The sequence below is a fragment of the Pituophis catenifer genome, unplaced genomic scaffold (assembly GCF_029215685.1).
Source record: "Pituophis catenifer annectens isolate HBS135680 unplaced genomic scaffold, rPitCat1.0.hap2 SCAF_2, whole genome shotgun sequence".
In the NCBI taxonomy this organism is placed as follows: domain Eukaryota; kingdom Metazoa; phylum Chordata; class Lepidosauria; order Squamata; family Colubridae; genus Pituophis; species Pituophis catenifer.
Genome location: NW_027256882.1, coordinates 253,029,779 through 253,101,867, shown reverse-complemented (window position 1 = coordinate 253,101,867; position 72,089 = coordinate 253,029,779). Strand labels below are relative to the sequence as shown.

The 72,089-nt window shown below is 36.1% G+C and overlaps 1 protein-coding gene and 1 long non-coding RNA gene across 3 annotated transcripts; one reads left to right on the top strand and one right to left on the bottom strand.

The window, feature by feature from the left end:
* Window positions 1-8,241: 8,241 nt before the first annotated feature.
* Window positions 8,242-10,253, top strand: LOC139311338 (uncharacterized). Its single transcript, XR_011599938.1, has 3 exons — window positions 8,242-8,374; window positions 8,703-8,815; window positions 10,164-10,253. It is a non-coding gene; the product is annotated as an uncharacterized lncRNA (long non-coding RNA).
* A 16,345-nt stretch (window positions 10,254-26,598) lies between these two features.
* ELL2 (elongation factor for RNA polymerase II 2) lies at window positions 26,599-67,672 on the bottom strand. Of its 2 annotated transcripts, XM_070938773.1 has the most exons (12): window positions 67,402-67,669; window positions 59,290-59,337; window positions 51,083-51,204; window positions 46,196-46,359; window positions 44,388-44,647; window positions 41,121-41,245; window positions 40,904-40,997; window positions 37,409-37,982; window positions 33,453-33,519; window positions 31,709-31,880; window positions 30,640-30,684; window positions 26,599-27,992 (listed from the first exon to the last, which is right to left on the bottom strand). In XM_070938773.1, the coding sequence occupies exons 1-12, from the start codon at window positions 67,531-67,533 to the stop codon at window positions 27,876-27,878; spliced, it is 1,920 nt and encodes a 639-aa protein (XP_070794874.1). In that variant the 5' UTR covers window positions 67,534-67,669; the 3' UTR covers window positions 26,599-27,875. The 2 variants fall into 2 exon arrangements, with proteins under 2 accessions (XP_070794874.1, XP_070794875.1); XM_070938774.1 differs by lacking the exon at window positions 31,709-31,880 and having other exon boundaries at window positions 67,402-67,672.
* Between the last annotated feature and the right edge of the window lie 4,417 nt (window positions 67,673-72,089).

Genomic DNA, 72,089 nt, shown 5'->3' with positions numbered 1-72,089 from the left:
TGCTCACCTGGAGAGAATGCAGTGGGATTCCATACCATACAAGGCATATACAAAAAGAGGAGAAGGTCAAAGAACCTGAGGCAGACCCAGAAGAAGAGGGAGAGACAAAGGGTGGCCACACTACAACAGCACCAAATAACAATGGTTGAGACTGCAGGAAGAGCAAGAGCCAGAACTTGGTGTCTCCCTCAACACCTGAAGTGGTAAAAGAGGAAGGAAAGAAGAAGTTCCTTACAGGAATTATAGCCTTTATCAGAAAGTTATAATATTGTGGTTCAATATTATTTTTATGGGTAAAAATCATTAATTTTCAGACTTTATTAATAATTAGGATAGTGTTTACTGATGATTAAAAATAAACTTTGAACTTTTCTAGTAATCTATTAATTTATTTGGAAGTTAATGAGAATTCATGATCGGTAAAACTGGAGATGTTGCAAAACATGCTGGTCTTGCTTAGCAAGAACATGAATAAACATAAAAACATTAGAATTTGATTGAACATGAGTAAAATCTTCATGATTGCAGAATTGTGAGGACTAGAATGTCTTGACTTATGTGCTAGAAAGTTTAATCTTTTCCCGAAGAGCCTTTTGAGGTAGAGATTTACACATGTCCAATGTTCAGGTTTTAAAAATGATTAAGGGAGCTTGGCTTGTATGTGCCTTTTGAAAAAAACCATTTTCTTAGCCTTTAGCCCTGTGTTAGGTTCAGCTTGTAGCATTCATCATGCGGCTTTACATTTCCAAATTTAGCTTTTGACTGAACTAACAGTAATGACTTATCCCTAATGACAAATAAGTCGTTTTCTAATTCTGCAGTAACTACAGTCCCTTCACATGATGAATGCGTACATTTACTACATAGAAGGCTTGGTCATCTGAATTTCAGGTTGTTGCATTCGACTGTTAAGCAGTCTAAAGGCATTAAGTTAAGGGCTTGCAGCAAATACCTGAACTGTAATACTTGTAACCAGCATAAAAGTAAAGTTACACCTGCAAACTGCTGCAATGGGTTTAAAACAACTAAACCTTTGGAGGTAGTCTTTTTAGACTTAATAGGGCTGCCTGATTGGATGGAGATCAATTCGCCAGAAACACATCAGTTTGTCTACCATGGAAGCGGAGTTTTCTTGTCTATCACTTATATGTACTGAACTGATTTATTATAAACAGTTGATGGAAGATATTGGATTCAAAATGGACTATCCTATTACGGTTTATGAAGATAACCAGGCAGCCATTAAAATGGCAACAAATCTTGCTGTAAAGACAAGGACTAAATACACTGATATACGTTATCTGAATGTTCGGCAATGTGTTAAGGATAACATGATTACATTGGAATATTGCGCATCAGAGGACAATATTGCCGATAATTTTACCAAAGCGCAAGGTGCCATTAAACACACCAATTGTTGTGAAAGATTTGGATTAAGAATCTGAAATGTAACTGATACCACTGTACAATGTATGATTTGGATGTGTATTTTTGTTTCTGTATCTATTGTGTATATTGTCCTGCCCAATGGGGAGAATGTTAGGTTCAGCTTGTAGCTTACTCCTAACTTGTTGGTCAGGCAATATATCTGTTTCTTTAAGAAACAACTGAGCCACGTAATCAGGGTTTGCTGAACCCTGCAATTAGGCTACAGTGCATAAATAAGCAGCGCAGAGAAGCATTCCTTGTTCCTGATTGATCCTGTTACTGTTGCTTCCTGCGTTTTTCTGCTGATTGGTGTTAGACTGGATTGGTATATGGTACTGTATACCGAGAGTTACTAAAGTCTGTTTGCTTTGGTAAGGGAAGATACTTACTGGACTGATATTACTGTTTATGACCTTGGACTGTTTTACTTACACCGAGACTGCTTCTTATCTTGTATATAAAGTATTTTCTCACACGAGCTATACGTTTATCTCCTTCCCTGTGTGTTTTTGCTCTGCTCGTTGCACAAGCAACAAATACTTTTTACACACACCCTAACACCCTGTTTGCCTTAAATTGACATTTTTTCTTTTTAATGTATCAATAAAGCAAATATATTCCAGGAGGGGAGAAATGTATTATGTGCCGCTTTCTTTTTCCCTCAGAAAGCTCTGGGTAAGGTTAAATACTTCTCACAATTGAAGGAGGCTTGTGAAAATATAAAATGACAGTGTGTTTTCACCCAGTTTTTCAACCTGAACATAATATTTACATTAGGGATTCTCTTTCTTAAATTAAAAATAACATTTAAAACACATTTGAATCAGAAGCTAACCCAAATATTTAAAGGACATGCCATCCTGTGGTTTTTGTGCAAGATCAGAAAATATGAGCTAGTGGAAGGAAAAGACCTGCTTGTGGCATGTGAAACCTTTTGAGTTTACAACACAGATGATACTAACTGCACATCTCAATCCTGGACTATACAGGTGAGTTGTTAATAATCCAGTGTCCGGAGACTAGGTCTGGATGGGGAGGAATGGATTTTGGTTCAATCCTGCCAAGACTGCCTGGTTGTTGTATATATTATAATTATTGACCTTGGATGTGGTTGCACTTTCCGACTTAATCTACTAATTCTGATTTCAAAATAACTATGTGAAACATTAACTATCCTTAATGTCTTTATTTAAATGGAAATAATTATATTTGAGATTATTTTATTACATGATCATGACAAAAACATTAGCTTAGATAAATGTGAATGCCTGTTAATTTCCCTTGTTTATAACAAGAATATCTGAAGGATTGCTTATATCCATGTTTACTTCCCTAAACCTAGGGCTGTCTTCAGGGGATTTAAAATATTCCTTTTTCTTCTTTCTTTAGTTTTTCATGTGCAATGGGTCTTTCAATTTGCTTTAGTACAATATAACAAATTACAATGTAGGTACAAAATTATTGATTGATAATGCTTATAATTTTGAAAGCCATCAATAAACCAACTTCTTTTTGTTATATATTTTAAAAAACACATTAAAATATTTTTCATTGATTTTTACAGTTCTTTTTGGAATTATGTAACATTGTATATACTTTTAGTGTATGAGTTAACAGGCTTTTGGAGAATGAGCTGCTATGCTGAGCTATCTTTTCCAAGTATGTTTCTACAGCTGGGAATTATTCTTTATATATCATTAAGATATAGTGTATAAGTGACAACCGTTCTTTAGTCTACTCACTAATATTTAATATATTTTAATATTTTCTCTTTCCATGATATTGCTATTTTTGCCACTCATTTTGCAAGTTCTTCCATGAACGGGTAGAAATCTTTTAAATAAATAAATAAAAATTCACAGTGTTCAGGCTTTTCAAATAATTTTAAAATAAAAAAGCATAATACGCATCAACTGTTATTAACAATTAGTTAGACCACAGCTGATAGAAAAACAATCCTTTCCCCCAACATAACTGGCTTGCTGTTGAGCATTATTCTGGAGGAATGAATATTCTGCAGGCCTAATGGGAATGGTGGAGTATCTCAGAGAATGTGGACAATGGATTAAGATGCCAATCTATCAATGGAACAATTTTAGTTCTCATAATTCTCATGATTAAAATGCTGCAAGGACTTGCCACAATTATAAATAACTTACTGTTGTATGTCAGTGTAGCTTTTGCAACTACTTATTGTTGAAACAAAATGCATAATAAGTACATTCAGTTCTCACTCCAGTTCTTTTGGTGTGTGACTTTCCATTTCGCTTTCTGTGGATTTGGTTCCCTAAGTGAGTTTTGTGGTTTTGCAATCCTCAAGGGATTCTTGCTGACACCTCCCTCTGTTTTCTCAGTTGCCTTGTTGCGGTTTCAGTCCTGCTTGCATTTATCAAATTAGTCTGGTACTACAGTGAGTGACAATGGATAGAACAGAAAAAAATTGATATGTAACGTAACAGTTATTTTATGCATTTTTGATGGAACTAGAAAATAGGTAGAAGAGATGGGAGAAGCAGAACCCAAAACCAAAATGCATGTTTTACATCAATAATCTTTTTCTAAATGTATTTTTCTTCCTATAGCCGTTGATAAAATTAATTTAGATGACATGCAGTAATTTCTCTTTGCATTATATAGATGAGCAATTATAGCAAGGAATAAAAAAAGAGGAAAGGATTTTAGACAAGTTGAGTTCCTCTACAAAAGAATCCCCCTTTTTTAAATTTATATTTTTATTAGTGCCCTAGAACAGTGGTCCCCAACCCCCGGTCCGCGGACCGGTGCCGGGCCGTGGAGTACCTGGCACCGGGCCGCGCAGCGGCTGGGGGACATGAACGCTGCAGCGCAAAGGCTCCTGGGCCGTGCGCAAAAGCTCCTGGGCCGTGCGCAAAAGCTCCTGGGCCGTGCGCAAAGGCTCCAGGGAAGAGAGCCCCGCGCAGGTATGCACGTGTGGCCCAAAGCTCCCACCCCTGCGCGCACTCAGCGGGCCACGGTAAAATTATCAAAGGCTGATTGGTCCGCGGCGATAAAAAGGTTGGGGACCACTGCCCTAGAAGATTCCTTTATACCTGAAATCCAAAGCCTATCAAATAATCATCAGACCAATATCAATGTATAGAATGGAAAGCCAGCAATGGAGAAACATGAACAGGCTCTCGAAACTTTGTAGCACCATTCAAAAGTGCGAGGACCTGTCAGAAATCACTTTTTTCAGGCCTCTGGTTAGTCCTTTTGTGCATATGGACTACTCAGAGGGCTGAAAAAGTTATTTTTGACTGGTCCTTGCACTTTTGACCTGTCCTCGAACTTATGACTGTCCTCACATTTTACGTTTTTTGCCCTATCTTGTCACCATGGTGAAGAGAAGCAGTTGTGAAATGAGTGACATGGTTGTTAAGAATGCTGCACGGGCATAAAGGTGAGGATGGTCATAAGTGTGAGGACCAGTCAAAAGTGCGAGGACCTGTCAGAAATGACTTTTTTCAGCCCTCTGAGTAGTCCCTATACACATAGCCATGGCCACCTGGTCACATGACCAGCTAACCACGCCCAAACAGTCACATGACCTCCATGCCAAGCCCACAAAATAAGCCACGCCCACAGAACCAGTAGTAAAAAAATTTAGAGCCCACCCCTGGTTTGATTGACTGAAAGATGGCATGCATCCTGCAAAGCTCAGCTAGGGATCTTCTGCAGACCATACAGAATGGAGATCTCAGTGCACACAGGCGGACTGTGAAACCAAGGGGGACAAATGTTAGAATGAATGTGAATGATCACTTGAAAAATTGGGAACGCACAGATATTTTAAAGAATACTATACAAATATAAAGCCATACAAAATCCTGTTGTGTTATTTAGAAAGCACAAGTAAGCCTGGATGAATGCTGACCGTCAGCGAGGGCAGGTAAGAGAAAATGGCCCTGTGCAACAAGGCGGCTCATGACTTGTCCTTGCCTATTCAGTTAGAAAGTCCATGAAACAGTAAAGAGGAAAACAAACTGAGGCAAAGCATCTAAGAGATGACCTGCAGAAGAGCAATCCACAGTTTAATCACAATTTCAAGATTTTAAATCAGATCTTTCATCGTACTAGGACGTGGAATACATTTTATCAAACTTAATGGGGTTTATTTACCAGTAAGCATTCACTGGCTTTCAATATAAACAATTGACAGAATAATCCTATATAAATGTGGTGCATAGTGCGTAAAACCTATAATGGAATCATCTTTTGTATTGTATTAAAGTAATTATCCATGTTGCCTCCATGACATTATCCAGCTTTTTCCTGAGCACTTCCAGAATAACTTTCCTGCATAACGTTGAACTACTCTTTAAATTCAGGGTTTTGATTCACAAAATAATCATAACCATGTGATATTATCTTCTATACATGCAATGGCCCAGAGATCCCATAGCACTGAGTTCTGAGGTGATTAGGATGTTATATGCTCAGAAAAACAAGTAAGATGACCTGTCTAATATTTGTAAAGGGATACATTTAACTCCAAACAGCCCTGGTTCTGTTCGGAATTAAATTAAAATTAATTCTCTTCAGCCAACTCTGAACAGTTGACTGGGAATTATAGCTATCTCTCTCATATCCATTGGAAAACAACACAAGAAGGTTGTGAACCCAAGATCTCTCACAGTTCTGTCTCAGAAGCTAGTTAGGTGTATATTCCTCCCCCTGATGATTAGAGGGCATGTCAAATGGAAAGAAGTAGATGGTAGTGTGGTGGAAAGAAACAGGATACCTGATTCTTCTAATGGAATCTTCTTGAGGAACAATCTACCTTGCTATGAATCAGTTAATCAGTAGGAAAGGGTCGCTTAAAAAATATCTTTCTTAGGCACATACAGGACTTCCTCCTTCTACAGCAGGGGTCGCCAAACTTGGCAAGTTTAAGACTTGTGGATTTCAACTCAAGTTGCTGGCTGAGGAATTCTGGGAGTTGAAGTCCACAAGTCTTAAACTTGCCAAGTTTGGAGACCTCTGTTCTACAGGATGTATTCCTTTAGGAGCTGTTCTAAGTTCCCATTTTTATGGCTTTAGAAAAAGTTTGGAGAGATTCTTCCTTTGCAGCTGATTTAGAGTTAATTTAGAGTACTTAAATTTTTTATATTTTGTGTGGTATATTTGCTGTTAACTTTTTAGGTACCTTATGGCATTATATGAACTACCATAATGAAAGGCATTATATGAACCTCCACTAACAACAACAACAACAACAACAACAACAACAACAACAACAACAACAACAATAATAATAGCCTCAGTAGTTACAGGTTGATCACAAAGGGTTAAAAATGTATGGTTTTCATTGTCTTCCCTTTCAGATCTAAATATAAAGAAAGTAAAGACAATGGAGGTGAAACATATATTTCTTTAGAATTAAGCGGAATTGAATAAAGTTGCATTTTTTAAAATAATATATAAAATTCAGCCAAGATATGCAAATTTGCCCAGAACCTATGAAAAGCTTAGAGGAAATGTTGGTGCATTCCAAATCATCAACAAGGTCATATGCTTATAACCCAAAGTTGGGTGCATATATAGATCAGGAAATTGGAAGAATTTCCTCTCTTTATACATGGTCTCCACGAGACAGGATGAATATACTTAATAGATTATTCTAATGCATAAAGAATAGTTAATGAAATTTTATGAGGATTTAGTTCATCCATTTATGTTATGTAATGCCATATTGCCCTGTAGATGGCAGCATTGTTCCATTGTGTTTCATTTTCTAATTTCATCAACATAGAAAAATACTGCAATTTATCAAAGTTGCACTATTGCAAAATTTAATGAAGAGCTTTGCACAGTTTAATGAAGTGCTTTAGTTTGGCCAATTTCCACCCAGTTTTACCAAGCAGAATATTTAGATAGAAATAAAATAGAAATAAAACAAACAAAATGAACACATTTCATAATTCAGAAAATAGTAATCCATGTTGTAATCATGTTTCATATAATCTAATACTTTGGGCTCCTGATCTAATGAACAGACATTCACATCTATTAGTATCCACTGATCTCAGGGAAACCTATGAGTATTGTAAGCATTTGCAAGCACATTCACATGAAATGTTTGCCCAATTTTCCACTACCATATATATCATAGACACAGGCTGATTGATTGTTTTTTGGGGGAAATAATAGAAGAAAAAGTATCCAGTAGATTCCAGTCAAATTAAACAGGGATTAAGAGTTTATGTGGCATATATAAACTATGGGATCTATTTAATTTGGGGGTGAGTAATGTGTAGCCTTTGAGTTGTAGCTAGCCACCAGCACCTGGGAGCTAAAGCCAGTTTGATCACTGATCAAAAAAAAAAGATGGATTGTGCTGAATCATAGTTTGAGAGTCATAGGGCTTCTACTCTTCATTTAATTGGTAGTTACACAGCTGTTTTCTGTGTAACATCTGAACATTTCCTAAAAGCACTGCAATGAATATATTTATTTAAAGGATGTATATCACAAGTTAGCAACACAGACCTTGCAGGCCCTGGAGCTTGTGTCATCCTTCAAAAATGAATGTGCCTTCCCCAAAATTAATTGTTTTATTTTTAAGAACAAACTGCAGAATCCCTGAGTGATGTGCCAAGGCTGGATTTTGTACACCCAGGCTAGGATTATTTGTCTGTTCCTGGCCGTAGAAAACAAAATACTGCTATACTTCTGAGAAGACTCTCATCTAACATTTCAGCCTGGTTCAGTCGGTTAACCTTTTGCAATGCTCATGCTTGGAAGGTTAGTCAAATTTAACTGGTTCTTTTTCTTCTTTTCCAACCCAACAAAGGAGGAGGAGATGTCTGTTCATCGAGCAGAAGAAACTGAATAGAATATGACCAGATTTCATGGTTGTATCTTGGTGGGCAGAACAGTAAAAGAAAGATCAACTTTCAAAATGGTCTGAGTCAGATGGGGCCATGAGGTAATTTCCCCTTCAAATTCCTTCAGTGTTTATCTATGGGAAAGGCAGATGGCAAGAGACTTACAATATTATTGCCTCCTCTAGCCTAAGCTCCTTCCACCTGATCAAATCCTTCCCTCCAGTCTAAGCTTCTTCCACCTGGTCAAGTACCTCCGTCCAGTCTAAGCTTCTTCCACCTGGCAGGAGAATGTGCAGCCTCCACTCAGCTTCGCAGGGACCCATATGCACAAATGTCTGATCAATGGTGATAAAGGACTTGGAGGAAATGTCAGAAGTCATGCTTTAAGTGCTTTCTCTGTCTTATTTTATCTCTCTGTTTTATCCAAAGGTACTTTGGATACTTTTGAGTACTTTGATGAGAAGCGAAACGACATCAAAGAAAAACCAGAAAGTCCAGTTGCCTCTAAAAAAAGCACCTTTGGGACAACCATGACTGAGAAGGTCCATAGACATCTCCCTGTTTTACTTTTTACAATAGTTCTGTCAGATTAAGTACAATATGTTGAGAGAGTTTGGCCCTAGACAACACTTAATAATCTTCATGGTTGAATTACTGAGATACTTAAGTATCATTTGCTGCATACAGTTTTCATTGTCTTTCTCCTCCCCTCCTTCTATTTCCTCAGATTTCAGTTTCCATATGTCCCAGAAACCATGAAGTTATCCCACACATACAAGGTTAAAATCCTCAGGATAAAGAATTTAATATTAACCAGCATCCATCTGTAGTTTCAATCATTACTGCATGCATGGAAATATATACCCAGCAAACTGAAAAATTAATTTACAAATTATATTTGACTAAAACAAGAACAGACTAGCATTCTGAACAAAGACACTACCTTAGATTATCAGTCCAGCATCATAGCTCACTTTAGCCAGGTACTCTTCAACCATCTTGTTTCTGTATTTCCCATTGGACCAGGAAATTACAGTTTTCTTCAAGAGTGAAAGCCCATGTAGTTTTTTTAAATAGCTCAGGCTACATTTTTCTGCATGGAACACAGCTTTACCCCCCCTCCAGAGGTGGGTTTCAGCAGGTTCTGACCAGTTCTGGAAAACTGGTAGTGGAAATTTTGAGTAGTTCAGAAAACCGGTAGTAAAAATTCTAACTGGCCCCACCCCATCTATTCTCTGCCTCCCAAGTCCCATCTGACTGGGAGAAAATGGGGATTTTGCAGTAACCTTTCCCTGGAGTGGGGAAGGAATGGAGATTTTACAGTATCCTTCCCCTGGAGTGGGGTGGGAATGGAGATTTTACAGTATCCTTCTCCTGCTGTGCCCACCAAGCCATGCCCACCAAGCCACACCCACAGAACCGGTAGTAAAAAAAATTGAAACCCACTACTGCCCCCCTCTCCCATGTACCAGTAGCTGATATGTCCATCAAAGACCTCACTAAAACCATTAAGTCTAAAGTTTAAAATAATGCTGTGAATATTTGTTTCATGAAATAAATAAATCAAATGATAAATGTCAAATAGAGGGGGATGTGTTGCTAAAATCATGTTTTCTTTATGAGTCAGTAACCAAGAAAAGCTTAGCTACCTTCCTAGATTATTAGCTGCTCTTTGAGGTATGCCCTCTAGTTAGATATGAAACAAAATGCTATTACATGGAGGAAATTCCATGCCTCTAATTGACACTACAGCCCCAGGAGCAATACTATTTTTAATTAAAACAATTCAATATGTTCTCTTTAAATACTTATATATTGAAGCTGAAATGATTATGTACTTCAAAATGTCTTGGCAGAACTCTGATTCATACACTGTTATTCTGTTGCCAGTCTATCAACAGCCTGGAGACAGGTCTGTGCATCAAAAGAACTATCAATACACAATGAAGTATTCCAGTGCTAATGAACAATGAAGATGCCATCAACATAGGAAGGAAAAATCCTACCATTTTCTTCTGTTTATGTGCAATATACGTTATAAGTAAATTGAATCAGAATGCAGAGAAAACATTGGAAAAAGCCACAAATCATTGAACATTAGGGTAACAATCAGTAAGTTATAAATAAATAATGTTTATTTTTGAGTTTTATACCAAGGTCAAACATTTTAGAGGTCCGCTGATATCTTAGTATGCCATCACTTGAAAATAAACTTTCAAACAAACTGTCATCCATTAAGCTTGCTTTCATAATTGATTCCTGAAGTATTGTATGTACCTTGACCAGGCACAATCTTTTGTGTGTGTGTGTGTGTGTGTTTGTCTGTCTGTGTGTGTCTCTGTGTGTCTGTGTGTCTGTCTGTCTGTCTGTCTGTCTGTCTGTCTATCTGTCTACCTGTCTACTTGCCGGTCTGCTTCTCTGTATCTTCTACACAGAATTGAAGTGCCACATTAACAAAGTGTCATCTGGTCTAAGGGGGAAAAAATAGAAAAAAATAAAATAAAACACAAAATTTTAGTATTCACATGGCAAACTGGTAGTAGAAAAAATGTTTTTTTATACAACTTTTTGTCTGTTTGATATCTTCTATTCTACTATCATAATTCCTGATCTGCAAATTCCATATCCTGTTTTCTTTCTTCCTTATTCCCTATGGCTTTTTGTTTTAAAAGAACCCTAACATTTATCCTAATTAGCCAAGTTATTCAATTTTATATTTAAATAAAGGGAATGGAGTGTGGAACAAGATTGATTCATTTTCAAATCACCCAGGTGCCACTTGGTGACAATAAATGACACATTATATCTAAGAGTAGTTTACTCAGAATAGTTGGGAGAAAAAACAGTTGGTAGATATGCTAGACATGTCCTTTGAATTTGATGAAGAATAGATTGAAAAATAAAACCAAATTAAAAGATGTATGAGTTTTTGTTTATTTATATGCACACATACAAACATAAACATATACACTAAATGTTATCTAATTCTTTCTCTATAATTGTTAAGTGTAGGAATTTAGGCTTCTTTGACATCAAAATAAATGCTAGGTGATAATAAATAAAATGCAACTCAAATTAATTTAGTTCATCCTTCAGGAGTACACACTTCCTGAATGACAGGAAGGCATTATTTTTCTCCACAATAATATATTGTGGACTCACAATCTTCTATGGCTTTGAATTTTAAGAAGCCTCATCACAAAACTTAATCTTGCTGTAGAAATTTTTTTTACTCCTGTTCTTTCTGATCATGACCTGAGAGACAGTTGGTGGGTTTCTACCGGTTCGCCCCGATTCGGGTGAACCAGTAGTGGCTGTGGTGGGAGGCTCCGCCCACCTACCCGGATGTCATCACGGATGCTCTGCGCATGAGCAGAAGGTTCTATGCATGCGCAAAAGTGCCGCACGCGAGCAAAGTGTGTGCCCACGTGTGTGCTCACAGTCCCAAACCGGTAGTGAAGGTAAGCGAAAACCACTACTGTCTTATAGCCCTCAAAATTCTAGTTTTGTGGTGTGTGTGGAACATGGAGAGGAAGAAAAACAAAATTTCTAAAACACTTCAGTGTCAACCTCTGTTTCAGTCTTGAACAACAATTGCAAAATCTCTCTATGTTTAATTGCATCCACTGAACTTTTGCTTTTTATGATGTGTGCAATATTTGCTTTTGAAAGATAACATTTTGTCAGAGAGTTTATTCACAATGATGCAATAGGATGCCTTTAGGGAACTAGCCAAATAGGGCAAAGCAGGTTGGAAAGGATTGGGGACAATATGATATATATACATGGGATGTGCGTCGATAGAGCAATTGTGAATCAAAAGTATTTTTTGGGGTAGTGGGGACAGTTTTTTTAAATTAACTTCTTGAGAAACGAGTTCAATGCTAGTGAGAAACAGAAGATAGTTACAAAATAGTTTCATTTTCATTTAATTGTAGAAGTCTGAGAAACCTTGCTAATATTACCATTATTTATTTGCATTGTAAGTCTGTGGATTCAGCGATGGCAGTCAACTGTGATCATTGATACTACTGTAACATAATGGTGGGTTTACTTTAGAGTAGCGCTTCTCAAGCTGGGCAACTTTAAGAGTGAGGATCTTCAACTCCAAGAATTTCCCAGAAAGCATGGGGATTTATGATTAGTGCTTTTTAAAATTAAATATTTTTCTATTTAAAAGGTTTTCTTTCTTCTCAGACATTGGTTCCTGGTTTCATCTACCATTGCCTCGTGTTTCACTTGAAAAGTTACCTCCTATTACTGTATGGGATGGAGTGAGCAAGGTGAAGTAAAGCTGTGCATTTGTCAAACCTTACAAAGATTACAATCCATAGGACTGGAAACAAACAACAAAAGATGCAGTATCACAATATTTGAGATCAAGCACCATCGACTATGACACCATTAAAAACGAATAATAATTGTGGCAATCTTGTGCATATCCCAGGATGATGTAGACTATATGTAAGCCAGTAGCTAATTACAAACAGGCTTTGCAATCCTCTGTCCTCCTACTCATTCAGTGAAATTTCCTGATTTACCAAGTTTGAATACCAAGCTGAGGTTGGGCTTTCATAAATGATGTACTGTTTGTCATCAGCTTCCTTGCTTTTATAGCAATGCCCTGTTTTTAATGAGCCGACGCTTACTTCTAATGACTGGTCTCCTCCCCGGGAGGTGAGCGGCAGCAGAAGAAAATAAGATATGAGGTTGGGTTTGCTGAGGAAGGAAATTTACTCATCTGAACTAGGAATGATGCTCTTCTGGATTTCAAAGACATATTTGAACCTTTGGAAATCGCTAAACTTGCAAATTAGACTAACAATAATGAATGGTGGGAATTTTAGTACAGCCACAATTTCTACATCTCCAGTCCGTGTTTGTACAATTCATCACAATCACAATCCAGATAGGACATTCAACTTAAAAACACATATACAAACATTTATTTTATGGAGAACTATTTATGTTTAAAGAGTCAGATTGGCGTAGTGGTTAGGGCACCAGGCTAGAAACTGGGAGATCATGAGACCTAATCCCACTGTAGGCACAAAGTCAGCTGGGCAAGTCATTCTAGCCCAGCCTTAGGAAGAAGGTAAAGGCAATACCACTTCCCAAAATGTCTGTGGAGATTCTCAGTCATCCAGGTCATGGTTGTCCCAGAGGTGCTTTTTCAAGAGGCAACTGGATTTTCTGGTTTTTCTTTGAAGATGTTTTGATTCTCATCCAAGAAGCTTCTTCAGCTCAGAGAAAAACCAGAAAGTCTAGTTGCCTCTTGAAAAAGCACCTTTGGGGCACTTCCAAAAATATTGCCAAAACAACAGGGAATATGCAATCAGTCAGCAGGACTTAACACTGACTAGATATAGATAGATTAGATTGACAGACAGACAGACAGACAGACATAGACAGACAGATAGATACCCCTTAATTAAGAATTAAGTGTGATGACTGCATGGTTGCCAACAGGTAATATCCAATGTTTAGGTTTTTTAAACTGATGCTATTCAATTGTGTGGTGCTACAACTCTAATTTGACCCATAGAATGGCCAATGAATGTGCTGACTGAGAGAATTATGAGAATTTTAATCTAACTATTAAGAGGATACCAGAATAGGAAGACTAGCCTAATGGAACAAACTGTATGTGACCTCAAGTCACTGCATTCTACAGGGATCCTTGGGGGAGGGGTGGAACCAGTACAGCAAATGATATCACATGAATCATGCTACAAATTATGCTGTTTGCATGTTGCATCTGCCTGTGACATCATTGCAGCTTATATTTATTATTTTCATGGCATTTAGAATTCCTGTGTCCAGCACAAGCAGCAGTCAATGGTTTATTGAATAGGCCACTGTTGGCTAACTTCATTGTACTAGCCTATAAAACATGGCTAGTATGATTTGCAAAGTCAGCTGTGGTGTACATCACATTACTTTTAAAAAAAAAATTAACATGGAAAGAATAAAGACCTGCCTTTTGTAGGTCTTGGCCAATAGACAAAACAGCACAAGCTTACATTCCCAATCCTCTATCACATTTTCTCTGGTCCTAATACTTGTTTTGGCATTTTGGGGGGATAGTTATGGCAGCTATGGGGAAACAGATTCCATATGGTAATAGCATGCAATATCAAAGGTTGCTGCAGAAAACCTGTCTTCCTCTAAGGACCTCAAGTCAGTGTATCTTGATTTCCATCCATACCAAAGCTTGAAGCCCTGCGGCAAGAGTTTAAACAGTTTTTTCCCCTCTAGCCATTAGCTGGGACTCAGGAGGCAGCAATAGATTGGGGGTAGGGCCAAATAAAAGGTAAGAATAATGTAGGGGTGGGTGGGTGGGGCGCGTAGGGGGCGGGGGGACAGAACTGGTTCGGTGATGTCATATTGTCACCGCTATCGGCTCGGGAGAACCAGGCTGAACTGGGAGGAACCCACCACTGGTTGGGACCCTATTTTTTTAATTCCTTGTATTTGTTTGTGGAGTGCAGTATAACATAGTATAAATGACCAGTGAAAACATTGTATATATCAGTGATGGCTAACCTTTTCTGGACTGAATGCCCAAAGCATGCATTTGCCCAAACCCACAAAATGCAATGTGCGCACCTCATGTGCCCTGCCCCCCGCATATGCGTGTGTGGCTCCACATGCACACTGCCCCCGTGCATGCGCACATGCCCCCTGCCTATACCCCCCCCGTGCATGCGCAGCAAAGATCTGGTGGGAGGCGTGCACGCATGCATGGCAGAGCTGAACTTGGGTGACGGCTTGCGTGCCCACAGAGAGGGCGCTGCGTGCCACCTGTGGCATGCGTGCCATAGGTTCGCCATCACAGGTATATATCATAGTAGACAACCCATTTGTGTGATAAATAACAGATGCCCTGAAGTTATGCTGATCCCATTCAGTAAGCAGAGAAGCTTCTTTGTACTGCCTGTAATTGTCCGATTACTATGTTTAAATGGTCCTAAAATGTGCAGCTGAATCTTCTAACTCTTCTAATCTTCTAACACTCGGTTATTGCTAAAACACTTCCTATTACCTACATCATGATCAGACTTGCTTGGTACCAGGGCTTTTCAAATGACTACTGGAACAGTTCATGAGTCAGCAGTCTTCAGGATTCCCTCCCACTTAAGAAGATGAACCAAAAAAAAAAGAAAAAAGCTGGCTTATATGACCAGGGTTTAGAACTACCTAATTAAAAGGGGTTATGATAGTGCTGCCTTGATTAATTTCTTATGTGTAGAAACATTCTGCCAACCTGATTTTTATCTTTATATAGGTGACCCCGGAACACAGGAAAGCAGCAAAAGAGAACCAACGAAATGTGTGGCTCTTGCCACAACTTGCTGCAGTGCAGGGTGTGTACTATCTGCTTAATCAGTCTGTTTTATTCCTGGAGACTTCTCCCATTTTGACCCCCTCAGTTTTAATTCCTTTTCAACAAGCATTGCTTATCTACTAAGCATGGTGTCTTGCTTTAAACAGGATGAATTCCTTAAGGAATCCCCCCTTTTTTTGCAAAAGAGTGAACAGCTGTTAATCTGAGTCACCATGGGCGAATAGGCGGCAATATAAATCTAATAAATAAATAAACCTCCCAACAGTTGCCTTACAAAGGCCACCTCCCCTTAAAAGTCCTGTCAATAACAGGACATCAAACTATAAATACATAATTTATTTGTGACTGTTTATTCTTGTTCTCTGTAGGATTACTTTGTTATTTTGAGGGGTTCCCAGCTCTTTGCACTTATTTGGACCTTCACATTCTTTCAAGCCTGCCAATAATTTCCTTTTGAGTGGAAGGGACAGTTTCAAGTGCATAAGAATACACGGTTGAAAAATGAACTTGATTTTATTTGTAAGAGGTTCAAACACAGTCATGGAATCCACCAAGTGACTTTGAGCTAATCTCCAGTTAGGGTTTATTATGAAGATAAGAGAAGAGGTGGAGAACCAAGAAAGATGACTTTTCCTTCTGGAAGATGCAAATCTGATACAGAAATACAAACTGGTGTTGATAAGAAGTTAATGGGGAGGGGGGCACCCTCATAATCCTGGACAGCACATCAATTTACAGTTTTACTACACTGGGAAGCATTATTTTAGGATTGAAGTCATCTTGAGCTGTTGTGTCCAGTCCTTTAGGGAAAGGGTTAGGGTTAGGGTTAGGCAAACATGTTAGGATGTAGCATTTGGGGGAGAATTACCATGACAGACAACAGAACACATGGTAAACAGCAGTGTAGTGATACAAATACCTAGACAAGCAGGAATATTATATCTCACAAAATACTGGAATTTTTATTCTCCTGGGGCTCCAGAGAGGATCCAGGAAATAGTGGATGCCAATGACACTGTCATAGACCTAAGCATATCCAACAGAACTGAAAGCACAATTAACTGTAGATGCAAAAGCACTATATTTTATCCCATAAAACATGGTGGTGGAAATACCAGCTAAATGCCTTTACCAGTTATTAATTCAACCACAATACTGGGTGGACTTGGAGTCTTTAATTATTTAATGAGATTATTATAGTTTATATAATAAACTATATGTAGGGATGGAGTTCATGCTTTGCACTAAACCATAAAGTAGTCTCTGTGGCTTTCGTTTAATATCCAGCCATTCTGATTTTTAAATGACTTTTAGAGCTGGGATAATCAGGCTTCTTCTCTAGGGCAAGGGCTGCAAAATTAATTTTCTTCCTATCTCTTCATCTGATTAGTCACATCTGACTTTCAGAAACATTATAGTTAAATTCGATCCATTCTTTCCAATGTTTTAGAATTTTATTTTCAATTTTCTAGCACCTCCAATCTTTCCTACAACAGCATCCATCTAGATACGGTTCGTGCTTTGTACATTTCATGTGCCAATCTTTTTATTTTCTTCCATTGCCAACAGTGTCTTTTTCCTAGGCTTCATCAGCATCGCAGCGTTTCAAGGCTGTTTCCCCTTCTGTTTTGTTTTCTCTTAGACTATTAGTAGCATGTAATTTAACTGACTAAATACATTCTGTCACATAAGAAAAAGAATAATTTCCCCACAGTGCTGTCCAATTATGTTTAATGGGGAAACTCAAGGGTTTCAGATTTCTTGAGCCTAAACTGTAGTTTGGGGCTCTAAATTGGTCCCCCTCTGAATCTTATCAGAATTTGAAAGTGTAATTCATAAAATATATTTGGGTTGGAAGTTTTTATTATTTGCCTGTAAGTCATTTGGGTAGGATGAATGAGCTATTGGCCTAAAATCCAATTAAATGTATGGTACAGTGTTTACCGTGTAAATATATATAGTATGAGCCTGCCCACATCCCACTAATGACTAACCTCATATTTATTTTATAAAAAAAGATTTGTTTGCAATGAGTTTGAAATGAAAGCCTGCATTATTTACAAATGAAGAATAATGGAGCAAAAACACCCTTAGTTCATCAAATATATCACAGTGGAGATATGTTGAGTAAATTCCCTGATGGCTAAAGAGACATTTTTTTTAAAGGAAGCCACATGAAAGAAATTGAAAAGTTAAACGTTGCTTTTTTTTTTTTTTTAATTACCAGCTTGTCCCCTGGCAGACCCAGAGGAAACAGAAGTGCAGACATGCATCTTTAGAGAGCTAAATTAAACTCTGGAGAACTTGATAACCATATGCCTCTCTCATGGTGACGACTTCCTTCCACCCTCCCCCAATGGAGCATTGCTTCTTACCTATTTTAGAGGGTATAAGAAGTGAAGTGAAGACTAGGTAGAATGAAAGAGAGAAGGAGAGAGGGAAAAGAGAGCACTGCCTCACTTGGTGCTCAGAGCAATTGAAAATATCTTACTTCCACACACAGCAGCAGGAAAGTAGGGCAGCAGCTTGTTGATCTTGCCAGGCCCTTCATGTCCTCCCTTAAGCTGAGAAGAAACAGCTCTGGGCCCACGGATTGATGACACCACAATGTGGGCCGATGGGCACACCTGCCCTTCAGCTGCCCATCATGGAGCCATTTCTTCTCTGCCTGAGGGTTGTGTGCCTGGCAAGACTGGCAAGTTGCTGCCCTACTTCGGGCAGTTGGTCCTAAATGAAGAAACCAGACTAATGTTCATTCATTACTTATTCAGTTATTAGCTATATGGGGCTGGTATTAGGAAGAATTATGAAAGCAAAATTAAGTCTGATTTGGACTATAGCATTTTTGATTATTAATGGTTATTTATATAACTGAATGCATTTCCTGCATTCCTAATTACACGGATTACAATTATTTTCAGCTGAATGTACATAGAATCTTTCTCTTCAGCTACTCAGTATTGAAAACCAAGCTGAAGTTAGGAGAATGGAGGGAGGGAAGGAGAGGGTGAGGGTTTGATATAGTATCCCAATTGCTTCCCCATAGCTAGAACATAGAATAATAGAGTTGGAAGAGACCTTGGAGGACTTCTAGTCCCCTCTCCCTGCTTGAGCAGGGAACCTATACCATTTCAGAAAAATGGTTGTCCAATCTCTTTTTGAAAGCCTCCAGTAATGGAGCACTCACAACTTCTGAAGGCAAACTATTCCATTGGTTGATTGCTCTCACCATTAGGAAATTTCTCCTTAATTGTAGGTTGTTTCCCTTCTTGGTTAGTTTCCAACCATTGTTTCTTGTCTTGCCTTTTGGTGCTTTGTAAAATAGTTTCACCCCCTTGTCTTTGTAGCAGCCCCTCAAATATTGGAACAGTGCTATTATGTCATCCCTAGTCCCTCTTTTCATTAGATTAAACATATCAGTTATAACTTATTTATATGGTTTAGCCTCCAGCTGCCTAATCATTTTTGTTGCTCTTCTCTGCACTCTTTCCAGAGTCTCAACATCTTTTTTATATTGTGGTGACCAGAACTGGATGCAGTATTCTAAGTGTGGCCTTGGTAGTACAGTGGTCTAAAGCACCCTGTTATTAACACAGCTGCCTGCAATTACTGCAGGTTCGAATCTTACCAGGCTCAAGATTGACTCAGCCTTCCATCCTTTCTAAAGTAGGTAAATTGAGGACCCAGTTTGTGGGGGCAATAAGCTGACTTTGTATAAATATACAAAAAGTATGAAGGCTCTTGCTTAACGCATTGTAAGCCGCCCTGAGTCTCCGGAGAAGGGCGGCATATAAATCAAATAAAAACAACAACAACAACAACAACTAAGGCTTTGTAAAACGGTACTAGAACGTGATTGTGATTCAATCCCTCTTTTAATGCAGTCTAGGATTGCATTGGCTTTTTGGCTACTGCCACTGCACACTGTTTGTCCACTAGGACTCTAAAATCCTTTTCACAGTTAGTGGCACTAAGCCAAGTTTCACCTAAACCAAGTTAAGCCAAGTCAGAATTAAAAGCTTGTGTTCCAGTTAATTTTTTTTCTTCTTTCTCCATCAATTTGTGGGTATGTATACATGGGCCCTGCACGTCGACAGTATCTTGATTTTAATGTTTATATAGCACTTAGTACAAGGTTAGTACTTTGCTATAGAGGCTGCTATTATTCGAGACATTGAAATTATTTGCATCATGAAGGTAAAGGGAACATATATGAAACTGCAATTTTCTTTCCTTTGCTTTATTTCTATCAACACATCCATCTCTGATGCTCATTTTGAAAGACAGAAAACATCAGTGCAATTATTGCAATTACACATTGCAATTAATGTGACTGTGAAATGCAACTAAGGAAGTTCAGGAAGATGTCTGAAGTTGTGCTTGATCTCTAGTCAAGCCAGCCACGCTGTCTGTCTCCAAGAGCTTCTGCCCTATTTCATACACTGTTGTAGCTTTCAGGGGAGAAATGGCATATATTGCAGGAAAGCACTGAGTAATGGAAGAAAACTCTGTTTTTGGAGAAGAATACAATTTCTTGTACCAAAGTTCTACTTTTCTAAAGATGAACAACCTGGTGTTTTAGGTGGAAAAAGAGATTATATATGACCAGTGGGCTTGCCTGCATGAGGCCAGTTCTTCATTAATCGGTAAGCAGTACTGTATGCACCAAGTTGTTTTGCTTTTTAGAGACCTGATTGTCAGGCTTTATGAAAAGACAATTAAGTCTTCTACACTTTTTTTCTATGGCAATGCTAGGGTTAAACAGGCACCAGTAAGAAATCTTTGCATAGTCTAAAGCAGACTAGACACAAATATATACGCATTAAGAAAGTTCTGGAAAACTTCACTGAACAAAGAGCAAATTGTGAAACAGCACCATTGCTACAGTGGGTAAAATCTCTCTGGAATTTATGCTCCACAAATACTGTTGTATGGAATCTTGTATGATTCCACTTTATTGTACAAAACACTAATATTGTGGATGGACACAATCAATGCAAAATTTACTGTGAATAAGATTGAATTGGAAGCAGGCAACGTACGAATCCAGCAATTACAGGAGAAAAAAAATCTGCATACTTTTCTAAAAGAAGCGAACTTTACATACTGTATCATTCTGGTTTTATATTGAAGAAGTGTGGCATTTTTAAAAATGGTATTTATTAGCATGTTATTTGTACCATGTTATTCCTAAGAAACTGATGAGTGTGACAGTCTAAAAATCATATCAGACAATCAGTCAATGCTACAAACAACATAAAATGCACCTAGAGTTTCAAACATGTTTCAAAAAAATTTTTTTTGAAGTGAAGTATCTTCCAACTTGGCCTGGAATTCTTCGTAGCAAAATTCTGCCAGTGCCTTTTTAATCAGAGGATTCTGCAAGTGTATCTGCGGGTTTGTGTGTGCATGTCCTCTGCAGAGAGATTATTGGGTCAGCAATCTGAACACACAGTTTAAATTGATTGACTTTTTTTTAATCTGCTGAAGAAAAAAGCCCTGTGCTTTCCCAAATACTGTAATTTGGCCCAATCTCTTTATTTGACTTTTAATCTGAACAAGGCAGTTGCTTCCTTACTTCCATGAAATATAGACACATGTTCTAATGTTCACTTTCCACATTGTACTGTGAGTATTCAAAACGCTAAGACTAAAAATGTGTGCAATTCATTACAGGCAGCATCACTGCTGCAACATTTTAATATCACCTTGCAATAGATAACTTTTAGAGTCACAATATTTCACCATTGCCTAAACAGCAATCTATGACTCCTGGCATAACATCGCTGTATATGTAGGATTTCTTGTGTTCCTTTCCCTGATTTTGTTGTAAAATCTTATGGTTGAGAAGATTAATTAAGGGAAATAGGGCAACCACACCTCAAAATATAGACCAGGTCTAGTGCTGGTTTAATCTAATTTGTAGAAATTGTTCAAAGAAAAAAATCACCAGTAAAAGTAGAAAAAATAACTCTGCTTTCTTATTTTTCTCCTGGCAATGCTAGTTTTGAAGAGGGCTGGATAGGGGGAAAATATTTAAACTTACTTACATCACTAAAAAAAGAACAAAATCCAGCCTAAAAAAATGCATGGTCATGATGAATCCTAATTGTTGTTGGTATTACAGATAGTCCTCGACTTACAACAATTCACTTAGGGACTGTTTGAAGTAACAACGGCACTGAAAAAAATGACATGACTATTTTTCACACCTATGACCCTACAGCATCCCCATGGTCATGTGAATAAAATTCAGATGCTTGGCAATCGACACATATTTATGAGGGTTGCAGTCTCCCAGGATCATATGTGGAAGAAAAGTCATAAAATGGCACAAAACTCACTTAACAACATAAATTCTCAAATACAGCTCTGTCTGGAACCCATACTGCATATCAGACATTAATACAATTGAGAGAGTCCAGAGATATTTCACGAGAAGAGTCCTCCACTCCTCTGCTCGCAACAGAATACCTTATTGCCACCAGACTTGAAATTTTGGGCTTAGACAATTTAGAACTATGCCGCCTTCAGTCTGACCTAAGTGTAGTATATAAAATTATCTGCTACAATGTCCTACCTGTCAATGACTACTTCAGCTTCAACCACAACAATACACGAGTACACAATACATACAAACTTAAGGTAAACCGCTCTAAACTCGTTGGCAGAAAATATGACTTCAGCAACAGATTGGTCAATGCCTGGAATGCACTATCTGACTCTGGTTTCTTCCCCAAACCCCCAAAGGTTTAACCATAGACTGTCTACTATTGACCTCACCCCATTCCTAAGGTCTGTAAGGGGCATGCATAAGCGCACCAGCGTGCCTTCCGTCCCTGTCCTAATGCCCCCTTTTATTCATATCCATTTCATGTTATACTTATATTTGTTATCTAATACTTGCTTGACAAATAAATAAATAAAAAAGTACATTGCTTGGAAAAGCACATTGGGAATAGTCCTCAGCTCAGATAAAATAGTCTCCTCAGGAGAAGACTATAATTCCTGGATAGCCCTGTTTCTGCAGTCAGTTCTGGTCATCATTAGCTGTATGTGGGTAACAGGCATTCAAATACTGATGCAATTTCTATGGCACTTTTACCTTAAGTTTTTGTTTGTTTGTTCCTAAAATCTACTTAACCTTGCTTTAAATTGCCAAGTTCATTGAACTCTATTAAAGCTTTGATAATGCTTTGTAAATAATATAGAACACTTTAGAATTTGTTTCTAAAATATTTTGGATATTTTGTGTGGGGATATAAATATAGCTCTTGATTACAATTCTCTAAAGCAGGGGTGTTAAACTCACGTCGTCACGGCAGGGTCATGTGATATATCTGGACTTTTCCCCCCTTCGCTAAACCGAGTGTGGGCTTGGCCAGCATGTGATGCATCCGGCCTGCGGGCCGGGAGTTTGACAGCCCTGCTCTGAAGCAACTATATCTTGTGCTCAGAGAATTCTAGAATGTAAAGCTTGGAAAGCATTTTAGGAGATTATGGAAGATCAATTTCCTGCCCAGGGCAAGAATGCAACACTACAGCTTCTCTGTCATTGGCTATCCAGTCTTAGTTTAAGTATTTTCAGCACAAGACAGTCAACCACTTCGTGAGACAGTCTGCTCCACTGTTAAATAGCTGTTATGGTTGGAAACTCTTCCTGATGTCCCTCAAAATCTCCTGCCTTATAATTTAAAACCATTTTTTCTTGTCTAAATTCCTGGAACAATGCAGAGCAAGTCTGTCCTGTCTGTAACACGAAAATCCTTTGCATTTATGGACACAGATTATCATGTCTCCCTGTGGTCTTCTTTTCTTCAGACTAAATTCATACTTTTCTTCTAAACCTCTGATTATCTTGTTTCTTTTCTCTGGAGATGCTCCAATTTGTCAATATCTTTTCTAAAATACAGTGCTTAGATGTGAATGTAATATTCTAGTTGTGATCTCACCAAGGCAAAAGAGAAAAAACCAATCTCTATAGAACAAACCTTTGCTTTTGAATAAAATGAGGTGAACAATGTGATGTACCTTTCCACTGATTTCATGTGGTTTTCTGTTCTGCTGAGTTGTCTGGAAGGGACAGCACAGGAAAGTTACCTTATTATGATTTTTGGGGGGGCTTTTTTTTGTAATAAGATACACCATTTCCACAATACATCAAAGCTTATTGTATAAATGAAATTAGAAGTGCCAATTCAACTGGAGTTTTAAAAATCTTCCTCATAAATCACTAAAATGAGTAATTAAATTATTTAGCTTTGGTAAGTTACCCATATGGTAAGTTAACTTACCATATGGTAAGTACCCAGTATGGTATTTTCATTATGAAGCAGACAGAAATAGTTTCATAGGATTAACGTAATAGTATACACGAAGCATCACAATTTGTATGTGCAACATTTAGGATTTGGGGACCTGAGATGGAAATAGCAAGAGACAAGGGTAACATTATCTGATGAGTAAAGAACAAGCGATCAATCACATTCTCCATCCTGTATTAATACTAAGACTGTGCAATGCTTTAGATTTCATTTGGATGATATATTTTGAAAGTGCAGGTGAACAAACACAGCTTGTGTCAGCAAGTCATGAAAGCGCTGTGCTTTTTTTTCTCACCAATGCAGCTGTGGCAGGGAGGTTTCAATAGCAAGCAATGCATACCTAGAAGCAAATGTAGCAGCCTCAATGACTGCATATACAGTATGTTCTCATTGTACTTTCATGTCTTTTAAAATACCTCAGCTAAATTAAATCAAAACATTGTACAGCCTTATTATATAGCACTGAGATCTGGTCATTTATGCAAATGAAAGCATAAATGAAATAAAATAGCATGTTCCAAGTAAATGTATAATGAATTTCTGCATGATTGCCATTTTCAATTCTGGATCCATTGGCTCAAGGTATTTTGAATACTGCTCTGGAAGTGTCTAGAGTGGCATTTTAGGACACTAGGGTATATAGCACTGTTCCAGAGGGTGTCATGGCCCTATCACTTCGATGAACTGCTTGAGATGTGTGTATGTCCCGGGTCATAACATTGGGGGTAGTCCTTTGGGCAGTCCTTTTGCTGTAGCTTTCTGACTTTGTATTACTTTCCAAGTTTTTATATATATATGTGTAGCAGTATCCACGCATTTATTAATTAATTCACTCACTCGCTCAGTGCTGAATTAATAGATTCATGGCAAATATAGCCATATATTCATAGTAAAAAGAACGAAAAACATAACCAATAGATAAAATTATAAAAATTCATAACAAATTAATTTTAAAAAATGTGATAAGATGGTGACACTTATCTAAGAGATTCTAAGGGAAAGTTCAGCCATTTGTGAACGTTACCTATTTCCATCACCTGGGCTATAGGGCATACAGGAACAGTTGCAGGGATCTCTATAATCAAAATTATTCAAATACATTAAGCTCAAGTGTTTCTTAAAGTGGAATATGCAGGTGATGTACGTTTGCTTGGTCACAAGAATAGTAAGTGACAAAATTACCATCAATTAATTGCAGAAAGGCAGCTTTACTTGTAACAGTTTACATTTTGTGATGATACCTTTAACATTTTCAAACAATATTTGCCTATTTTAGGTCTTTGGAAAGGACTAAATAAGAGGATAAAAATGCCAAATCCAGTATAAACATCTGGATGACTGTGTGACCAACCATAAGAGTTGCTGTCAACTCCCTAATGAAATCATGAGCCTTGAGCCAAGCTTCAAAAGAAATCTAGTTATTTATTATGAGTTTCATGTCTGCATGTTCCCAAGTGAAGCCAACTCGATTGTGAAAATGTTAAGCTATGTTTTTCCTTTAATGGGATCAATACTACAGGAAAAATCAGCAGTTGGGATGAGAAAAATATACCCACCAATGAGAAAACAGATTATCTATAAATTTTAAGGACAGCATATTTGTAAAAGGAATTACCACTTTTTCCAATATTGTGAAGCTGAGCCAGTAGTAAATCTGCTATCATCCAAATGTGAGAATGGTGTAAGAATATAAGGCAGAACTAATTTGAGAGGAGTGCAAAGAGCCTATATGGACATGCCAAAATTCCCAAGTCAGCTGTTACAAATCTAGGTTTTTATACCATTCGGTATGATGACTACTACACTGATACTGATATGGATACAGGAAGACTGTCAATCTGATAATCAGAAAGTGCTATCCTACTAATTTAGGTATCCTGTTCTTTCATAATCCTATACACACATGCAGTTATCAAGTGCATCAATTTGTAGGGCATTTGGATCACCCAGGTAATTCTAGGAAGTTTAAATATCAAAGTTTTTCTTACCAAAATAAAATATTAAAACAGGCATATTGTACATCAAGGGAAGGATACCTAGATCAAACATATTCCCAAATCAAACATTGTCTGGGCACTGGTACTGACAGAACAGGAAGAGAAAATATTTTGTATTTTCTATTATGAATAAATAATGTGAAAATTGCAATTTCTTAACAATGTGTTCACTGGAGAAAAATACAATTCTTTTTTGTAACAATGGGCTACAAGTTTTCCCTCATGTTACTTTCTTGCCAGTGAAACATACCAGAGATGTAGCTTTCAATCCTCATCTTACCCAGAAGGGAGGCCTCAAGAAATGGCACAAGTGGAGAGATACCTGAAGAACGATTCTGTGCTGAAAATGGCCTGACATACCTGTCTAAATCTCTACCGGCAGTGGCGTTCCTTGGGCAGAGCCGGGTGCTTGGATGGCTGTGTGGATGTGCCACTTCCTGAGTTCTTCTGCATACCCAAGAAACACGCTGCAGGATTTGGTACACACTCAGCTGACATATTATGAAGTCTGCTACCTTCCTTTCAAACTTGAGAGACTATAATGGCTACAATTGTGCTGCCTCACTATTATCTAAATTTTTTTGTAAGATTCAATAATACACTAACTCAGTTTCTATTGTAAGTTATATTCTAGTAAGCAATACATGACAATAGAGTTGATGCTGAAGACAAGTTTATTAAAGATACTACCAAAATTTTTGGCAAACATTAAAAAAAATTAGATTTGTAAACATAATGCTTCCCTTTTCAATTGGCAGCACTTTGAAAGAAATATATTAAGACAAAAAGAAAAGACAAATATAAGTCTAAGTTTTGACCAAATAACTTATGTTCCCACATGATAAAATGATGGTTTAATTAAATTAAACCAATTAACACCATGAAATGAAAGTTTGTGCTGTTTGATGATCACAGTATTTTGTAGTTAAATACATCTTTGTTATATTCCTGATCCTCAGGAAAAAAATCTTTAAATATACATTTCATGTAGGCAATAGCTTCATTGCATATTTCTCTTCAAAAAATACTTCTATAGCAGTATATAAATAGGCCACCTACATGTTTAATTTTATAATTTTGCTCCAAACTATAGAATTATTTTTAGAGTATCAATTCATCTCTGGTAAGAAAGCTGACAAATTTGTCCTGTACTAACACTTGTTAGTTACATCAACCTGAACATTTGGCCTATGTACCATTCCTGCCCCCATATTGTGTATCCATGCAACACTCTCTCGCTCTTTCTCTCTCTCTCACACGCACACATACATATAGTAGGCCACAGAACGCTCCCCATTTTTACACAGAGGGAAGCAGTGTACTTATGATAAAATTAATTAAGTATATTTCAGGTACATAAGAAAACACCATAAGGCAACCACTGTAGTGGGGGTTGAAATCACAGGAATAAGTGTTTCTTGTTGATAGGTGTGTATATATATATATATATAGAGAGAGAGAGAGATATAAAAGTTATATACCACCTTTTAACCCTCCCCGAACAATGTATAATTTTTGTTTTATTTTGTGCAAATTTTAAAACTCTGTACCACTTAAGGCAAATAGTTTTGCATTCAGAAGAAAACAATTCAGAAAATAGACCTGTAGTTATTGAAAAGCTTTTTTTTTTTAAACTACAATTTTTCATTTGAAAAATGTGTACAATCTCAGAACTATAGAGCCTGGATCCCCATTACCCAATGGTAAAATGATTTCCATGGATAAACAAGTAAGAATTAAGGAAAAGGGGACCAGAAAAAAGCAGCTTCAACTATGCAGCGAAGCAACATCCTCACCATCAACAAAACAGCAAATTCAGACTGCTAATGCGCCTGCCTTAGAGAATGTTCACTTATTTTTAAATCTTAGAATAAGCTGTATGGAATTTTAAATAAATAATCTTTAGTTTATTCACATCTTCTGGTCCAGAGCTCTAGTGCCATGACCCTGCTTGTTGTTGGTCAAATTCACCTATAAGTCTTTTGATATGAGCCAACTTGTTATGAAGATATTCGCATCTGTACTTTTCTTCATGGTAGTTGGGACTAGACTGTAACAGCAAATAAAAATAAAGTACGTTTTTGATAGAACATAATTCTTTTAAATAAATTACATAGCTTTACAAATTACATAGCTTTATTTTTAATAAACACTCCCAAAACAGCTAAAATATCATTATTATATTTCATACATCAAACAAGATATTCAGAAATAAGATAAATTAATTTAATTCATTCATTCATTAATTTCAAAATAGTAAAAAATAGCATTTTCTGAAATTTACTTTAAAGAAAGGGATAAGTAGTGTATATTTAGTCAAATTTCATCCAGGAAAGTTTTAATGGTTTCATATGCATGATTTATCTGATTTAATGTATCTATAGATGGAATTGCATCTTTCCAGAAATATTTTTGTCTTGGATTTCTGAAAAAAATGATTCACTGTGTTAATGCTGACTGGTACAGAAGTAATGGTTAACGTACGAGTGAAGACAGTCATACATTACTACTTCCATATTGTTATATGCATTAATGAGGAGGTTCAATAAATATGAATGTATTCAAAAATATGCTATGTTATGTAAAATTTGAAAAACATAAAGCATGATACAAAAATGTTGAGTGTTTCTAAATATCACTGGAGAAAAAAGGGTTTAACAAAATTAAATGCTTAAATTACATTCTTTAACTTTGCATGTGATTTAGATGTAGCTATTTCTGTGGTCTTCCCACAGAAAGCAAAATTTTGTTTGGAAATATAATAATAATAATAATAATAATAATTTTATTTCTATACCGCCCTTCTCCCGAAGGACTCAGGGCGGTGTACAGCCTATTTAAAAACACAGACAAAACAATGATATAAAATTTAAAATAATTAAATAAATGGCTCAAATTTAAAACCCCAATAAATTTAAATACCCCAATTTAAAACTATTGTATTGATAGTCCGGCCTGGCGGAACAACAGGGTCTTCAATGCGCAGCGAAACACCCGGAGGTCAGATATCTTACGAATTTCCGGGGGCAGTTCATTCCACAGGGCTGGGGCTCCCACAGAGAAGGCCCTCCCCCTGGGCGTCGCCAGCCGACATAACTTGGCTGATGGCACCCTGAGGAGACCCTCTCTGTGGGAACGAACTGGTCGGTGGGAGGCTATTGGTGGCATATTGGTGACATATATCCTAACAGGAGTTACTTTGTTAAATTTATATTCCTTATGTCAAAATCTTCTTATAGTCACTTACATAAAATTGGGGAGGCTTTCCTATTTTTCTCATTTTATGTGTTTCCACAACATACACATACATGCCTCAACTGAAATTTTTGATACTTAGGACAACCGGATTTATGCAACTTCATTAGTCTCATTCTCAGCCCCTTTGCCTCCAATGTTTTTTTTTATTATTATTTTTTTTAATTTGATTTATATGCCGCCCTTCTCCGAAGACTCAGGGCGGCTTACAATGTGCTCAGCAATAGCCTTCATCCTTTTGTATATTTATACAAAGTCAGCTTATTGCCCCCACAACTGGGTCCTCAATTTACCTACCTTAGAAAGGATGGAAGGCTGAGTCAACCTTGAGCCTTGGCGAGATTCGAACCCTGCAGTAATTGCAGGCAGCTGGTCTTAATAACCAGCTTAATAACAGGGTGCCTTAAACCCCTGTACTACCAAGGCTCTTCTGTTGTGGTTTGATTCCCGTTAGCTTCACACAATTTTGTTCTTTCAAAGTTTCTATGGCAACTATATCCTTCTTTGGCCCTGACCAATACTGTGCAATAAGAAAATGATGGCAATATCAAGGGTACAGATTTAAAGGGTTCATTTAAGCTTAAATCGTTTATCAGAAAGGGACATATGGTCATATGGCTAAGTATATTATCAAAATCTCATTTCTAAAATGCTCCATTTCAAACTCCTTATTTATTTTTTATTTTAGATTAATACAAAATCTAAAATTATATTACTAAAAATATATTTGGCAAGAGACCTTCTGAAAATACTCAGCTTGGAAGAAGCATTCTGAAAATAAATGTGCATATAATGAAGTAAATTGGGGAATTAGGCAAGGACAGTTTGCAATCAACATGGACCCCTAATGAGTGTAAATATGTATATAGTGGAAAGTGATGGCCTCAAACAGTGATACAAGAAATAGAATGGAAAATTAATTCATTCAGCGCTCTACAACTCTTTTTCCAGAGAAGATACAAACCCTAAAGTATACTAGCAATGTGAAAGTTTCACTAGTTCAACCTCCTCTTTGTTTTTATACCCTCTAGCCAAATTATCTCTACTGAAACTCAGCAACAATTTACAGAACCAGAGCTGAAATGACGCACCTCGAAGCTGCTGTATGGTTTTATCTCTGTGCCTTTGTAGTTCCCACAAATATGAACAACACAACATTTTTACCCACATTAAGAAACAATATAACATGAAGCCACAACCTTTACTGAAAGGATAAAATAGCTCATGTTACACTGAACTTGCTTCTCAATCTGGATCAGCTTTTCTAGCTGCCTATTTTAAATATATTACCAGCTAAATATTACCCAGTGTTTTTTTTATATGTTTCAAAGTAGATTTAAATAAGATCAAACAAAATTAAACTTATACAGGTATACAAATTAGACTATAACAATGCTAACTTAAAAATATGGTGTATCATTTTTAATAGCGATTACACCAACCTGTTTAATCTTCCGATATTCTTGTAAGACTTCCTCATGAAGGATCTAGAAGCAAGAATAATTCAATGGCTATAAGGTTCAACTGCTGTATTCACACCCCCATGTGCAGCAAAGCATTTTTTGGAATTGAATCAATACAATTACATAACTTTTAATTATTAACAGTTTCTTTGAACTAAGCAAGCAAGCAGTATATAAAACACGTGCAGTATGAAGACCTAGGATGATGTATGCAAAACATTTCCCTTCTTTCTACCAAAAATTGTCACTTCTTTCCTCAGAGTTAGAGTGTTTTACATCTAGAGTCTGAAAATCCAAATGAAAGATCTCTTATTGGTTCCTTTTTCTATCATGATGCAACAGCAAGGAAAAATCTTACTAGCAGTGAGAGATGTGCTACTGATACTGCCTTTCTCTAACAAAGAACTTTTTTTATATCAGAAAGTTTGATAAAGCAAGTATCTTTCTGACCATCATGCTAAGCAGACATAGATAGGGCAGTTTCTTCTTAATTGTATTTCTCTGCTATCCAGTTTTTGTTAATAAATAATTAAATTAAACCATAATAAAAACTGTTCCAGTTTAAAGAGAATGGAAATCAAAACTGATTTGCACCTATTCCTAAGCACTAAATTACTTCTGTTCTCTGTTTCATCATCTGCACTCAGCACTGTAATTCAGTGTTTTGACTACTAAAAGTATTGTCAGAAATAAATAAACAATCCAATTTAATTATAACACTTTTGCAGCAGCCTTAAAGGAAAAAAAGCAAGATTACAACATCATAATAAATAATAAACGAACAAACAAACAAACAAACAAACAATAAATACATCTACATAGTAGGAATCAGTAATAATGCAACATTCTTCAATAAATATTTTTATAAAGGTTTCACTGTAGGAATCATTCATTCATTCTTTTGTTCATTCATCCACTTTATGGATTCTTTTAAAAGAAGCAAAAATAACCTGACTACTTGCACATTTGTATAATCCAGTATTACTATCTTAGCCACAAGATAGACTTCCATGAAGAGAGCTTTAACAGTTGAAAAAGCAACCTTTACCTGATATTCCTTAGTTCCTGGAGAGAGTAGTTTATGCTGTGCATCTAGTTTCATAAATCTCCTAGTTACACTCTCCATCCTTGCATGCAAAGTTCTGTACTCGTCATATTCTGCATTAAAATCATCCTTGTAACTTTGACGTTGCTCATATGAGACAATTGCTATGTATTTGCTGTTGCAAATAAAAAAAACAATGTTTTTATAATATTGCCTGGTCCTAAATATTGCAGTAATTCTTCAAAACCTTATTTAATACACTTACAATCCTTAATCCATAACACTCATTGCATGATCATTATTAACTAAATTTTATTTTCTACACTTTAGATATATCTCATTCTTTCCATGGCTTCATACAAAGCCATCTAATAAAGCTAACAGTTGAGATGATACAAATACAATTCCAAGAATATTTAGAGAGAGTTAATTGTTTAATCCCTCTGTGAATATATGTCCAAATTTTATACTTTCTAGAATTAATATAACTGAATCACTTAACTTCTGAAAAACAATTCTCATGAATACACTAGATCAATAAAGTTAATAAAAAGCCTAACTTATTTAAAACAAAGGAAATAATTATCCAACTGCATCAGAACACTCAAGACTTTATTTATTTGGAGCTCTCATTATGACAAACACTTTATTGCCAATACTTTTCAGTCTTTGCTGCTCTGCTGTCTTTAAATGCCTGCAGTTTTTTTTATTGGGTCAGTCTCTCTCTCTCTCTCTCTCTCTCTCTCTCTCTCTCTCTCTCTCTCTCTCTCTCTCTCTCACACACACACACACACACACACACACACACACACACACACACACACTTAGAAATGCCAACAAACAAAAACATTGTTCTAGACCTATTTTCGGAAAATATATTTCCCTTGCATAATGTTGCAAGGATGAAACACTAGATAGTAAGAAATATAAAAGCGACATGAAACAGTCTGTCAGTATCGGATAAAAGCAACTTTCCAGTTATTTTTAGTTCTATATATCTTTTCCATCGCTGCCATTAATGTTACCTTTATTAGAATTATGCAAGCTTTAAAATGTTATATAAATGCAGGATAAATGTTTCCAAATGGGAGAAAAAAAAAAAAAAAAGCTCAGGGTTCAGTGCTAGTTGTAGCTAATATGCTAGACATATACTGTACAAGCACTATCATTCTAGGGATAAGGGTCCTGTAGAGTAGCATTGCCATTGCTAAGCTGGACAAGAGCACATTAAAATTACTAGCAAAGTTATGCCAACTCAAGCTACTTAAAAACATAAATTACTGGGGAAGAGTACAAAATGACATTCCAAAAATTTTTTTTTGCAAAATTTTTATTACATTTTCCTTTTTGAAAGCTCCTTCTGTATAAGAAAAAGCAATTTACTACAAATATCTGGACACAGTCTGGAAGGAAAAATGATAGAATTCTGTACTAGCGTCAAGGTAATAGCATCAGAAACCAACTGTTTTTGCTTAGCAAGCTGTCCAAACGCCTTAGTGAATAGTTATTTTGGAAATCCAGTGGTAACAAAAGCAGCCACTTCAATTTGGAATAGTATTTGAGATAGGTGGCATGTATACGAAGACGTTTTTCTATATAATATAAATTGCATAATTGTGCAATATTTTAATGCAGCCCTGATATAAAAACCCTGGTAACTCATTTTAAATGTTCATCAATCTAGGTAATGCTGCATGAACATATTTTTTTTACTGTCCCACCCCTTTCTTCAAGATTAGTCACTTACACAAAGTAGTCTGGTAGTTCACTTGTTGACAAAGGATCTGTAGTGGCAGTACATGTCTTTTTAACACCTATAAAAAATAGAAGTTTCAGACTTTGATAATGTTCCAAGTCAAACTTGATTACTATGTTATTAATTTTTACAGCTTAGCTTTAAATAAGAATTAAGAGCACCTTTCCCTGCTAAACTATTTATACTGCAAGTTATATGGGAAAATTTTAAATAGCCAGAGGCAAAAAAACAAATGCAGAAATAATGTCAGGCTGCATACAATATCCTAATCTACTAGACAAGCTTCTCATAAGTTACAGCATCTCCCCAACTATTCAAAAATTTGACATATGTTGGAATTTTACACAAACATCCAGCAGAACTGCAATAAAAAAGAGTGGAATGCTTAGTGTTTTGCTTTTCATGGATTCTTTTCCCTTATCCAGCAACATAAAATTACGAACATGCTAGATTGTCATGCAATTTACCACAAAACAAGCATAGCTCCCAGCGACCGGTAAGATCCCACAGAGTTGGTCTCCTCCGGGTCCCATCAGCTAAACAATGCCAGCTGGCGGGCCCGCGGGGGAGGGCCTTCTCTGTGGCTGCCCCAGCTCTCTGGAACCAGTTACCTCCTGAGGTCTGGACCATCCCCACCCTACTGGCCTTCCGAAAAGCTGTGAAGACCTGGCTTTTCCGGCAGGCCTGGGGCCATCGATCCCGCTTTGCGATCTGGCGAGATCCGGCCACGAATGGTGTGAATGTATTCTAAGGTTTTTAATGTTTTTTTTAATCTTTCAGGTTTGCAGCCAGGCAGGGAGTGAAGAGGGGATGGTTCTGTGCAAATGGCAGGCAAGCGCACTCACAGCTCCATTTACAGGAGTGGTGGGAATGCGCGCCCACTCCTTGCACAAGTGGGGGAGGCGTGTCCATGCACTCGCCTGCCATTTCCTTGGCTTGGTTCCGAACAGCTCAAGGCCTGGTAGTGGGCCACAGCCCAGGGATTAGGGACCCATTTGCTAAGAAATCAACCAAATGGAATGCAGGACTGGTTCCAGGTATTAATTTATCAGCTGTTTATTAATTTTATTAGTTAAATTTATATCCCACTTTTCCTTTATGAGGTCGGAAGGGCATATATCGTATTCTTCCTCCCAATTTCACCCCAGAACAACAATTCTGTGATGTAAATTAGGCTGGAAGAAAATGACTGACCAAAGTCACCCCGTAATGACTCATGGCTGAATCTTACACTTGTGTCTCTCCAGACTGATCTTTTTCCACCATGAAATGCATGCATGTGCATTTCTAGAATATCACCTATAGTCACCCCTATTATCATCATGTGTATCACTACACATTTATCTGACCAAAGGTTTATTAGAAATTATTAAAAGCAATTTTAAACTATGCTTTAAATGTTTTCATAGCCATGCCATAGCAATACAATTTAGTGAAGACAAACTTTTGCCTTTAAGATGCATCAGGTTTCCAGTTTATATCAGAGAAACCAGTTTTACAATTTGGATTTTGCGAAGTTACACAGAAATATCTCAAAAACCCAAACCAAGCCTGTCTCAAGGCCTCTTCTCAGATTAGGAGTTGTAAAAGACAAGGAGCTTATTTTGTGTTCCGATTCCAAAACTTCTCCCACATTCTCTTGGGCAGAAGCATAGTTCTGGTGAATGTTTATTTTTAGATAAGCACCAAAACTAAACAAAACTTCTAAACTACTGGATAGGGGATAGTTTTTACTGGTTAATATTGCTCCTCTCTTTTGCTGAGAAATAAAAGGAATTTAGAATTAGAAATGCATGATTTGAGGTTTGGATAACAGGAATTTATATGGTACAATAAAGTTAAGGTTAATGCAAATTTTAAGAATAATTATATTAGCAGTGCCATATTGAAAATATGGACCTAAATCCAGGCTGTCCCTGAAAATACTTTTATGGGCCTCAACATAAGAAACATTTTATAAAGAAACAGTAAGTAAACAAAAATGGTTAGCCTATCAATAATTATTAGAACAGGAACACGGAGAATATAAAATGAAATTAAGATAGCAACTGACTGCACAGGGATTTAGTTTTTATTGATTTTTGTGTGCGTAGTTAAGAGTTAAGGTAAATAATAAGATGTTTAAAAGTGAGAAGACAGAATTTGAAACTGAATTATGTACAAATGAACAGTATGAACTTGCTAAAATGTATACATTTTTATTGAAATTTGAAACAGAAGAACAAGTGAAAGACTGCATGATAAAATGGACTAAGAACTTTGGATAGTGATGGAAAAATGGGAATATACTGTATGTGGTTAAAAGGAATGAAATTTTCATTATAATTTAAAAGACAATTTTTATAAAATGATGTATATGACCATTTATAAAATGGTCATATACATGTATGACCATTTATAAAATTATCTATCATTCAGAAAAATGTCTAGAATGCATAAAGGTACTTCAAATTTATATTGAAACTGTGGACAACATGAGGGGTCATTTTATGATGTTTGGTGGACTTGTAAAAAAATCAGAAATTTCTGGATTCAAATACATATATTGTTACAAAGTTAACATTCAACTTAAACCATAAATTTTCTTGCAGGAATTAATAGATGGTTAATTAGAAAAGGAGCTATGAAAAATTACTTTTATGTATGATTGCTGCTTAATTAATCTTTGGAGTGGAGGTGGATTCTCGAGCTGGATGTTGACATTGAGACTATTATATGAGCAAAAAAACCATTGAAATACTCTGAAATATCTACAATGGAAGAATGGTTGGTGAAGATGACAGAGCTAGCAGAGATGGCAAAATTAACTCATTAGAGAAAGATCAACAACTACATTTATCTGTGACTGGAATCCCTTATGTACCTTTTGCTGAAAAATAAAAAAATAAAAAATAAAATTTTGATTTATGGGTTTAAAAATTAGAAAGGGTAGATTATGAGAAGAAATTATGATGCAACCTTAGAGAGAGAGGATAAAATATAAATACAGTTATAATCATTGTCAAAAGGTTTGGAAGCTGATTCTTTATAGTATTTTCTATTTTTTCCATCTTTTTCTATTTTTTTTCTTCCATTTACCGTTCTTTCTTATTTTCTTTGTTTCCCCTAATACTTGCATTGTTTTTATCTTGTTAAAAATGTCTTCAATTAAAATTATATTAAAAATTATTCCTACTCTTTCCCATTATAACGCAAATGAACATGATTTGTTTATGGAATGGAAAGTTTAAATTCAAGAGATGGTTGTAAATCATTCCCACCATTATTTAGAGTGGTTATTTCACTAGTTAAATAATCTAATGCAACCACTTAAAATAATTAAGATTAAATTATTTTAGACAGCATTTTATAAGATACAATTAACTGACAAAAAAGGTAATCTTTGCTCAAATATGACATTTCCATTCCTGTAGATTTGCACAGGAATTTGTTCTGATTAGCCTCTCAAATTCAGGAATCAGTTAAGTACATGTTAGATTCCTATGACATTTCTGCAACATGAATGATGTGTTCATGTGTTCTGTTACCACCACCACTTCGACAAAAGAAATGGTTGCATTCTGGAACCAAGCGGGATCAGAGCAGGGTGCTATTCAGCAAGTTCTGGGGAACCGGTAGCGGAAATTTTGAGTAGTTCGGAGAACAGGCAAATACCACCTCTGGCTGGCCCCAGAGTGGGGTGGGAATGGAGATTTTGCAGTATCCTTCCCCTGGAGGGGGGTGGGAATAGAGATTTTGCAGTATCCTTCCCCTGCCATGCCCACCAAGCTACGCCCACAGAACCGGTAGTAAAAAAATTGAATTCCACTACTGGACCAGAGGTATCAACAACCTATCCCTAATCTTTCTTCAATATAGATATTTGCAAAGAGATCTCACATAGCAATGCTAATGTAATAATCTGGCCTAGCTCCCTTGCAGTTCAAAGTGAGATGCAAAAACAATACCTTCACTCATTTTCTGACTGGAATTCTTCAGTTTGGTAATTTCTTGGCTTTCACAGTCTCTCATTTTCTTGTCTTCATTCCCAGTATTATGGTCTTTTATTTGGTCCTTCTCCTTATGCTTCTTTGATTTCTTTTTGGACTTTTTGTATAGCGATGAATGTTTTTCATCTGTAGACTTTGGGCACACTGACAGACTTTCAGACGGTGTTGGGATTTCCAGTGGAGTCCTGGAACTGTATTTTTGATGCTGGTCCTCATAAATATTGCCATTCTGGCTTAAGGTGTCAACAGGCAGGTCTTGGGTACCCCGACCTTCGGGAGTGCTTGGGGAATTGGAGTTAGAACTTGCAGTCTGAGGAGGATTTGAAACAGGGAGACAAGTTGAAACAAATGGTGGAGCAGTTGGTGCTGCAGCAACTGCAGGAGGTGGTGGTGGTTGAGAAGTTTCAGCACTTTTTTCACCAGAAGTAGGCAAATGATTACTTAATGTTGGTTGAACTCTATTGGTAAGATGAGATATCCTTGGTTTTTTATTCATTAACGGATCAATAAAGTCAGAATCCAAAAGCCGTTTCTGCAATAAAATATGGTAGGTACAATGGTTAGTTTTCTCTATATTAAAAATTCAATTTAAATTGTAGAGACTGTAATTACTAGGTTGTTTTACCCTGATGCGGAATAAAAAGAATGATAAAAATCAAGCATAAGTAGAAAGAATATTAATTAAAGAGTGGTCATTTATTGCTGATTGCTAGAATGGGATATTGCTAGAATGGGATTATATTTAATTGATAGTGAGGGTCATAGGTAAGTACAAGTCCTCAGTTTGGTTATTCCATTATTATACACAATGCCTGGCAGGTCAGCAATAAACATATTAGAAATATGTTTTCTGCACTAAAATGTGACCACTATTTCAGGCTTAAGGGGAACAAAAGGTTTACATTTATAATGCCATGGTAATTTTCCAGTGGATAAAGAACCAGAATAATTAACAGACCATGTAATACAGAGTTAGGGACCAGGCTTTACTATCAAGTTTCTGAGGTAAAACACTATATATAAAATCTTCTATTACTTTTAACACTAATGGGTTCAGCCCACAAAGCTTAACATGCTTAGTTTTTACTTAATCTCATCCCTTTTAAAACATTTTTAAGAGTCAAAGAGCTGATTTTCCAGCCTCTGATTAGGCTCAGTCCTTCTTCATGCCATGTATAAAGTCATCACACTTGACTGTGGAGCAGATCTTATTTTAAAAACAAAGATTGACTCTGTGCCCAAGAAGATAAGGATACACACTCAGACTGTGTGCTATTTATTAATTCAGAAGCTCCTTGATGCTACTTCAAGATACTTTGGTGTGGGATTGCTAACCTAGAAAAACAACTAATGGCAAGCACATGGCAACTTAAGTAAACTGGTTGGCCTTAGATCAGTAGGCACAGGGATTATTTCAGGATAATGCAGAAGCTTCTATCAGCTTTATACTTCAGAATTCAGTCCTATTTTTCAAGGGAGGCACAATAGGCAGTGAAATCAGCAGACCAAAAGAGACAAATCCCTCCATTCTTATGTGCCTTTCTGATTTATGCCAGTATGCTCCTTCATAAACAGCTGATATAGAAACTTCCTGAAATTTTAGGAACATTACATTTAAATTTTCAGCATACTTCCATATGCTCTCATAAACTCATGTGAAGTATTGAGTATACCTTGTTTGTTGTAAGAAAGGTTTCAAATAGAAAGAAAAGTAAAATTATGCTTTTCAAATTAAAATTCAAGGTTGACTCAGCCTTCCATCCTTTCTAAGGTAGGTTAAATGAGGACCCAGTTTGTGGGGGCAATAAGCCGACTTTGTATAAAATATACAAAAGTATGAAGGCTATTGCTTAACGCATTGTAAGCCGCCCTGAGTCTCCAGAGAAGGGCGGCATATAAATCAAATTAAAAAAAAAATTTTTTTTTGTACAAAGGTCATCATAGTATAATAAAACTTAAGAAATAAAAATTGTAATATTTGAGGACAAATCAGATGCATACATGTACACACACTTCATTTTGTGGCTCTCATATTGACACAAAAAATGGAATGCCGTGAGAGCCAGCTATCATTTGATGCAACACTGATGTGGCAATAGCTAAGTTGCAAAACATGTTCCTGACACTGAAGGAAATAGGATATGTCCTAGTGCTCCATATAAAGGATGAAAAGAACTTTGGATTACATCTCTAAATAAATCAGTTTTAAATAAAAAAGTTTTATATGTTGCCTTTGGTGAGATGGGCAATGTATAAATTTAATAAATATTATATCAAATAAAATATTCCAAAAATCAAACAAAAATCTATTTGGAAATTAATTAAAATTGGGGACTTTGCTACTCTAATTAATCTCATTTGTAACTGTAATTATATAATTTCTATTCCAACTGAAATAGTACTCAGCATAAAAAAATAGTACACAGCATAAAAGCATCATATATTTTTTTAATTATCTAAATTCCCAAGTCTCTGAATCTATACTTCAGAAATTTTCCATGTGTCTTGCTTAGAGATACTTTTATGAGGCACTTCATTTTTTATAGAAACAGTCAAAAATAAAAGTATACAACATAGAGAAGAAACAAGGAATAAACAACCCCATAACTGAACTGAAATATACAACTGAAATATTGTATATTTCTTAAGTAGGTTCATTTCTCCCTATTGTATTCTCATAATTATCAGCATTTGGAAAGGATCCCAACTACTTTTCTTTTTTAAAAAATATATTAATGTCACCTTGGAAGGATTTAAATCCTCAAGATCAGAATATAAATTGATAGCCCAAACTCATCTGCAAGAATACTTCAGAAACATTGTGGTGCGGATGCTTATCTATGTGTTTAAATTCTTGTGGGATTACCAAATCTTGCAAATAACATTTGTTTTGACACTTGAAATCTTATTTAATTGGTTAATTGGTATAGCCGCAGCAGGAGAAATATACTTGCACATTTTATTTAGTTCTCCCAAGATATAGCTATTGGCAATTTCATTTTACTTTTTAAAATTAACATTTAAAGGAACTTAGTATCATTTCTGTTGTGCTGATTTGGATGAGCTTTGGTAGGTTTCCTTCATCATATATTGCTATAAAACCAATATTTTTCATCATTATATCAAAAAGAGAAATGCTATTGTTATCTGTCGATATTCCATGAAACTAATTTAACAGATGTAAAAGTGAATACTTTGAAAACATAACATATATCCTTCTGTGCAGCCAAATTATTTGTGCTTCTTCTGCAGTGCTGCCTATGTTAGCCAGCAGCAAGTCTTTCAATGTAACCTGTGTATACAATAGGACTGTACAGAAAAAAATCCAAAGTTCAGAGAAAGTCTCCATCACTCACATATAGATCTTCTCTTACTGATGTTTCCTCCACCCCTCAACTTTTGTCACATATTATCTTATTACATGATATAGAATTAAAGTGACAAGGAAAATACCTGAGAAGGGGAAGAAGATGCAGCCTCTTTGACAGTCCTCAAAGGAGATCCCAGGTTGCTGGTGCTGGTGGCATTCTGAGATGAATGTAGTTTTCTGTAAAGATTATTCACGTTCAATATTACAAAGAAAATCAAAATGCCCTAAACTAAATCAAGATTGTAAAGTTATTTAATTTTTCTGGATATCTACACAGGAAGTGAAAGGCCTTGAACTTACCGAGAAAGTATTAATTCCAGCGACTGTCTATCTATTTCATTATATCCAGGCCAATCTTTCTGAACTTCCTTATAAACATATTCTTTCAAAGTGTAAGAGTTGTCTTTTGGATTCAGATTGGCTACCTACAGATTAGAGATAAAAACACAAAACACTTAAAATTAACTGCAAGATGAAATATCTGAAAATATCACACTTAATATCTTGAAGTTTAATAAATTAATTTTTATGGATATTATGGACCACAATTAAATATTTAATTGACAAATTATTAAAACCATGTTATCAGAAATAGACAGATTTCTAAAAAAAACCCCATAAAATCCATCACTATAATTTTAGTATGTTTTTCAATAGAAAACCAAAATTAACAGAATAATAGAAAGAAGCTCTGTTAATTGTGTATCTACTGCAAGATCACATTTCTGGAAGACTACTAACTTGGGAGAATTACTAAAATCTCTTTCAAAAATATCTGCCGATATTCCGTGAAATTGATTAACAGATGTAAAACTAAATACTTTGAAAAAGTAACATTTATCCTTCTGCGCAGCCAAATTATTTGTGCTTCTTCTGCAATGCTGCCTATGTTAGCCAGTAGCAAGTCTTTCAATCCAACATGTATATACAACAAGCGGTTTAGATTTTTAACAAGTGGGCAACTCAACATTGACTCTGCCTTATGAATTAAGTGAGCCTGGACTTCTGGCACCGTGGGCATGGCAGCTTAAACAACTTCAGCTTGTCTCAGCATGGAGTCAGTCCTTCAGCTTTCAGTGCTTCCTGCAAACTGTGATCGGTTCTTTACATACTCTGGACCAAGGAGGGAATTAGAACTGGACAGCTTCTCCTTGAGCGTGAATTGCAAAAACAGAGGTTCTAGTAAACAGGCTATGAGTGGAATAGTTGCGGGATAAGGAATACCATGTTGTTCAAGGTTGAGGTGCAACTTGTTTGTGGACATTTGAACCCACTGACACATGTTTCTAAATCATTTTTGGGTTTTGTAATCTTTGGCAGTTGATAATACTTATTCAGCAGATAAATATTTATTTTTTGGGGGGGGGTTTGGACTATTAAATCTTAGAGATATATTAAATTAACCTTTGTTAAAGTTTCTCAAAAAGCAAGGCAACCAAAATGGTATCAGAAAATTAATAATGAGAAAAAAATCAGGCTTCCTTTTAATTATAAAAAGAAAAGTTTATTTTGTTGGTGAATCTCTAGTTTTAAATTTCATTTAAATTTCATTTATCATTTAATTTATAATTAATCTGAGAGAGATGGGAGAAATATGAAATATAAATATTTTTATGTGGACCTTGTACCTTCCCATAGTACCTCTTGTCCTACTCTACCTGACTGGATTGGCCTTGATTAGGAGTATTATAATTAGCTCAGTCTGTGCATTGTGGACTGATTTAGTTTTAGATACTCTGGATGACATCTGCTGGCAACTGCTGATAATTATAACATTAAAGTTGCAATTCACTTTTTTCCTGGCATTATTTTATTTTTATTTTTTTAGCTTGATCACTTTAGAATGGCAGCATTTAAAGTTTCTGAGATATCAGAACACGATCCACTAAGTAGCTGCTGAAGGAGACAGAGAAATGCCAGTTACATCTATCTTAATTAAATGTTTGAGGAACTAGAAGCTAAGTTGTCTCATTCACATGACTTTAAACAGGATACTAAGTTTTCGTCATTTGAAAGAAAGTTTGAAAAAAATGGACTAGATGGATTTGGGAAAAAATCTTCTATTTTTTCTCAATGAAATATAACTTTTACTTTTCAACAAGAAAGATTTTGATTAATACTGTTCAAAGGACCAGAGAATTTTTGGAGGAATTTATATTGCAAGAGATTCAAAAGGAAACTACGGAGAACCTTGATAAGCAATATGACCAAAAAAACCCACAACAACCGCAAAACCACAGGATGTCCAAGATAATGAAAAAGATAATTTGGACTCTGGTGCTAAAAGCACAGATTTATGTAACCATGGAACATAAATGCCTATTTTTATTGAACTTGAATTTAACCTGGAATATAAACGAGGAAAATTCCACTCATAAAATTAGAGAATATATTTCACTGCATGGAGAAATTAAAACAATATATAATTTGCTTACAAGAAGCATGTATTACAAACAAAGATGTTAAATGCTTGATCTATTAAAACTTGGGAGATGAATTAGTTTCGGCAACACCAAAAAAATCCCAACTGAGTTGTTCTACACATTAAGCCCTAATTAAAATCACAATTAATAATAACTCATCAACAGTAGATTTGTAAGGGGAGAAATTCATTTACAAGAATGTGAAACCTTTGTTTTGGGACTTTATAAACAACTTATGGAACAATTGATAAACCTTTCATATGAGAATTGTTGTTTGATGGGCAACTGGAACAGTGCTGTTTCTCCAGTTAGGAATGGTTATGTATGCATACTTTCGTTCCAACATCAGGGAACAAAATTAAAAATTAAAAACACCTCAGGAAAATTACTAAATACTTTTTGATTTGTTGAACATTTCAATACTAATAGATATATGGAGACATAAAAAGGATCATTCTAGGAAGACACCAATCATTCTCAAGAATCGATATGATATGGATTTCCAAAAAGCTGTTACTCAGGCCTCTAAAGTGAGGATTTTACCAAAGATTTTTTTCTGATCACAACCTGGTGAATTTGGTTTTTAGAAAGAAACCCACATCTTTTAGATCAGGGGTGTCAAACTCGCGTCATCACATGACATATTGTGACTTTCCCCCCTTTGCTAAATCGGGTGGGGGTGGCCAGCGTGTCAACCCTGGCCTGTGGGCCATGAGTTTGACACCCCTGTTTTAGATGGAGATTAAATGCATTACAATGCATTACAATTGAAACATCATTACTGAAAGTCTAGACAGTTAAAGATTGGAAAAAGAAATTTTGTATACTCGATTTATCTTATTATCATGCATTCGCTATCCTTTATTTCAGGGTGTGCAAACAATAGCAGAGTAACAAAGGAAGAATAGGGGATAAATAGCAAAAAAGAATCAAGATATTTCAATTTATAAAGATAGTATGCCTGCAATGTCAAGTCTTAATTCAGTGCTATATGGATGAATTTCAATATGCCTAAATTAAACAGCTGCATGTGTAACCATAAGCTCATTTTGATTTCAGCAAAATAGAATTTTTGAACCAATCCATTATAATTGATAGAGATTATAAAACAAAGGAGAAAGCAGAAGTGTAAATAAAATTTCACCTGCTGAAGAATAGCAGCAAGGGAATTCCTATCTTTTTGACTAACTCCATCTTTTAATAAGCGGGCAAGAAGTTCTGGTTTCTTGTAGGTCTTCAGTGCCAATAAGTGAATTATTCTATCCTTATAAGGCCGCTGTGAAATACTGTTGTTCGTATGGGTCTTCCGTATTGTATTTGCAGGATTGATGGGGGTAGACCTTTTCCTTTCAGGAACTGCATCTGGAATACCTTGTGGTGCTTTTCGAATTTGTACTCTTTTACCTACAGGTTATAATGAAAAAAAAAACTGTTTTTATATCTGTACACCTCAGACAAACCTGAAGTTTATTTCTCAACAAAAGCTGAAAAAGAAATCTAACTCAAATGCAGGAATATAGAGTTTTAACTATATTTAGAAATGATGAATTTTACATGTTTAATTTATATAAATCATAAATTCACTTCATGACTCTCATTATTCAAGACAAATAATCATATCTGATAATTTCAAGCACTATAATGTCTAACCAGTGATCAAACAGAATTATAAAATTATATTCTTCAGTGACAGCAACATGTAATTGAATGGAACAATCAAAAGCTATTTTTATTGGCCAAAACCTATGATCTCCTAATAGTTCAATAGTGCTTCAAAAATGGTAATTTAAGAATGCATGAGCTAATAGATGGCTAGCTGAAGAACAACGGGACCCGAATTTCTGCTGCCTAACCTCTCAAAAGTTCTTTAAGACAATCCACAATTGTCTTCTACTCTCAAAACACTGAGAATCATAACAAACAATGCCATTTAATCACTACCATACCCTGAAAGTGTTACTGCAAGTCTTGAAATAGTAAGTTAAAAAACCCCACATTTTAATTCCCATTCCACCAGGAAATTTGCCATTACCAGGGAGACAGGGAAAAAAAGTGTGTCCCTTTCCCTAATCCACGTTCTTACTTTCTATTGGTGAGTTTTTCTGCTTAAATGCCAGAAGAGAGGGAAGAGTGTAAGAGCAACAGAGCATGTGCATAGTTCATACTGAGGGAGCTGGAAATTTGTCACCTTATCTTTATCCTATTACAGAAGAACAGTAAGAAAAAATTATGTGATGGGAGAGGTGAACCACCATAAGCTCAGTTTTCAGAGAAAATATCAGATGACTGTGGCTTCAAACAGTGATTTGAAAGTGGCTTTGAATTGGCAGAGTCTTTGTTGGAATCACAGTTCAAGTAATACTATTTGACTATAGAAAAAATTAAAGACTTTTAGGAACAGTATATTCAATTATTTACAAAATTGATCCTATAATGTAGAACAACAACAGATTTCTTTTTTGATAAAAGAGAGATTAAGGCTGATCTGAATGGGGATTTGGCCTTAAAAAAAAATGCCAGGTTACAAAAGTGACTTTGAAAAAGATGTTACGGATCTGAAAATGGTTTTTAAAATGCCAGAATATAAAAGCTACATGAAAAAAGATGGCACAATGGATTTACAAATGAAGCCATTTGATGTCTGGATAATTAAATAATTATTACTTATTTAATATTATATAGTATCAATTATTAATAATTATTAAAATAATAATAATTGAAATAAATAATTAAAGGAGACATACAAATAGTAAATTGGAAGAATGATTTGGAAAACTTTCTTAACTTGGATTTATAAAAGGAACATGTTAAACTACTGAAACTGTTACTGAAAAGAGCAAAGAGAAACTGACAAAAAATCAACTTTATAGAAATTACAATATTTTGGGTATTAAATGATGCAATAATTAGAATTTAAGCAATTACAGAAAAGAAAAAAAAATGCAGTCATACCTACATATGGTCCACCCGTTTTTATGACTTTTGCACTTCGATTACGAGACTCTTCTTCTGCCTGGGTCATACGTTCTCTGGTCATTTGGTAAGAATCATTTGTTGCACATACAGTAATTTTATCCTGTATAAATCCCAGGCAACTGAGCTGTGATGATCCAGTACTAAGCAATAAAGGAAGAAAACAATTTTATTTGCAACAAATATGCAAAATGAATTGTCCCAATAATATTCAACATCTTTCTATACATTTAATGGTAGTTATCAACTGTGAGGTACTATTCTGCTTTTTGCCAATAATATAGGAAAATCTGTAAAATTCAGCAATCTTTAAAAATGTGTATATGGTTTAAACTAGAAAATGAAATCAAATGAAGTAATTTGCTATCATATTAAATCAAATGAAATAGAAAATGATTTGTGAAAGCAAAATCATATTAGTGAAATCAATTTCACTTGGATAAGGCTTTTTTAAAAAGTTATTCCTGTTGTTGATTCTCAAGCCACTCCTTTTCCTTTCTGAATCTGGAGGAACCATACATTGATTATGAATAACTGCCTTATTATTTAGTGACATAATACTAAGTAATCATCACAATATTTTATGAGGAAAAATCAAGACTTTGCTCTGGAAAGTATTTTATTTTGTTTGTCCTTAAAAATAAACCAGACTGAACTGAACTCAATTATTGGCAAATACATGAACATATTGATGCTATTTTCTTTTCACTGCTACCTTCTGGGCTCATTTTTTAATTTCTTAATCTACTTGCAACTATATGTCATCTCAACCATTTGGAAAGGAGATGTACATTAATAATGCTTAAATAAATAAATGTCTTTTTCATGAATGCTGGTCACAGATATTTATTTCAACTGATCTTTACCAGACTGCTGATAACATTTCAGATTTTTTTTGGCTTTGGGTTAAAGAACAGAGTTCATATTTCTAATTCTACATTTCAATCTTAAAAATACTCATTTCCCTAAAAGATGCTTATGATTTACATCCTCTTATTATACAATAGTAACATTTATATTGCTTCAAGGTCAAGTAATTTTCTGTACAAAATAACTGTTGAAAGATGCCTATGTGAAACTTAAACAGTGATTTAGTTCAAAGGAGATTAAGTCAATTAGATTTTTGATTAATAAATTCTTCATATTATACTGAGGCATTAAAGCAAATCAAAAGCCTAGAAATTACTTTGGAAAGACTGGAAAGTGATTTGGAGATTTGATAGATTCTCTTATGCTTACTACTTTTGCAGCCTCAAACATTAATGCAGAAGAGGAGGCTTCAGTAATACAGGAGGCTCTCTTGCAGGCTGTTTTGTTTTTTCTAAAACCTCTCCTATCAATGAACTTAGAGGAGAGCTGCTCTGCTGTTTGTGTCTCAAATTCTGCTGGAGTTCCATAAAAAGGACAGCAACTTGCTGATCATGTAAAAATTAAGGAAGGTGAAACTTGTTTGGTCCTCGGATGCAAGATCACCAAGAAATACCAGGGTAGATAAAACAAAAGCCCTGATAAAATTTCTATACCATAGCCAATAAAAAAACTACATGGATGTATGCATGAGGTCACCAAGAGTTGCATTTGATTCAGAGTAGGCCATCAAGAGCCGTGGTGGCGCAGTGGTTAGAATGCAGTAATGCAGGCTAACTCACTGTTCACTCCAGGAGTTCGATTCTGACCGGCTCAAGGTTGACTAAGCCTTCCATCCTTCTGAGTTCGGTAAAATGAAGACCCAGATTGTTGGAGGAAATATGCTGACTCTGTAAACAGTTTAGACAGGGTTATAAAGCCCTGTGAAGCGGTATATAAGTCTAAATGCTATTGCTATATTATCTTCTGCTATAATCCATTTAGGCAGATGGGGGAGAGAGAAAAATGTGACTCAACTTGATTCATCTGCTCTTTTCCGGATTGCATTTGTCCTTTCCTATGCAATTCTCTAACTTGCTTAAATCTATTTAAATCTATCCTTCATTAACTCTCAAATCTCTTTATTTGACCTGCACTAGGGCTTTTGACTATTTTGAAGGTCTTTGGCTCTTTCATTTTCAACTGTCATTCCTTCATTGACTATTTCTTCATACACATACTGAATTATATCTACTACTGGTAGTAGTTCTTGACTTACAACTGGTTTGATGATATTCAGAGTTACAATGGTCTCAGAAATGGTGCTTTATGGCCCTTTTTTTTTTTTAATTTGATTTATATGCCGCCCTTCTCCGGAGACTCAGGGCGGCTTACAATGCGTTAAGCAATGACCTTCATACTTTTGTATATTTATACAAAGTCAGCTTATTGCCCCCACAAACTGGGTCCTCAATTTACCTACCTTAGAAAGGATGGAAGGCTGAGTCAACCTTGAGCCTGGTGAGATTCGAACTTACAGTAATTGCAGACAGCTGGTGTTAATCACAATGCTATCAGTCTGCTGAGCCACCAGGCCCTTAAAGCACTTCCAGCTGTTGTCAAATGTCATGGCTCCCCCAGTCACATGATTCAGGCACTTGTTAATAGGCTCACATTTATGATCGATTGCAGCAATTTATTGTAAAAAAAAAAGTCCATTTGGGGAAATTCGTTTGCACTAAGACGGCATGATTCACTTAATGACCACAATTCAGAGTTATGACAGTGTGATTCTCTTAATGATCACTGTAAAAATGGTTGTAAAATTGGGTCTGATCACATGGGTGTCTCAGCTTATGACCATCATGACTTACAACTGAAATTCTGGTCCCAATTGTGATTGTAAGTCAAGGACTACCTATTCAATAGTGGTAATACATACATCATTTTTTTCTAGGATTAATTTCCTAATTAGCTCATAATATATTATTTCTATTGACAAGCTCTGGCCAGAAGGTACCAACTTAGACACCTGGCCAGGAGACAAGTAATGGGTGCATTACTTAAGCCTGACATTTAAAATAGTAAAGGTAGTCAGAAGATGGCGGACACTTTAACCTTAGTAAGAGTTTATTTTTAAGCAGTATTTGGGGAAAAAAATAATAGGTCATTTTCCGATTTGTTTCAACATTTCTGTTTTGTTGGGCTATTTGGAAGCTATCAGGACATACTTCCTCAACCTGTTATTTTTCTGTTAAAAGAACTTCAAAAGAAATATTTCAAGAATTTATTAATGTGAAATCCCTAAAGTGAACTGGCAGGATATAAAGATCTACCATTCTCTACTTTCATCCCAATCTACCCCTATGTTCCAATCTTTTCTGATTCTGGTCTCAAGTTGGTTTAGATTTAATATGTTGCCTTTAAATCTCCTATTCAAATTAAATCTCTCTGTTTTGAATTTTAGATCTTGGACTCTAGTATGCATGTAATAACTGTACTTTTATTTTCCTTCCTGCATCAAGTTAAGTAGTCTAGTACATTTTTCTTTGAATTAAAGGTATTGAAAGGTATAGGAATAATATTAGAGGAGCAAAATGCAATGAATCTTTATTTAAAAATATATTTTAGGTGCCTAACAAAGGGTTTCATCTAACAGAAATAATGCCTTCATCTATACAAGTATCTTTCAGAAACAAATACTGAATATGGATTTTACAACTTTTACATTTTTCCTGAAGTTATGTAAACAACTAACCTACTGTGTTAACTTTTGATTTTGTTATATTTGCTTTTATATTTGTTCCTTCCTTTCTACCGTGTTTCTCCAAAAAGAAGGCCGGGTCTTATTTTCTTTTGACCCCTGAAAAAAGGGCTAGGCCTTCCTTTTGGACGGTTCTAATTATTGACTCACCTTGTGGCGGTGGCACCGACAGCCCCGCCCAGCAGGAGCCCACTGCTGGCCCACTTCTTCTGTGGCCACTTGCCGCCACTCGCATGTATTGCCCTGGCCGCCGTTTTGTGTTCAGATGCCTGCTGGAAGGCATCTGCAGCCGATAACAGAGCTCTGGATCGATCTGGAACTTTGTTATCGGCTGCAGATGCTTTCCGGAAAGCTTTCTAGCAGGCATCTAAGGGCAAAATGGAGGCCAGGGCAATGCATGTGAATGACGGCAAGCGGACACAGAAGCAGTGGCCACAGAAGAAGGCGAGGCAGGTGTCGGGGTGTGCGAGGCCTTGTAAGTAGGGCAGCTCCAGGCCCCCCATCCCCATCCTCGCTCATTTTTTACCTGTGTGCCTTACCCCACCCCCTGCACCCTGGGGTGGCCGGGGTCTTAATTAGGCTAATTTTATGGGTGGGTCTTAATTTGATTGCATCCGCTCAAAAACATGATAGGGCTTCTTTTCAAGGTGGGTCATCTTTTTGGAGAAACATGATATCGCCTTTTTATTATCAATGTTCTGATTCTGTTCATCTTAGTTAAAATTCCTAGATTCCAAAAAAGGTAGTCTGACACCCTCAAAATTAAAAACCGCAGCATTTTTCTTAATTTCCAGATGTTTTTAAGTATATGATTAATGTAATACATACGCACACATATACACACATATGTTTGATCATGTAATTATTTCATCCTGGATTCGTTTTCCATTTCTAGACAGCTGAGAAATAAAATAGTTCTTTCTCACTGTGAATTTTGTGGAATATCTCTCAGCCATATGTGTACTGTTACAAATGAATGGAATTCCAAAGTAGACAACATAATTTATCATATGTACAAAACAAAGGGGGACCGGAGGTAGAACTGGCATTTTCCACAGACAACATAATGAGATCTAAACAAGACGATTTCTCTAACTGTATTTTTCAGAAGACCACAACAATTTTAGAACTAGAGTTTATACTTAGTATTTCCTGAGTTGAATTCTTTTTCCACTGTTCAATGCAACAAGGCTACACATATCAGCAACAATTAAAAACAACAATTTCACTTTTATTCCCATTAGTAAATCCTTTACCTTGAAACAGTTTGCTGGACACAATCAAAACTTCCCTGAGGATTATCTTTGCCAACATTTGACAGGTAGAAATCAAAGGTATGGACTTCATTTGGAACATCTGTTTTGGGAATCTTTACAAGCTGAAACACAAACAAATACAAATATTTATCTATAATGTTATAATTATGAAACTAAGCAGATATTTTTTCATATTTACAACTAATTTACAATATACCAGTAGGATTCTGATATAACAAATGAAACTTTAGTCTGCCATTGACATATCCACTGAACCCAAGAAAGAAATGGAATTTAATTCAAACCTTTAATATTTAAATTCAATAAATTGTCTTTTGGGACACAAAGCTTTTAACAATATTATTTTTACATTTAGAAATATTGCAATCAAGCTGCCTCTTCCACTAAGAAGACTTAAAACAAACAAAAAATAATTCAAGCAATTTTGTTGACTCTTATCCCTGGTCTGAAGATACTAAATACTACAGTAGCCCTATATTTTGCTTTTCATAAGGATGTGTTTGCAGCGTATTTCCTTCTCTTCTTTTGATGGACTAAAAAACAACAACACCCAGATACCATTCCAAGATTATTGGCTATGAAGCATAGCAGTAGTGATCCCAGCAGATGGAATCAAGCTTGAAAATACAATTGCTCTTACTTGCTTTCTGAAAACTTGCATCATTTATCTTCAAGGTTTGCTCTGATGCAGTATTCTGATAAGTATATGACAAGCTAAATAGTAAGGACTTTTAATGTAAAGGAATATTTTTTTACCATAGTTGTTTCTGTACTATCAGAGATAAAAAGTTTGAACAAAAATTATTTCAGATTGTAAATGCTAATACTAGCATTTATCCCAGTTTCCAAATTCAAGATTTCCAGAATTTTAAATATTTTATCTATTATTTTCAGCTTAAACTTGCTGATGAAGCATCCAGAAAATTATATGAACAGCATTTGGACAAAAACTTCCACATAATGCTTAGTTATGCCATTCTATTGCTTGCTACCAATACTATATTCTACTACTGTATCTGCTGTCTGTATACTATAGCTAATGTATACAGAAGGCAGGGGATGATGTGGGTTGGAACTCTGTCACATGGTCCAATGAAAAAAACAAATATAGCTAGCTCTTGTTTTGTGAATGCCTCATTTAGTGGCTGTTTGTCATTGGTGACAGTGATAAAAAAGCAACTTTATGACCAATCCTTACATTTATGATCTTCCAGGTCTGTAAAGCCAAGAAAGATTGATTTAGATCATAATCACAGCTGCCATTTCATTTTATGATTGCTTAATGACTAAGTTGCTAGTTCTAATTGTGGTCACTCAACGAAGACAGGTAGCCCTTGCTTACCAAACACTTGTTTAGCAACCATCAGTGCTGAAGGGTTATGTTATGACAGCATTGAAAAAGGAGACCTATGTCTGGTCCTTGAAGTTGTGGCTGTCACAGTGTCCCCACAGTCACACGATTACAATTCAGGCACTTGGTAACCAGCATGCATGTATCAGCACCGCAGTATTCCACAAATGCCATTTGCAACCTGCACAGGAGGTTTCCAACAAGTACAGTCAATGGAAAGCTGTTAGGAAGTTGCAAGTCACAATCACATAATATTGTATTTAACAACCTGTGGTGATTCACTTAACGATAACAGCTGCAACTGTGTAAGTCAGTGAGGTCATGTAACATTTTATTTAACAACTGCACCACTTAACAACAGAGTAGTCAGTCTCAATTGTGGTTGGTAAGAATGGATTATCTCTATATTCAGATATTTAGGATTGCTAAGTAATATTAAAAAAATGGGTAAATGAACACTGAAAATGACTTCCATTAGTGCTATATAGGAGTAGCATCTCTCGTCCTCCAAAAGAGGACTGCTGCATTTTGTATCAACAGTGACTTCTGAGTAGTCCTCAGTCATGTCCTTCAGTCATGACCCAGGTGCTCAAGGCAAGGCAGACCTTTTAAGAGTCTTTTATTGTCCTCAAGAAGTGGTTCAACAAATAGCCCTCCAACAATCAGTAAGAGTCCACCCCACACTATTCTGAAGGCAGCCACCCTCAGTCCCCCAAACAACAGCCCATATATTACCAGGAAAGTCCACAAGGCAAAATCCAGGCATAAGACAAATGGCAGTCCTCAGTGCAAAAACAAGTTACATGGCAAAGGCAGTTCTGAAGGTAAAGTGCAGCAAAGCTAAGGGCAAAAGCAGTCCACAAGGCATAGGCAAGACAAACGGCAGTCCTCAAAGCAAAGGCAAAAAGCAGTTCTTGAAGCAAGGCAAAATGGCACGAATCAAAGCGGGGAGGGTGGGGGGAGTGTAATCCAAAACAAACAATTGTTCCTGCAAAGACTAACACAGCTTCTCCTTAAATCACTCCACTCCAGGTGTGAGGTGGAGTTGGGCGACCTTCTCCGGAGTAGCCTGCAGACCTTCTCTGAGCTTGCCTATTCTCTGCTCTCTGTGCGTTGGATCAAGTGGAGGAGGCAGATGTTCCTCATCAGAGGATATTTGCTGCCTATCAGCACCACTGCCTGTCAGTAGCTGATCCTCCCCTGTGTCTGTGAAGGCAGGAAGCTCTCTTTCTCCTCAACCACTCCCCCCAATGCCTGAGGGGCGGAGGATAGCAATGTCCTCAGCCTCTGGCCTCTCCAAACATGCCAAAGGAGTTGTTCCATCCCTGTCAGACAGTCCCGGTTTCAACTCCTCCTCCTCTTCCTTCGAACTGGGCTCCGATGGGGCCATGCCAAGTTAGTCCTATTTGTAATGTATTGCAAAAATTTGAGAGATGACGAGAATATGAGGCACTGTTGCCAGAACCTCTTATTACTTCTCATCCAGAGATTAGTATGCCCAAGTACAGACACCCAAACCCATAGAAGAAATTAAGTTGGCTGATAACATCATATAATATCTTATGTCAGATATCTGGATAAGTACTTCCATTTGATTCGTGGAGATATAAAGCAATATAGGGAATCCAGTCAAGTTGCTACTCCTGCATCACCCTCCATAACCCATCCTTTTAAATAAGTGCATATCTATCAGTAAGCAATGCTCCCCCCCACAAAAATCTCAAAAAATATATCCAGAAAAATATCATGCTGAATTTTTAAAAAATGCCAAATGTATTGCTTTTCCTTTCAGCAGAGAGCCCAAATTTTTTTTCTAACTTAAAACTACTCCCATAGTCAAAGTAAGAGTCAACCAAGAATAAGTTGGCAGCTATCAGTCAAGTATATTGCTGAGACAGAAGAGAACATGCCTGTAAGTTACTTCATGGTTTACTTGACAAGAATTGAATGGGTCTAAGTTTCCATTGTTTATGAAACCTATGTGAAATAGTTGTCTCAAAGAAGGCAAATGATAAAGAGTAGGCTGAGGTAAGCAATACCTGTGTATTTCACAAGCTTGATTTGCATCCTAAGCTAGCCTCCTGCATTCAGTGTCTGTAAGTTTTGTTGAACTACCAGAGTTCAAGTAAGAAATGACTGCCAGTCTATGTAGTTCGCTTCTATACATAATTATATAGGGAGGGGCTTCACCCCAATAACGTAGAACATGCTTTATGTACTTAAAAGAAAAATTCCCATCTTTAGCATAGTCAGGTCATATTGAAAAAAGCCTGCCCGAGAAACTGCTGCTGTTGATCTTAAGATAAGTAGCTATCATGAGTAATCTATGTGTGGAGTAGGAGTGTTGCATACACAAAGAAAGAAATGGCCTCCTGTAAATATATTTTCCAAAGTTTTCCATAAAGAAATGTTCTCAGAAGAGCATTATTTACAATTATAGATAATACCCTTTACTGTTCTTAGACACAAAAAAAGAATAGCTGCAGTTGAAGTGGCAATAAAAACTAAACATAATCACATATAATTGTGACTGATAGCACAATATGGTTCCAGATTTGATACATGAATATCAACAGAGCAATCCAGCACCAACAATCCATTTAGCAAGGGCAGAGAAATTGCAGTGTGAACTTATTGATAAAAATAAAAACCTGAAATTTAGCATGTTGAATAGGTAACATTCTGAAAGTCTTTTAGACTAATAAGATGCTATAAATTACAAGTATTATTTTGTAGCCAAATTTTTGTAAACAAATTATTGCTGAATCTACTGGTTATAGGAAAGACAAGAGTAATATGATCTGCTCACTTGATGACTGATCAATGTACAACTCTGGTTAAACAATAACTTGAATTCACAAATAGGAATAGAAGTACAGAGTTTCATCTTTAAGCTAAATAAATAGGATCAAAAAAAGATTTCCCCCCAAAATGCTTTAACAAGTGGCTAACCAAAAAGTAATGTTTTAACAAATTATCAATATGGATTATAATTCTATATCATCTTCTCAGTATTGTTATATAACTAACATTTGAACACATTAATAGAGACCTTACATTATCAACCATATTATTCCTACTGTAGTAGCAACTTTGGAAATTAGAGAAAATCACTTGGTTACTGAAAAATCAAAGATATGGTACTTTGCCGTCTAGAACTTACATTATGTTAAAATATCTTCAATTTTAATATGCCTGTCTATTAAATATTTCTCACCCTTATCCTGATATTTGATTTCATTTTGCTCTTTCCCATCACTTAATAGTAGTATTGGTTTACAATAAGAATTATGACCATGTTCTGTTTTGGGCGAATTTCAAACATTTGGCAATTTATGAAAAATCCGGGGGAGAAAGATCCAGAAAAACACTTTGTTCTACTTGAAAGTATTTTCCAGAACTCTGCCCCCAATATATTGATTTGGGTAGAAACAAAAAGGTTTTAAAAAAAAAAAAGTTTTGAAAGTTGATTGTGAAAGGACTTGATGAGAAGGGGAAAATGGGAAATAAAGTACTTAGCTTTTATGAACATTGTGATTAATCCACCACTGATTACATCTATTGCAGCCTTTTGGATGAATGATGATGTAAGGGGTGTGTGTGTGATTCTCCACTTTATTTTAAACAATATATTTTAAACAATATACCCCATTGAAATGGGGTTTCAATGACTAGTTTTTCTATATGAAAGGCATCTTTCTACATGCCTGTTTTCTTCATATCATTTCTCTCCATAAGGGGTAGTCCCGTTTTTGATCCTACAGTATTGAATGGATAAGTTTAGTATACCAGTGTGGGGTGACCTGTTTTCCTTTTGGCCTACTTATTTATATTCTGCTTGTCATGTTGCATGTTTGACTCTTGTCATGCACAAGACCTAAACTACTCTGCTATAAAATTAAACAGCCAATAATTGGCCCTGCTAAGGGCCACCTTGACTGAAACCTTCTGGGTACGCAGGTCAAGAACTGCATATAAATATTGAGGAAATAATCTGAGCAAGCAGTTTTAATGATCCAAACGGTATGTAACTCAACTCTTCCACATACTTATTTGTATGAAACATAACAAATTTCATCTCCTGATAACTAGTTATCATTTGCATTATGTGCAAAGTACTTTAACAATTTAATAAATTGTATTTTAAATAAGTAGATCACATATACAATCAAACAGCCTATACTGATTGCCATGAAATTTGGAATACTTCATCACCCCATAATAGTTTATGTTTCATGTTTTTTTTTCCTAATTCAAGCCAAAAAAAGATAGGCATTATGTTACATACTGAAAAAATGTTTTCTAAAATCATGCTCTGGAACTAGGAACTATTAGAATGGGTTACCACCAGACCAATCTGGGGCCTGAAAGGCTATTTCTGTAATATTAAACACAATAATTGAAACAAATTAATCACTCTATAGCAGATCCAATAAGAATATTGACTGGGAAGCTTATTATTTGTTTGTTTGTTTGTTTGTTCAATTTATATGCCGCCCTTCTCTGGAGACTCAGGGCGGCTTACAATGCATTTAGAAACCATTATAAAAACATTTAAAAATTAAAAAATTAAAACCCATTCACACCATTCATGGCCGGATCTCACAAGATCGCAACAGCGAGATCAACGGCCCCAGGCCTGCCGGAAAAGCCAGGTCTTCACCGCTTTTCGGAAGGCCAATAGGGTGGGGGTGGTCCAGACCTCAGGAGGTAACTGGTTCCAGAGAGCTGGGGCAGCCACAGAGAAGGCTCTCCCCCGCGGGCCCGCCAGCTGGCATTGTTTAGCTGACAGGACCTGGAGGAGACCAACTCTGTGGGATCTTACTGGTCGCTGGGAGCTATGTGGTAGAAGGCGGTCTCGAAGATAACCTGGCCCTGAGCCATGTAGGGCTTTAAAGGTAACCAACACCTTGAATTGTGCCTGGAGACCAATAGGGAGCCAGTGCAGCTCGCAGAGAGTTGGTGTAATGTGGGTGTATCTAGGTACACCCACGATAGCTCACGCGGCTGCATTCTGAACCAACTGTAGTCTCCGAACACTTTTCAAGGGTAGCCCCATGTAGAGCGTGTTGCAATAATCTAACAGTGAGGTGACAAGGGCATGAGTGACTGTGAGGAGAGCCTTCCGATCAAATTATTATGAATTATTATTCATAATAATAATTATTATAACTATTACTATGAGCCTTATAAATTATAGAGTCTAAGCCAACAGGGCTGTGCAACTCTTTGAAAATAATTAGATGTTTCAAAATTAATAGAATAATAATCATAAGAGTGGTCTACAACTTTTTAAAACAGCTGCACCCTTCCCCAAATCACAAAACTGTCCTCTTTAATTGCCACACAATATTGGGAAACAACACAGTTGTTTTAAAGAGTTGCAGACACGTGTTACGTTCACACCTTTCTGCCTTCAAAATCAATTCTGAAACTTAATATAAAGTACTGTACAGCTATAAAAGTCAGTACATAAAAATTCCCAAAATGGTTTGAATGTTTTCCATGAAAGCAATAAATAACTTAGATCTGTTTTGAGGATAAAATACATTGAAATGTAGTTATTGAAATCATTAAAAGTAAATTCATGAATATAGGATTTTTGTATATGTGTGTGCTTTTTATTTTCCGTTTGATTTAATTTAATTTTCTTCTAGGAATCATAACCATAACATTCAAACCTCATAGAAAAAGCTATTCATCTTCTATTCTATATTTCCAAAAAGAATTAAGAAAATTCAGGTAGCTAAGAGACAGACAACAAATGAATAACCAGGTAGCCATTATATGCATACACCTGATATTTATAGACACCCATAAACATGAATATGCTTACATGCTACATTTTATTGTATTTTACCCATGGATAATAATTTTTATTACTTTATCACATTTTATCACATTTTATAACATGCAAGTACAACTGTGTTCACGTAATTTTGGTCACAGTCTATGTTCTATTTAAAGTATTACTTCAGTTCATATTAGGCAGCGAGGGAGAAGTGTAGAGAAAGAAAACTACCAATATTATATTAAAAATAAATACAAGAAGAATTTGGTCACATACATACATGTTGCCTCTAATTTAATGCCTGACTTCTTTCTCCTAAATATTTAAACATTTGTCAAAAAATAAGTAATATGGCTGATAAAAATTTTCATATGGATAATACAAACATGACATACAGTTTTTTTCACAGTCCAACCGATCAATATTTCAACTGATACCATATTATAAACAAAATATTTAAAAGTAGTAGCATAAGCTGGTGTAAATAGTAAATATTAAAAAGCCAGTATTAAATGATATATCCAGCAATTATCAGAAATAATTACATAGCAAAACTTCCAAAAATTTTGATTAATTTTAAATTTTTCAATGCCATTCTGCCTCCCGATTTTCAAACTTACAAACTGTTTTCATTCAAAATCAATTAAAAATTGCTAAACTAACAAGAACAAGAAATTGCCATGATAAGATAATGTTCATGAACCAGTTGAATAAATAAAGTCAGCCAGATGTCTCTGAGTTTTAGGCTAACTTTGGGTCAGTCACACACTCTTAACCAAATCCACTTTAGAGGGTTCTTGGAAGTAAATGAGAGAAGGAAGCATCATGTTTAGTGTCTGACAAAATTCAGACATAAATCTAATAAATGAATAAATCAAATGATGTACTTATCACAAGATTATAAAAGAGGAATATTTTCAAATATGCAATGTTTATACATGGCTTATTCAATGCATAAAATAATTTAAAACAGATGTAGCTCATTACTTAATATAAACTGCTTTAACTGTAGGTAGATAAGTTTTTCTTAATAAAAATACATACCCCTTGAAGCCCTTGAAATTGTATTGAAGGTCGAGAAGGAATTAAATTCTAAAGGAAAAAAAACAAGATTATTAGAAAACTTAAAAAGTAAAAAGTATTTTAGCAAAATATTATAAAGAACTATGTAAAGTAATACATATTTAACAGAAGTATGTTAAGAGATACCATAAGAAATTATATACTAAAATAATTTCTAATATTATAGACTTTAGATATGGAATCTCTGAAATAACATTATTTGTGTTTCTAGTTAAGAGAAATACAGTACTGATGCAAAACAAATAAAATTTAATTCATTTGGTTTGAATGTAAAAGACAAGCATGATTTGCTATTAATATTAACTAATTCGGGATCTATTTCAATAGCTACTAGACACATAATATATTATTAGCTTTAGAATGCTAGAATGAATAGCATTTAAAAATTAAATAGTAAATGGCTTGTTAAACTGAAATAGAGCTCTCTCTCTCTCTCTCTCATTACCTAACTGCATATACAGTATCTATTGTGGTAAAAGGAAACCAGTACTGTGAATCAAACCACTGGAAATTATATGAATATAATAAAATAGAAAGAATGGCTTTATTGTGAAAATACTAAAAAGTCATGCTCTTCACTCAATGCAAAAAATGATAAAACAGTAATATCAAATTTTTAAAGAATCTATTTGTCTGTCATGAACTATAATTTTTGTTAACACAAAGCTCAGACTATAAAACAGAAAATGATTTCTACATACCAAATCTCTGTTCAAAATTGTTTTTGAACTTTTTGATTTCCAAAGCCACCCTATAGAATGTGACTTGGGGCGGCATACATAATTTTTTTGCTGGCTTTCATATTAATGAAATACACTGAAGAAAAAAAATATTTTAATTTGGTTTTGATAACAATTATGGCAATGCAAATCTTTCAAAAGAGATGATTAAAACACTTGGGTAGGTTTACAAAGTACCATTTCTCAAAATGTTAATACAGCTACATCTTTTTCCTGACTCCTACAGCAGTTTTAGAAGCTATTCCTGTCTGTCTCCCCATCGGTAATTGCTTTGCTAGGCAAAATGTTAGCTGTATGAGCTTTGAAAAAATAGCTTCCTTAACAATTAAAACAGCTATATATTCTGAACACCTCTTTCAACGAATTTAAATAGCCCTAATAAGAATAACAAAAACTAATTGACCAATTCAGTTATTTCTTTTAAAAAAGAACTCCACAGCACCTCAATGAATTCATTTCAGAAAAAAATCTATTAATAAATAACTCAATAGCTGTAAAATCATTTTTTAATATTTTGGTATTGTTAAAATTAATTTACATTTTTAGGAAAAATCAATTATAAGAAGTTTGCTTTAAAAAGTAATCTCCTCTCTCCTTAGCTTCAAACCTATACGCTATCTACCTCCTCCCGACAAAAAGGCCAATTTCTAGAATTTAACTTAAGCAACTTTATTTAATCGCTGACAGACATAAGCAATGTCAATGGATAGTAGGGGCTTCATTACTTAAAGGTCGGCTTTATATATATAATGCTAAATCATAGTTCAGTGCTGAGTATATGAGCCAAAATGTGTTCTCATCTGGTTCGGCTTCAAGAGCAACACTAGAAAATATAGGTTTGGTTTTCAATTACAATAAGCTAGTAAAACTCTTTAACTAGTTTATTATAGAAACCAAACTTCATAAAATATATTTCTATCCTTCCAACATCTTCCTGCAGCTCTGTCAATGGAGAGAATTGAATTGGGATACCAAAACAAGGGTGGACAACTTGTGACTGCACACAGACTCCATGCAGCCCCCAGCCTTACATTTCTGCAGCTCCAAAACATCTTTCTACTCAACTTTAATTTGAATGTAAAAAAAAATGCTGCTTATACAAAAATGTTAATAAATTAACAATTCAGTCCTATGCATATTTAACAACATAACTGGCCTGCTACATCAGGCAAAAGCCCATAAAAATGTAGCTTTTTTAAAACTCAAAGAAGCCAACCAGATGAGAAATATCTAGCTCCTGTTATTGTTCCCCTTGAACTGGTATTTAGAGCATACTGCCCCCAATCTCAAGACAAATGGCCTTTTTACAGTTAGTACTAGGTTTGTACAGTGCATCAACAAAAGTGTTGTCTGTGCATGGACACCCATGTGCAGACAATCAGAGTCAGTTTTTGAAGTAACCATTTCAAAGCAGTTTCTTTAACTCTTTAAGGAGGGATATTTCAATCAGACGAATATAATATATTTTGCAAAGCAGAGCTTTCAAACACACTTTTGCTCAGCTCTATTTAGTGTTACATTTAAAAGTGATTGTGCTGTTTTAAACCACTCTAAAAATGTTGTAAAATAAAAGAAATCCAGGCTGATGGGAACAAGTAGCTGACCTTGGCTACTCTTGACAAATTCTGTTCAGTCAGGCAGCCTGACTCATATTTGGACAGGAGACTATCAGGAAATACTAAGGATGCAGGTTAGATTGGGAAGTTGAAAAAAACCCTTGGCAAGAAAGCATCAGCAAACAAATTCCGTATTTCTGCCAACCAAGCTACATGGACGTGTCCACAAAACTCAAGAACTGAAAAACTGCATTGTTACTTCAATCAATTCCAATTCTCTTTGCTTAACTACATGCTTAACTAACTAAAAATGCAAATAGAGATGTATGTACTCAAACTATCAGTCTCAAAGAACCAAGGAGGACATGTAGAGTTACTTCTGAGTAGTTCTTTATTGTTGTTCAGCTATTAACAGAATCTTGTCAGACTAGAGCAACTATCTGCAATAACAATTAGATACATTCTGTGAAGTCCTGGGGGAGGGGTTGCCATCTTTGCCCTCTTCCTGCTTTCCAGACATTCCAAACTGGGAATGAGCCCCTCCCTCCTGCAACTGTGGATTACATTCCATCACATAAACACTAGGAAACTGAACAACAGCACTGCAGTAGATTGCAGTAGATTATGTGTAGAACTGCCATAACTCAGTTTCTCAAGTATTATTCAGCTTTTGGCAATTTTTGTAAAATCATGCTACCCCTATTTGCATCTATCTGTAGGATATTTTTATAAAATCCATAGAAACTTAAAAATAATGTTTTTAAGAATATGTTAGAAATAATAGAGATTCTTGCCTTTATTCCTAGATTTTGTTGTTAGATAGAAAATCTAACGCTCAATCACAAGTCTACATAAATCTATTTAATAAATAAAACAAAATCCAGATTTCACAGGCAGCCAACCATTCTCCCAAGGCAAGTTTTTTTTAAAGTTAACTATGAACTCCTTTTTCCGACTGTATATGTCAATCATTAATAGAACAGGCTTTTCTATTGGAAAGTGATTGAATAGTGACTACACATTTGGTCTGCTAAAATGGCTTCCAGAAGAGTTTGAGATTAATTTAAAAAAAAAAAAAACTGGGAATACTGGTATTATAAGGGGGGGTGGATAATTCCTTCTCTCCTCCCCCTCTTTGTAGGCATTTATGTTGCCCTTCAATCTCCCTTAATTTCTAGGGCTCAACCAGATTGATTAGGAGCAATTGAACACCTGCCCTGTTCCTTGGAAGCTTTTGTGTTCTGACTAGCTCTGGGATAATGATCATGGCCATATGTGGAAATCGAGCAGTGTGACTGAAGTTACCTTAGCTAGTGATAAGAGAAGCCACATGCATACAAACTTGAAATCAAAAGTAAACACAGATTTATCCCTGTCATAGCTAGCAACATTAATGGAGGGTTGCAGATATAATAATGGATGCATGGTGAGTGAATAGCTAATCCTACACTGGAAAATCAGAAATGCTGGAAGACATGCCCATTGCCTTTATTTATTTCACCATTTATTTTAAAATGCAGGATATTGATCCCATGTATACTCAGTGGGAGGGGGTAGCTCCTTTCCCCGAATAAGACAATGACATTTACACCTATGACACTTAAAACAGTTCTGAATACCTGAGTACAGAGATCTAGATGTGTAAGTGGTTCTTTAGATAGCTTGGTCTGTAACTACTTGGGAATCGTAGCTCAAAAACATAATTCTGAAATTGGTCCTAAAAGTCCATGTAGAAACTTAATCAGTGCCAGGATAAAAGGTAGAAAATCAGATGTATATGTATTTTTGTATTGACAATAACTACCAGATAGTTATAAGATAAAAAGCCTTGACATTCATCAAATTCTGACAGCATTTATTTTGAAGCTTATCTTCAAAAGAATGATTACATTTAGAATAGTGCTAATTAGAATAGTGCTAATGTATGTTTAGATACTAATATAGCAAGACTGATCACAGATTAGCAACAGAAAAAGTTGGTCACAGTGGTACTCTCATCATTATATTTAAACGAAATTAAAAGTTTTTTATTTAAGGAGAGACAGAGTCAAATATAAGACTCATGGATTAATACTAGTATTAGTTTATTTTATTAATCATTAGAGATGACATTTAAACATAGCTTAAAAGTTTGACAGATTCTATAAATGACATGCATTTCATAGCTAATACTGCCCATTTGTAAGGCAATAATAATGTGAAAGTTTCAATTTCTATGTTGGTTATGCTATAGCATAATATGCTATAAAGCATATTAAAAGTGGTTGTATTTATTTTGAATGTTACCCTTTAAGTTAACATCTAAATCTATTTAATGAACAATATGCCTTATTAATAACAGGCACGAAGGCCTACTAAATTAAGGAATTTATATTAAGCTTTTACACTGTAAAATCTGGCTATACATATGTCTGGTTACAATAGTGTTAAATTAAGAGTCTTTTAGAATGGATGGCCATAATAAATGCAATACAACAAATAAATAAAATTAATTTATATTTATTCCTGCTACATATAGCATTTAATTATAGGAATTATTTCTTCCTATTCTATTATATGTTTAAGAATATTTTGCTGCTGAATTAGTTCAGTCAATGGAAAAGCTAATGTAGATTACCTTTTCAATATAAGCAAAGTTAAATCTAACTTTTGCTCAGAAATTAATCATTTTTAAGCTATCAATAGCTAGTTGATAGCTCTATCAAGAACTAGTTGATAGGTCTGTAAATAATGTCTAAATAATGTGCAATTTCCTTTATATCACAAGTTCTTTGAAAATTACATCTTGAAGAATTCAGTTTTTAATACCATTTTATAAGACAAATTAGATAGGTCATTTTATGTTTTTCACTAGTTAAGGAACCTGTTTATAATATTTAGAAATAAACATTGTATTTAGAGTATAGATTTATATATGCATTCTCAGAAATATTTCTAGACTGAAATATTATTAAAGTTGTTCCCCAATGTAGAAAAGATTGTATACTTTAATTTCTAATACTTCACGTTCCCTGTCATCCTTACATTTTTTAAATTAATCATTTAAATTTTACAAGGCAAATGTAATTATTTTTCCATATGAGAAAGCTGAGATTAGCACACATTTTATATAATCATGAATGTGGAACCTATGTCACTGCTTCAGATAAAATAAATTATTTTCCTGCTTTAGGATATATTTTTAACATTTAAAACCGGGTTAATTATTTAACAGATAAACAGAGCAAAGTTGTATAGGGGACTCAAAAACATTGTTTAAAATTTAATTTTTACTTTTATGTAGATTTGGTTTTTCTCAATGTTTTATTTTCTATAAAATAAACTGCTTCAAAAAAATAACTCCAAGTGTATGACAATACAGAATACCTTTGATTATAAAAATGTTAAAAGAAATTTGAAGACAATCATTTTCAATCCGAAATGAACTGATAGTAATTTTAAAGCTAACCAAATACGCAGTACAGTAAGATTAGATTTTCCTGATACAAATATTAACTGTGTTTTCTAAGACAGAGGAAGAAAACTCTTTTATGTTACATTTCATTTAGCTGAAATAGAAGAAACTAAAAATATATGTAATGGTGTAAACTTTAAGGACTGATTTTCTTTTTTAAATATTTGTTTTAGAAATCTAGCTAAACTGCCCTAATTCCAAAAAATGAAGGAGAGGAAATGTGGTGGCTACATTAACAACAAGCAGCATTTTCTGCATTGTTCTTGAATAAAAGTTTCATGGTAAAATAAGAATAACTGCAGTTTCAATTCTTCAACAAACATATGCTATAGCTAAAGCTCCAATCTGAAGTTGATTTGTAAGGATTATTTGGCAGAAGTAATAATTTCCACTCATGCTTAACAAGGGAAAGAGCTTGATGTACTAAGTAATTATTCCATATATATCCCAGAGTGGCTATAGTTTGCTGAATGGGGAAAGAAAGTTGACCCAGTCACACAGCTACAGAAGAGTCCTTCCATTGAAGGAAGCTTATTTTGTTCACTATTTTAGATTTACCCTGATTATTATGAAAAACAACCATTAGTCATACGAAAAGGCACAATTTAGAGGTCAATTCTCAGAAAACGATGTCTGACTCATCTTTCTGCAAGAAGAACAGCTAGGAGAAAACAGGGCGGAGAATGGGGGAATAGTCTGCCATCTGTCAAGAACCTGTTATTTAAATTCTGTCTGGTTTAGTTATGTTCTCAGCTTATCTATTGCTCTTAGAAGGTTTAAAGGGAAAGCCCTTTTGGGAGAAGCCTGCTGCCAAATGACTGGAGTATTTAAAAATAAAAGAAAGAAGAAAGTTTGATCAGCACCTTCCTAGAATCTCTGCAATTCAACAATTCCCCCAAGATTTCTCTGAACACTCAGAGAAAGCCAGTAACAAAAGGAATTTAGGCAAAAAGGGAAGCAAATTTAATTTGAAATTCCATGTTAAAATACCAGTTAATTAGAGCTTAATCCTTCTTGCTGGGCACAGGGTAGCACACAGGAACTCTAATGTGCTTTGAACAAACACAAATGAGGGCTCAAGTTTCCACTGGAAAGCTGCAGCAAGATAATAAAAGAGATCAGCAACTCTCCTGCCTCCTACTTCTGCAAAAGAAGATTAACACAGATCCTACAGGTCACTTTTTGTTGATCTGATCTCCAATTTTTTTTAAAGTGTCCCATATATGAAGCCAATGCATCTTAACACGTAGTCTTTTTTTCTTCAAATTAAATATATTGCACTGCAAATTTGAATAGCTGTTAATGCCATTTCAAATAAGTGACACAATTTGGCCCCATTTCGATTTTTCACAGTTGTTAATGGGGATCCGGAGAGAGAGAGAGTGAGAGGGAGAAAAAAGCCAAGTTGGGGGGGGAAAGGGAGTCCGGATGGCAGGAAGATTTAATATTTCTGACAGCCATTATAATGATGTGCAATAAATCTGTCAGTGTTACAATTGTCACTTAAAAACTCAGCCACTAAACACGCTTCAGAAAATAATAATAATAATAATAATAATAATAATAATAATAATAATAATAATAATAATAATAATAATAAAAAAAACCCGAGTCCTCAAATGTACCCACACCTATTTTCTCCCACACACATTTAATGGCAGCGACAGGCCAGAGGGAGAAGAAGAGCAAAGCCCTTAAATAAATGACAGCTCAGCAGAATCGCTTTCATCTGGGAACGGCCGGCACTGGTCACGGCCAGCTCCGGAGGTACAAGCTGGCACCGACCCCGAGAAAGGCGACTTTCTTGGGTAAATGCCATTTTTAAAAGATGGCATCAACCCCAGGCAGCGTCACCCTCATATCTTTCTGCCTGAAAGCAGCTGCGGCTCGGGAAACTTTGTATCCCGCAAAAGTTTTCTTTTTTTTTTAAAAAAAAAGAGATCGTCAGGAAAAATGGAAGAACAGGGAAACAGACTTTCGGAAAAGTTAAGGCTCTGGACTTATCGGGCAGCCATAGAAGGAAACTGAAGGGGATCCTTCTCTTCAGGAGAACCGAAAGTGGCTCCGGCAGTTGCTTCCCCCTCAACCTTCTCTTCCCTCCAAGCCCCGATCCGATGAGGCAAGACACTCAGCCTCTGCCTCTGGACGAAGGTTGTTGCCTCTTTCCATCAGTTAGTTTTCTATTTTTCTATTTCTTTTTATAAAAGGTCCTCAATCTAAACGCTAACTCCAGGGGAATCCCCGAAGGTCACCGACCCCCTTTCCCAGGCGAAGCGTCGCCTTGTTCGGCGGTTAATACCAGGTTAACCGGGGCTCTCCTCACCTTGCTCCCCTGGTAGTTCTCCAGTGCTCGAAAGGCGGTCTCGGTCAGCTTGACATGCAGCACCGTGATATTGTCCTGCGTGACTCTACCGCAGGACACGCCATACCTGCCCCCTTCCCGCAGAGACGCCATTTTACGCCACCTCCCGCCCCACAGCCACCGACGGGGCCGCGAAGCCGCCACCGGAGGCTGCTGCTGCTGCTGCCGCTACAGCCACTTCGGCAGCAACAGCCATCCTGCCGCTGACGTACCAGGCAACGCGCAGCCGCCGCCGCCGCCGCCGCCGCCGCCACCGCGGCACCCCGCCCACTCAGCCCAGCAGCAGCCTCGCCGCCCCTTCCCCGACGCCCCAGGAGCGCCGCCCCTTTTCCCCACGCGCCCGGCCCGTAGCCTGGCCGCGGCACGCAAGACCCGCCCCACGCGCAGGCGCCAGGCCCACCGCTCTTTCCGACTCCGCGCCGAGGAGCTTACCCGAGGTCAGCGGAGGGGGGGGGGAGGTGGGGCTACCTGGTGACGTCGGTTCATACGGTATTTGATCACGTTTATATCATTATTGACGCTTGGGATTGAGTCACCTGTGGACTTATTATGTACGCTTGGTCTGAGTTGCCCTGCGTTATGTGGGCATCACGACTCCGGTGCTGGGATCAATTGTAAAACCTTTGCAGCCTAGCTTCCTCCTACAGCAGATTTGTAAAACTTTAAATAAAATAAATGGGTCAACTGCACTACGAGACTCTGTGGTCTCATCCCCAAACCCCCAAAACTTTAACCTAAAACTTTCTACCGTTGACCTCACCCCATTCCTAAGAAGTCTGTAAGGGATGTGCATAAGAGCACCAGCCTGCCTACCGTCCCTGTCCTAATGTTCCCTTTAATTGTACTCATTTTATGTATTCAATTCATGCTTATACTTATATATATTATCTAATATGTACTCGACAAAATAAAATAAATAAATAAAAAATAAAACAAATGGTAGAGGATCTCCTGCTTGAGCAGGGGGTTGGACTAGAAGACCTCCAAGGTCCCTTCCAGCTCTATTCTGATTGAACTTCAGAGCAGCATTCTCCTTTATTGCAGCAGCAGCACACCTTATGCGGTTACTATATATAAAGTTGAATGCCTGAAGAGTGCCTTCTGTGGTGTGTTTTTCTTTCTGGAGCTCAGGTGCCATTATTTCCTGCCTGTCGTAGTTGTACATAAGTATGTAGAACTTTGTGTGGATTGACCTACTGACTAGACAAGATGGTGTGCACAACCCTCCCTTTCTAAATCATTCTTGCTTAACGCAAAAACGTTGTGACTTTTTGAAAAGTAACAATTGTATCATTGTGCATACTTTCGTGAATTGATAATGTGTACTGAAAGTGTCATAAAACTTTTTTGCTGCAAACAAGTAAGGGCTCCCTCATGTACATGGTTCACATGGGTGGAAAATAGGTAGTCGGCAAGGAGTGTACTCTCATGGTTGATTTTTTTTTCAGTTGTACAACCTTATCCCTCAGTGCATACAATATGTTTATCTTTTCTTAATGTGTGTTTTTTTTGGGGGGGGGGGGTTATAGCAAGTGTTAAGACACCACAGAGCAATCTCCCCTCTGGATTACTGGATTACTTTCATACTACTAAACTTGTTTATTCTAAAGTAACTTCATTCTTGGTGAACTTCTGATGATGCCCAGTATGGGAAAATCTCTCTGATATGACAGACTCGGCTATTTTCTGTCTTTGTATCTGAGGAAAATAAGAATAGAATAGAGCTGGAAGGGACCTTGGAGGTCTTCTAGTCCATCCCCCTGCTCAAGCAGGAGACCCTATACCCGTGATGGTGAACCTATGGCACACGTGCCAGAGGTGGCATGCAGAGCCCTCTCTGTGGGCACGCGCACCATCGCCAGATGCTCTTCTGGTTTCCGGCACGCACATGCGCGCTGGCCAGCTGGTCTTTGCATCTCCAGCTGGTCTTCGGGTTTCCAGCGCTCTGGTACGCGCACCGGCACACATGTTCCAGTTTGGACACTCGGTGCCAAAAAGGTTTGCCATCACAGCCCTATACCATTTCAGACAAGTGGCTGTCCAGTCTCTTCTTAAAAACCTCCAGTGATGAAGTGCCCATGATTTCTGAAGGCAAGCTCGTTCACTGGTTAATTGTTCTCACTGTTAGGAAGTTTCTCCTTAATTCCAGGTTGCTTCTCTCCTTGATTAGTTTCCAACCATTGTTTCTTATTGTGCCCTCTGGTGCAGTTAATAGTTAATAAATAAATGGTAGATCTGAGTTCTGTGGTATAGTGCAGATAATATGTTTAAAAGATTACCCATATTAATTCTTTCCAGCCTCTATTGTTAAAGCCCCTAAATCACAGTTCAGTGTCATTTTTTAAAATGCTGATCCATTTTATCTTCTGACAATATCATGTGTCTTGCTAAGTCATATAGAAGCTCATATTTAATTATTATATTAAAATAATTAAAAATTATTATTTAAAATAATAGATTTCTTGGTATCTTCAAAAAACCAAAAGCAAAAAGTGTGCCTTCCTCTACTTAGTTTAAAGCCAGAATGGATTATGGTTCTAATTCCTGTATATTGCACAATTTTCTTCCTCTTGTCTCACTCTGCAATAGCATGTCCAATAAACTCTGTGTTTTTGTGGCAATGATTGAATATGACCAATGAATTAAAATAACAAGACTATTTAAAGATCTTTAACAGTTGCATGTCAATAGAGATGTATTTATTCTGTCCTAAAAACTTTTATTTGGAATAAGGATCCAGTGGTGTAAAAAAAGTTACTAATATGCTTTTAAAAGTATTTTTGGCAGCTTAATTTCCAATTATTTATATTTATACCTATTAAATGGGACATATTTCTACACAATACTTAGTTTCAAGACTGAAACGCTTACTAGAATGTAATCTGATACAAAAATAATTGTACTGCTGTTGTGAGGTTGGCTATTATATTGAGAACATCATAGCTTTTGATACATATACCAAGAAAGGGAGGTGGTGGTGATCTGCTTGGTGACTGATTACAACAGATTGGTTGCATAATCCTGTTTTTCCAGGATTAAGTACTGCTTCTCTGTGCATTAGGATTTAATACTGGGTAAGTTGTTTTCCAGAAGTTTGATAAGAGATATATTATGATTGCACTCCACCAGATTACCAGGTAGAATGGCTATTAAGGTTAAAAAATTTATGGATGATTTAGGTTTTGGAAAGATTAATCTAAGGATAATTAAAAATAAACACATTTGCATGTAATTGTATTCTTCTCATAGTATTATTATGCATCCACCAGTTTTGGGGAGGGTCAAGAAATTATTGCAGAACATTCAATGCTAGCTTTCTAGCTTCAAAGGGGAAAATTTATCAAGACAAAAAAGCTGTTTGGGTACCCAATTAGGATCAAAAGCATGGGTGAGATTTTAAATTTGCTTATTTCTACCTAAAGTTTTCCAAAAGCTTTTGCTCGTGCAAATAGTAATTCCTCTCCCATTGGAAATAGTGGAAATAGTAATTCCTTTCCTATTGGAAGTACATAATAAAGTTGAGGAGAAACATTTTCACTTACACCATGAAAACATAATGATAAGCAGTATGAATGCAATATTTTCGTATGCCAAGGTTTAGACTATGATCAAGTCCATTAAATGCACAGTTTTAAAAATATTTGAAGCATACTTCAATGTCACTTGATATTGGTCCTGTGATTTTTAGTCCCCCCGTATCTCAGCATTTTTGAACCCATTTTTCTAAGTACAAGTACTAGAAAATTACCATTGTTTAATTAACATGAGCGAGATACATTTTGGTTGCATTAAGTACTGTGCATCCAGTTCACCATGGTCGTTATCTGTATCCATTTGAGAAGCACCCTGTGTGGTACTGAGCCAATCACTCCAAATGCCTAGGATGATGGTTGCAGAGATAAAACCTGGAGGAAAACTTCCTGCCATGTGCTCAGTGGTGGGATTCAAAATTTTTTACTACCAGTTGTGTGAGCGTGGCTTGGTGGGCATGGCATGACTTGGTGGGCATGGCTTGGTGGGAAAGGATACTGTAAAATCTCCATTCCCACCCCACTCCAGGGATAGGATACTGTAAAATCTCCATTCCCTCCCTACTCCAGGGAAAGGTTACTGCAAAACCCCCATTTCCTTCCGATCAGCTGGGACAAGGAAGGTAGAGAATAGATGGGGACGGAGCCAGTTTTATACCAGTTCTCCGAACTACTCAAAATTTCTGCTACTGGTTCTCCAGAACTGGTCAGAACCTGCTGAATACCACCTCTGCATGTGGTCCTTGTAGGAAGGGTCATGGAAGCAGAGGTAGCAAGTAATGGCTTTAGCAAACAATCTCTCTGATCTTTTTAGAATTTTATTTATCCTGATGGAATGGCAGCAGAAATATCTTCCCAGTGGCCAGATAAAATCTGGAAGGAGAAATTGTGGAAAATATTTGTATGTAATAAAATTGGAAGGGCCCTGTGAGTCAGTGACACTTCTTGAGGAGGTTTAAGTAGCTTTACACTATATGTAGCCATTTTGAATAATAATTACCTGGTCATTATTCATTTCCTTCATTTTTATAGTATGTGTTCAGGAATTCAGCTTGGAAAAACAACAACCTCTAATTCAATTTACAAGCCTTGGTGGCACAGTGGTTAGAATGCAGTATT

Bases quoted from the DNA above. Each gene is read 5' to 3' on its own strand.
- ELL2 (XM_070938773.1), bottom strand. From the start codon at position 67,533: ATGGCGTCTCTGCGGGAAGGGGGCAGGTATGGCGTGTCCTGCGGTAGA. The intron at 46,360-51,082 runs GTAAAGGATTTA...TTTATTGCTTAG, and splicing joins GTCCAGCAAACTGTTTCAAG to TACTGGATCATCACAGCTCA. The intron at 41,246-44,387 runs GTGAAATTTTAT...TCTAATCTGTAG, and splicing joins TTGCTGCTATTCTTCAGCAG to GTAGCCAATCTGAATCCAAA.